The sequence below is a fragment of the Pecten maximus genome, chromosome 4 (genome assembly GCF_902652985.1).
Source record: "Pecten maximus chromosome 4, xPecMax1.1, whole genome shotgun sequence".
NCBI lineage: Eukaryota > Metazoa > Mollusca > Bivalvia > Pectinida > Pectinidae > Pecten > Pecten maximus.
The window spans coordinates 30,008,738-30,080,826 of NC_047018.1; the positions used below are offsets into that span (position 1 = coordinate 30,008,738).

General features: G+C 34.7%; 5 protein-coding genes and 1 long non-coding RNA gene across 9 annotated transcripts; 3 read left to right on the plus strand and 3 right to left on the minus strand.

Annotated features, from left to right (window-relative positions):
- The first annotated feature begins 918 nt into the window (after positions 1 to 918).
- On the plus strand, positions 919 to 4,131 carry LOC117325786. Its single transcript, XR_004532377.1, has 2 exons — positions 919 to 1,005; positions 1,940 to 4,131. It is a non-coding gene; the product is annotated as an uncharacterized LOC117325786 (long non-coding RNA).
- A 54-nt stretch (positions 4,132 to 4,185) lies between these two features.
- Positions 4,186 to 11,292, minus strand: LOC117325784 (NADH dehydrogenase [ubiquinone] 1 alpha subcomplex assembly factor 2-like). Its single transcript, XM_033882240.1, has 6 exons — positions 10,938 to 11,292; positions 10,036 to 10,131; positions 8,223 to 8,263; positions 6,236 to 6,310; positions 4,860 to 4,929; positions 4,186 to 4,621 (listed from the first exon to the last, which is right to left on the minus strand). Exons 1-6 carry the CDS (start codon positions 11,047 to 11,049, stop codon positions 4,521 to 4,523), a joined length of 495 nt encoding a protein of 164 aa, XP_033738131.1. The 5' UTR covers positions 11,050 to 11,292; the 3' UTR covers positions 4,186 to 4,520.
- A 33-nt stretch (positions 11,293 to 11,325) lies between these two features.
- LOC117325785 (telomerase RNA component interacting RNase-like) lies at positions 11,326 to 18,716 on the plus strand. The gene is made up of 3 exons (XM_033882241.1): positions 11,326 to 11,594; positions 12,654 to 12,728; positions 14,901 to 18,716. The coding sequence occupies exons 1-3, from the start codon at positions 11,352 to 11,354 to the stop codon at positions 15,006 to 15,008; spliced, it is 426 nt and encodes a 141-aa protein (XP_033738132.1). The 5' UTR covers positions 11,326 to 11,351; the 3' UTR covers positions 15,009 to 18,716.
- Positions 18,717 to 27,184: 8,468 nt separating this feature from the next.
- On the minus strand, positions 27,185 to 33,383 carry LOC117325787 (bone morphogenetic protein 2-like). The gene is made up of 3 exons (XM_033882242.1): positions 33,219 to 33,383; positions 31,648 to 31,791; positions 27,185 to 31,095 (listed from the first exon to the last, which is right to left on the minus strand). Exons 1-3 carry the CDS (start codon positions 33,328 to 33,330, stop codon positions 30,479 to 30,481), a joined length of 873 nt encoding a protein of 290 aa, XP_033738133.1. The 5' UTR covers positions 33,331 to 33,383; the 3' UTR covers positions 27,185 to 30,478.
- Positions 33,384 to 36,802: 3,419 nt separating this feature from the next.
- Positions 36,803 to 57,288, plus strand: LOC117325788 (multiple epidermal growth factor-like domains protein 6). 4 transcript variants are annotated; one of them, XM_033882243.1, is made up of 18 exons: positions 36,803 to 37,019; positions 38,362 to 38,565; positions 39,007 to 39,210; positions 42,529 to 42,660; positions 42,794 to 42,928; positions 43,149 to 43,283; positions 44,946 to 45,089; positions 45,298 to 45,441; positions 45,888 to 46,046; positions 48,487 to 48,627; positions 49,259 to 49,417; positions 50,223 to 50,363; positions 50,969 to 51,127; positions 51,981 to 52,121; positions 52,348 to 52,494; positions 53,872 to 54,040; positions 54,482 to 54,534; positions 54,765 to 57,288. In XM_033882243.1, the coding sequence occupies exons 1-18, from the start codon at positions 36,953 to 36,955 to the stop codon at positions 54,836 to 54,838; spliced, it is 2,508 nt and encodes an 835-aa protein (XP_033738134.1). In that variant the 5' UTR covers positions 36,803 to 36,952; the 3' UTR covers positions 54,839 to 57,288. The 4 variants fall into 4 exon arrangements, with proteins under 4 accessions (XP_033738134.1, XP_033738135.1, XP_033738137.1 ...); XM_033882244.1 differs by having other exon boundaries at positions 53,872 to 54,053; positions 54,765 to 54,836; XM_033882246.1 differs by lacking the exons at positions 48,487 to 48,627; positions 49,259 to 49,417.
- Positions 57,289 to 61,633: 4,345 nt separating this feature from the next.
- Positions 61,634 to 63,995, minus strand: LOC117325789. The gene is made up of 2 exons (XM_033882248.1): positions 63,726 to 63,995; positions 61,634 to 62,163 (listed from the first exon to the last, which is right to left on the minus strand). Exons 1-2 carry the CDS (start codon positions 63,936 to 63,938, stop codon positions 61,819 to 61,821), a joined length of 558 nt encoding a protein of 185 aa, XP_033738139.1. The 5' UTR covers positions 63,939 to 63,995; the 3' UTR covers positions 61,634 to 61,818.
- Between the last annotated feature and the right edge of the window lie 8,094 nt (positions 63,996 to 72,089).

The following is a 72,089-nucleotide window of genomic DNA, read 5'->3' on the forward strand; positions in this document are numbered from 1 at the left end:
TCTTATTTAGATCCTCCTTGTCTCAAATTTCATATGTAGGTTCCCCTTGGTGGTCCTAGTTGTGTCTGTTTGATTTTTATTCTGACCCAGAAAAAAATGGCTAACCGCTGAAGTTTAGCACAATGCCTTATTCACAGAAATAGATTACACATGTAGGCTCTCATTGTTATCAAATCATTAACATTAGAGAAAAGATCATTCAATGGTGGCGCCAAGATCCATCTTGGATTCCTTGTTCTTTGTAGGCCTATCTTTGGCATAGAAAAAAAAAAAGGAAACGATGCAATGGGCATATCCTAAGTGGACGTGCAATAAAAAGGCAACAACCAAACTCCGTTTTTAATATGCTTTTTTCTATGGCGCGGGAAGGATGTCATAATTAAATATTTTTGCCTAGGCAAAATTATTTTTGCCAAGGCAGAAATCGGTTTTTGCCTAGGCTGAAATATTTTTGCCTAAGCAATATTTCATTTTTGCCTAGGCAAAAATATTTAATTATGACATCCTTCCCGTGCCATAGTTTTCTTTATGAATAACTCGGAAAAGAAGGCGGGATTTGTTTTTTCAATGATTGGAGAACGTAGTTGCGGGTTTAGTAGAACCTATGATCTTATTTATCTACACAGCTGGGCTATGTCTATCATGAAAACACTAGGCCTATTTTGATCATTTGAATAAAAATAAACCTGAAACGACATAGATAAGCTCTCTGGATTCTGTGGATTCTTCTTATATAGCAATGTTATAATTACTGGGTCATTTGATCTAATTCAAACAATTTTATATTGCGATTTCTGTATTTAATGTTTCTGTAACTATCCCTTGATAGATAAACCACATCAAAACATTTGATCATTGATTACATACTCGGCACAAATGTACTGAATCGAAGATTGGAGTTATCGAACTTGATCATTATTTACTTCCGTTCACGACAACCGACAGCCGGTTCATAAACACATGACAAATGCGGTATACAAATAGGCCTAATTTGTGATATCCATGGTAGGTACCACCAAAAGTTCGGCTTGCATGTACAAAAACACTCGTGTGAATTGTCACAGCAATGATTACGAGGCAGAGTTACGATAAAAACCAGAGAACATCATATCATGGACACGTCACGATAACGTAATGTACAAGTTCAGTACAAGTCAATAAGATACAGAACAGCAGCCTAGGTTTACAGTGGACTACTACAGTTATTTACAAAATCACATTTTATTAATGTTCGACTTTTAAGCTGATCCTTTGCGATATTAAGGCCGTCACCCTAACCTCGCCTTCCTGAAAATTTTATTTTTGAGTCGTTAGGGCGTTGGTCCTCTCAACGTCCGGCCCTCACCTCTTTCCCTTAAATTTCAAGTTTCTGATTGTAATATGATAGGTCAGGCGTGGTTAATATATGATCCTAAACAACAAAATTGACATTCAAACCCATGCACGTGTCTGACATTCACGATGGCCACCGCAACCTCCATCTCGAATATCGCTGTGACATTCAAGATGGCCACCATGCATATGACAGCCATCTTGAAATATTGTTACTGTCATAGACACTGATGGAGTGGGTTCTGGCTTTCAGTGAAAGTCCGTGTTCTATCAACTTTCTTTAATGATGCATCAATTATGAAATCTTGTCTTCATAAAGTTACACTCACAACCATCATCTCTTGTACAAGTTAATAATTTTGTACATAATTCTGTGATAAGCGCAACCCCTGATCTCCAGTAAGTAGACTATGCATTTGCCCTGTTGGGTTATTGCATATTAAATTATATCAAACAATACATGTAGATATATTCCATTAAAGTTCTGCCAATGAAAATGATTTCATATGTGATAAGTTTTCTGTGCGACAGGATTCATATTGTGTGCGCTGCCTTGTTCATTGAATCTTTATCAATCTTTCATATGTTCATTTTGTGTATATTGCAGAGACTGGCGAGAAAAGAAAATCAAGATATTCCAGATATTGGGAAAGAGTTGACTGTGTTCCCTATTGAGTAATAAACTGGACAAGTACACTTTGACAAGATAATCATGTTTGACTGGAGAGAATGGTTGGAATACATTTTAAAATGGGCAGCTACAAGTCCCTGGGAATTTGTGTTCACGATTCTTCTTTGTTTGTCACCGTTTTTCTTCATAAGTGCAATTCTTGCATGGAAACTAGCACAGGAGATTGAGGCAAAAGAAAAGGAGAAGAAAAAGAAAGCAAAACGAGAGGCAGCCATAAAGAAAAAACAGCAAAAAGCAGACTGATTGTATTACTATGCAGCTCATTGCATCTAATAGTGAACTTCATATAGTTATCTAACTTATTTTCAGTTGAATTTTGTTTGCTTTATTTTATTGTTTTTCATTCCTTAGTTGGATGAAATACAGAAATTCAGAGTGTTTGAATCAAACATTTTTAGCATGCTTGGAATGCATGGTGCATGGATAAATTTGAATGACTTTGTGATGATGGTGAACATTTTATGATTTGACAGTTGATAAGTGTATCAAATAATCAATATATTAACCACTTTTGTATGTAAAAGATATAAACCATTATTCATGCATACATGTGTCATTGAAACATTATTGTCAACATAAAATTGTCCTCAGTTAATTATATATATAATGGTGTCAAGAGTTAGTCTACTATGTATACGCACTATTATTATGAGAGTTGGTACATTGTATGTGTTCTGTTGTCATATTATTAGTCCCCATTTCAGTACTTTTAAAGTAATGCCAAACATGTAGGAAACAGAATTTTTTCTGGTGGCTGTTATAATGGATTCATCAAGTGTACATGCATGGTAGGATCTCACGGAATAAACAGAATGGTAGTCTCTAAAGTAGATTATATTACAGACGTGTGCTTCTGATTAGTATTTGTAGAAAATAAATATTGGCCTCTTCTCCTACTTTATTTGTAAGAGGAGTGAAAAAATGTATGGTCAGACCAGGGTTCAAACCCGGGACCTCTGAACACTGGCCGGATGTTCTACCAGTTGATGAGCTACCTGGTCGCAGATGATCGACCCTGTCCAGCCAGTTCCGATACATATTAACAAAGGATTTTAAACCAAGGAACATTACTGAAGTTTGTGTGCATTTGATATTTTAGTCGGGTTGAACTTAAATTCAAAGTGAATCAAAGCTCATCCCCCACTTCCCACTTTTCGAGTGTTACACCTCGTTGATATTAGCAGTAGGGGTTAATATTTTTATTTTTACTAACCAGAAGCAGGTGCCTGTGATTATATTAATATTATACTGGTACAAAAGTGACTGAGGGGCTTTCATAGATCACTCAGTTTATGTCTACTTTCAAAATAGTCAGCATATAATTTTAAGACAATCATACACTACTGATCTACATGTCAACTGGTTCTTTGGAATGTAACCATCATCAAAAATTTAAAATCTTAGCCTTGACTGTTCACAACATATTTGGTTTCAATCCACATGCTTCTTAAACTGTCAAAACAAAATAATTATTTTCCAGTAAGAACATTTAGAATTTGATCCTTTCGGACCCTTATCCTTTGATTTGATCATGCACTTGTTTGATTCAGTTGAACTGGCCTCTTTAACATTCAAAACTAAGATATACAAATGTAGTTATGTATTTAAATTCTTTAGGTTTTACCTTATACATTTCAAGACTCAAGTTCTTGATAGCTGGATTTTTCATTTTAGACGGAAATGCATTATTGGATTTTAGGGGGGAATCGAAAAAGTCTTTCTAATATTTCCAGTTATGTCCCCTTCACAGGTATGGTTGTTGTCATGAACACTTTTTCATTTTGAATGAAAATGGATTAAATATGATAAATATGATAAGAAACATGATGTTGACTTCCTAAACTGAAGATGAATCCATGATCAAACCTAGTTTTGCCCACAACACTCATAACTTCATATGATTTATGAATAAAGGCACAAATTGTTCATTCTCTATTTTTACCAACCAAAAATATAAGCTTATACTACAATTATTGGCCCAAGTGAATTACTTGTGACTTGTATAAATGTAAGATTTGTGAATGACTGCTGCATTACCTTTACAAGAACCTTGGAATGCCTGTGTCTGATGTTTATGTACATTGTGATTTTATTAAAATCTGGGACTATTTATATTTATAAAAACAATTCAACATTCAAAAATCACTGAATAGACACTAAGCATCAAGTATGGACTTTTATTGACGTCTATAGCATTGGAGACTCCAAACATGCTTTAATTTTCCAGGGAAAGTTATCGTGTTGTTGTTTAGATAACTTTTAATGTTCCTGGAGATTTCTAATTTACCAGTACACCCTCTCTGCACAGTCCTAAGTATATCAGCCGGTAGAAAACACATGGGCTAGAACATTAGACTCTCAAACCTTTTCTGACAATAACTTATAATAGGTTTCCTAGAATTTGTTATCTACCAAGCACAAATTGAGTCTGGATGTCCAGTCTTGGATGAAATTAATTTCATGCACATTCAAATGAAATAGAACATTACACTTTATGTCAAGACACTGTTCTGTCTATAGGCTTTTCTCTGTCTTTATAGTCAAAGTTTCTAGCAGATCCAGATTTCATTTCCATATCTTCAAAATCGGGATGTGGTCCTAGAAACAATAGAAATAATTCTATACACAACTGGAAAAATTATATACAACCACTATAATTATATACAACTGCAAAAAAATTATATACAACACTAATACTTATATAGAACACCCAAGTACTTTATAGCTAGGCCTAGTGAATAGTATTTTGCCATGTCTCATGGCTACAATGACATGCCTTATATTTTCTTTTCTGTTGAAGTTAAGCAATTTGATCTGTGTGAAGAGTTTAACTTACGCTTTTGACTTAATTTTGAGGAGTCAAGATTTGTAGCAATTTCATTATTTGCTTCTGATGACAATTTTTCCTGTAATGGAGAAAAAAAGTAAAGATTTTCATGAAACAGTAAAACCCAAGACATTTTAATGTTGATATATCTAAACAAACATGATTTAAAATAATAAACATCAGTTCTCTTTATCTTAAATGCATAAAAAGTAAAACAATATATGTCTCAGACCCTATCCCTGTAGATGGATCAAATAGATATTACATACACTCCAAGGGAAAGAACTATGCACACCAAAAAACATTTTCATTGGCGAATGCTGTGATGTGCATACATTGTATAGATTCAAAATGTCATTCTCCTCCCATTTTAACCATTTTCACAAATAATTTGATGTAGATGTTAACCATTTCTTCCATAGAGTTACTTTATGGTAAGATGTAGCATGGAATAATTCTAAGTCACAAAAATAACCAAACCTGAAAAATAGTCCAGCTGTCATGCTCACAAGTGTCCATAGCACAGGGTAGGAGCATTTGTTTGACCGGATTTGACTTTATGTAGGTATAGACACATATTTTGTTTTGACCTTGAAATGCAAATGGCGGCTGTGGATGATATTACACAAATATGGCATAAAGGGAGGCATTTCAGCCATTAAAAATGCTCCTATATCATACTTTTAAGACAACTGATTATAGTAGGAATGAACTTTTTAAGACAAATTGTCAAACTGATGAGTTTTGGGCCTTTTTCAGAAATACATATCTTTTACCCCAAACTCAACATTTTTTCCTAAAAACAATCGTCCTGCCATGTCTAGAGTTCTCTATAGTATCCAATATGAGCATTTTTGACATTTGAAATACCTTTTTATATGCCATAATTGTGTGATATTATTCATAACCGCCAGTTGCATTTCAAGGTCTAAATAAAATCAGTGTTAAAACATATCATAAAGTCCAATCTAGTCAAACCAATGCTCCTATTTTGTGCTTTAGACCCTTGTGAGCAAAACGACATGACTGTTTTGCACAATAAATGCGATACAAATGAGTTAATTGTGTCCCCCTGAAACATGCATTTTTCTCATGTTTTGTTGAAATTTACGAACTACTGAACAAATTAAATGTCAGCAGCAAGGCCCACAGTTTGACATGATGCATATCAAAATTTTATCAAGTTACTTCTATTAAATTGCACCCTAGTAGGGATGTATAGCCTTGCAAAATATCAGCTGTTTTGGCTGGATTTGCTGTTTAGGTGCCCCTTAAATATATCTTAAACTCGAAATCTGCATTATTTTTTAGTACATGTACATATTCATTGTATTATTAATACAAAAAAAAATCTTGTTTTTCAGATAATGAAATTCATTTCTTACTGCTTCTTCTCTGGTATCAACTTCAAGTGCTCTCTGTCGTGTTCTCATCATCAGCAAATAATTTCTTTCAATTTCCTGGATGAAAACATAATCATTTAGGGATCTCATAACTGCATTGTTTACATAGATATGTCATTGAGAATGTTGTATGGAATTACCATAAAGTGAATGTAAAACTGACTTATACATAGCCATACATTGATATGATGAAGTGGTTCAAATATTGTTTGGGACATTTTGTTAACTAATTCGTTTAAATTGATCAACATATAGGCCATAAATCTATTACATGTAATGAATTTTGAACAGGAATCTAAAAGAAGCCTACTTAATCCATTTTTTCACATAACTGGCATGTTTTGTCATGTCATACAATACTATACTGAAGTAGTAAGACATTTTTATTTAATATCACTATCATGATATTAATAACATTATTATGATGTCATAAATAACATGATTATCTTGGTAGTGGAAATCTTACTGTTTGGGTTGAGATTAGGCAGCTGTCTTATAGGAAAATTTGAGAGATTTAGCTTAATTTCTCATAAATTTGAGTTATGATAAATAGAATCTTAAACTTGTGTCAAAGCAAAGGGGGGGGGGGGGGGGGGGGGGGGGGAATAAGTTTCAATTCAAAAGTGGAAAATGCAGTGGCATTGCGAGGAAAACTTAATTTTTTGTCTTAACGTTGAATATGTCCATTGCATGATCATAAGAGGCGACTAAATTTGGGATCTTATATTTTCTCTTCTTTCTTAACAACTTTCTTCTTCCTAATGTCTCCCTTGACAATGCCTCACTTTTGGCCTTTAGTTGAGCGTTCGCCCCTGTGAGGAAGGCTTTGGGTTCTGTCCCCTAGCCGAGACATACCAGAGTCTTTAAAAATGGTAGTTTCTATTCCTGCTTAGTGCTCAGCATATTAGAAGTGGGACGACTGGTCCGCCCGTTGTCAGTATAATGTGACCGGGTGGGGTGTCCTGCTTGGTGTCTTCGACAGTATGCTTCAGCGAGGTAGCACTATAAATCAGCAAAAGTTCTGGCCTATCACAAGGAGACTTAATACGAACATACCGCAGCCTCCCAAAACACACATACGCACTCACCACACGTATGCATGTTGCACGCACGGGAGGCCATCCTTAAATGACCTTAGCTGTTAATAGGACGTTAAACAAAATAAACCAAACCAATGTCAATTGCACTCACAGGTTAACTGAAAGTATTTGGAGTATATTTGGTCAGGTTAGAAGCTCACTTTTGGACAAGTTGAAGTTTTGTAAAGCATGTGAATGTAGGTCATGTTTTCACTACATTGTGATCATTGTGTCAACACTGAACATGTATTTCACAAAAAGTTAAGATTGTAATAATGATTTTCAGTGTTGATAATACATATGTAGTCACAATGAAGAGAAAACATTATCTACATTCATGTCCTCTATAAAAAGTTATGAAAATTGATCTTGTTTGTAAGTAAGTTCCATATCTGTTGAGCTATATTTCATCAGGTAAGTGACCAAATACCTTTTAGTCAACCCGTATGCACTTTTGTATGCCATATCTACCATCAATTAAGACAAAGTAATAAGTTTTACTCAACATGTTATTGTATCATCTGCTTCAGAATCAAAACCCCAGGCCCCACTAAATGCAAACCCCACTTTTGGATTTTAACAGAGTGAATGTGGAATTTATTAAACTTATTTAAAATTCAATATACATTGTATATCAATTGCCTCGTCACATATCAAATACATAAATTCCACATTACCTCAACACTCATTTAAGATGAAAATATATAATGCTACCACTTAAAACTTTCCAAACTGCATATTTATTACAAGAAATAAATTTGAATTGTCAAATAAGCTGCTGATGACTTAAAAGTTAAGTTCACCATAATACATCCCTATTCATTAAAAGCATGTTTTATTAATGTGCAACATTTTACATGAGTAATCCTCGAACTTGTAATTAAGAGTACCTTGATTGTGGGAGGGTTATCCCTGCTGTTCCTGAGCCATGCTGAAAATAAAAGCACATATTCATTATTGGTATGTTTCTTGTTTACTGCAAAACAACAAGACCATCATGCTTTCTCTCTCTCCTTATAGATGTTCAGGTTATATGAGACTTCATCTCTTATTCTAATCGCCTTTTGTACGTCGTCTGTCCGTAAACAATTTACATTTTCGACTGTACTTCTTCTCCAAAACCGCTGAACTAAATTCAATGACTGGCAGGAAGCTTCTATGGCTAAAGGTCAACCAAAATTATGAATTATATGGTCCCCACCCCCCAGGGGCCTGAGGGGCGGGGCCAAAAACGGTCAAATTGACTAAAACTTCAAAAATCTTCTTCTTTACTCTCAGATACGATGGAATCAAACACTCTTCTGAGTCTTCATAGATGGAAAGGTCTTAAGGTACTTTACCAAATTATGAATTTCAAGAGTCTGGGGTCTCACGTTTGTCCCTGGCGAGGGGGTAAACTTTACTATAGCTTATAAGTTTATATAGGGAAATCACATTTTTGACTATCATTTGTTTATGGTGACTTATTCTAATAACTTTTTAGCTTACCTGCCCTAAGGTCACAGGGATCAAATAAGCTTAAATCTTTCAATTACTTCTTCTCTATAATCGTGAGGCTGATACTTGATGTTGGGTCTGTAGCATGCTGAGATGAAGGACTACCATATTTGTTAAAAAAAATGACCTTGACCTACATTCATCATCCAGGACACAGGACTCAAATCAGCTAAATTCTTAAAAGGACTGATTCCCAATATTACCAAATGTATCCAAATGAATGACCTTGACCTACATTCAAGGCTACAGGGGCCCAGTGACGTAATACTGTACCTATAGAATGCTTGGATGATGGGCTACAAAGTTTGTTCAGATGAATGACCTTGACCTACGTTCAAGGTAACAGGAGTCAAATCAGATAAAATCTTAAAAGGACTTCTTCCAAATAACCAAGAGGTCCAGAGACTTGACATGGTACCTATATTATATACTTGGATGAAGAGCTTTGTTCAAATGAATGACCTTGACCTAAATTCAAGGTTGAAGATTTCAAATAGGCTACAAATTTTAAACAATGATTTCTCAATAGCCAAAAGACTTCGAGACTTGATATTTGGCCAGTGTTATGCTGGAATTAAGGACTAGTAAATCTATTGACATGAATAAAACTAGCCTTCTCTAATATTTGATACAGGCACAGTATCAAGTCCCTTGGCCTCTTGGTTTATACTTAAAAGAAATTGTTTAAAGCTTTGATCCTATTTGACCCAAGTGACTTTGAATGCGAGTCAAGGTACGTAATTCATTTGGACAAACTTGGTAACATTACATTGAAGCATGCTACAGGCCCAATATGAAGTCCCTGTGCCTGTTGTTTATGAGAAGGTGTCATTTAAAGATATTAGCCTATTTGACCCCTGTGACCTTGAATGTGAGTCAAGGTCATTCATTTGAATGCACTTGGTAGCCCTTCATCCAAGCATGCTACAAGCCTAATATCAAGTCCCTGGGCCTCTTGGTTATTGAATAGAAGTTGTTTAAATCCTTATCCTGTTGATCAGTATACATATCAGATCTCGGGCATATGGGCCTCTTAAGTTTGGTACAGTAGAAAAGTTTACATAAACACATAATATTGAAAGAAGCCAAAAGCGTGTCAAGTCAAATTGATATGAACTTGGAAAACTCTTTATTCGAGCTGCCCAGGATCATTTACTTCTACATTTTCAGCATGTATTTATGTCAGGTTTTTATAAAAGCACTTACCATTCCATTCAGTTGGAATCTCCAACTCGCTGTTGGCTTTAGACTGTCCATCATAAGGTTTCACAAAACGATAACCTTTCCATTTTCTCTTTTCATCTGAAAGATTATAATAGGTAGTTCAAGTTTGGTTTCAATTTAATAGATGACGTTTCACGCTAGGATTATTTTCACCTTAATGTATTTCCTAACTTCTCAAGAACCTGCTGTTTAATGTTGGAAAATTCAATGGTAATATGCTATAAATATATATATATGTATACAGACATAACCCCAAAGTCACATTACAGCTTATAGCAATATAATAACCGGGTATGGACTTGTACATATCAATAGTGGAGTCAATATAGAGACATCAGGATATTGTATACTGTATTTATATAGTGTATCTCAAATCTATTGTATTTATCTCAATATTACAAGTGCCTCAGGTGCTTGTATATATGACTGGCAAGTCAACGTCATATTTTGTCCATAAAGCAATCTTGATCCAGTCATTAAAAAAACCCATATAATCTATTTCAATAATAATATAAATAATATATCATATACTTTGAGATATGTTATAGATATAGTAGGTCAGTGACCTATATACTAAATTAATATAGGTCTCTGAGTAGGTATACAATATCTTACATATAATAAATATTTTATAAAACATAACTAGATGCTCTACATTGTATCTTATATACTTTTCTTTATAATTCATCTTTAACGAGATATATCATAAACTTTCCATGAAATGTTTATGAAAAATGTCATATACATTATGCATAGGCCTAATTTGTAATTTGATTATCGAGTCTTGATATATATATAGTATACAGTAGACCTTCACGCCTAACGTTAGGCCTAGTCGGGGCTACATTACAGTCATTGACATTTCCAGGTAACTGCTGGTTTACCTGCAATTCTCTCGTAGTATTTGTTTCCGAGGTGATCTTCTCCTTTAAATGTTGATTTTGGAATTGCAATGGAATTCCTTAAATTTCGAAAAATACGTACAATCGCTTGCATGTTTGTCTACAACATGTAAGCAAATGTAGCACTAATGAACAAACAAGACCAAGAAAAGGATTTGAAATATGCCTAGGCTACAGCATATCAATGGTTTACAAAGTTATGCCACGATTAAATTATTACTCGGTTACTATTTTCCAGCTTGACTGTATAGCTGAGCTGTATATACACAGATGCGTCACTTTAGGTGATTTTTTAACCAGACACTTCATTGTGCATGGACCTTTCAGTTTTTTTGGTGGTTTTAGTACACCAAATCATTTAACCAATCAGATTACTCGTTACATAAATTATGAAACATGGCCGCAAGAAGAGGAACGGGAGTCTCGCCGGCGTCAACTTTTACTGGAAACAAGTTTTCAAATGATGGAAGTTTCTTGGAAATGTTTAGAAAACAGATGGAACAAAAGGACCAACAAACTACACACGCAAACAATGAAACTGATTCCTCAAAGTCAGATAAATCTTCCTCTTCCGTCTGTCAAGAAAGTTCCGTCTCGGCTCCGACAACGACAGACAAGAAGCCAGTTATTTTACCTATTGTAAGGAGTAGGACAGGAATATTGGACGCGACAGAACATTTTTTGATATTGTTATCCTATATTTATGTTATTTTCCGTGGCTTAGATGTCTTTTTATTACTTATCTCTAATTATTTTGATTGATGATTAGCAATTCATTCTATTCTTCATGTAAGGGGAGCAACTCTTCCCAGCTGTTGTCTACATGATTTGTCTTTGGTTTGTTTTTAATTATATATGTAAAATATAAGGTGCAGATCAAGGTGATTTTTAAGCAATCATTATGTTTTTAATTATGATTAAAATACATGTTAAAGAGTATTAAAAGCTAATACTATTAAATGGGACTCAATATAGCTTAACAGTATAAACAATTAAACATATAGCCTATTATAGGCCTAGATATGTGTAACATAATTTCGGAATTTAATGAAATCACACAATAGGAATGAATGGTCATCCTGTAGATTTATGTTATTTTAAGACAAAATAAATTGAGATGGCTTGAAATGCTCCAGTTAAATTTGAAATGGTATGTAATGTTATTGATAACACCTTATATTAATTAGGTTGATTGATTTAATGCCACCAAGTTTCCTGATAAGGACCCATTCCAAGTAATTTGTGTTATATGTAGATATACACATTGGGCATATATCTACATTGATTTTTTATATTAATTTAAAACAGTTCATACACTGATTATATATTTACATATATATATAGTGAATTTAGGTGGATGTTATTAATTTGTTTATTAAATGTTACATCAACTGGAGTAATAGAATGGAATTAGAAAATGATTTAAAGGGGTTTGATTTTTTTTTGTTTTGGAAAAGTTTCTAAATACTTATCAATTTAAATGGCATTAAAACATTTTTTTTTCTTTTTCTCAAATTGATAATTTAATTTTTAAGCATTATAATTTGATACATTCACTGTATTGTGGAAATAGATAAGTAGAAACTTAAGAATAATATATATAGATATATATTATTATCTATAATTATTGTAGCATATGATATCCCAGGGTTTGATAAAAGAATTTTAGTCTAAATTTGTCAGTGCTTCTGTTGTCAGGTAGGGAAGAGGAAAGGCGCTAATCGTCCACTCAAAACTGGTATTGTGGCCAAGAAACCAAAACCAGAGAAAAAAGTAAGTAGTAAGGGTCTAATGCTAGTATAGGCAGTAGTTTCCCAAGAGAAACAACCAGTATATGACCTATGCTTCTTTCCTCGACATGCGATTACTCATACTTAGCTAACTGAAATGGTTATTTGCAGGTAAAGTAAAATGAATACTGGACATCTATACGTACCAACTTAAAAGTTCAGGTTTATTTCAGTGTTTCTCGATAAAAAAAAAGGCAACACATTTAATTAGGTTTTCTTTTCAGTTAAATGAAATTTCGTACATAGATTCTTATCAAAGGCTAAATGAAACAATAAAAAAAAATCAAAATACAATAGTTCTGACTTCTGACAAAGAAAAATCCTTAAAAGGAAACATTTTAGATAATTCAATATATGCCATCAATATTGTTAAATGTTAGTCTGTTTTAAACTGTTGGATGTTATACCAAAATATGTGAAACATCAACTTCATCAGTCCACCTTCAGAAGTTTATTTATACTGACTTTTACCATGCAAGCACATTTCTTACAGGGACTGGTAGTGATTTTCCAATTTTCACTTAGTAGTCAGTAATTCTGTACCTAAGTCTTACTTTAGGGAGTGTATTTTCCATTTGTCCTGCAATTTTTTGTTTTTCTTTTCCTGAAACTGATTTCTGGAATACTTCTCATCTGAGACGTGATTGGAAATTATTTTGGTGTGCCAGTTTTCTATTAGAAGTCACAGTGTTTCTCTATTGATACCATCACTGTATTGACCTCCATTGTTTCTCACCTTGTCTCTTTGTAATGTTATAACACATGATTAGCTGTAGAGAAATCTCATTTAATACCAATTGTCAGATCATTCCCCCAAAATAGAAAATGTAATCAAGGGCGATCATTGACTGGTTTTCCTCATCAGTAGATGGTTTCCCCTATTTCTCTAATCCTTTCTGCACTAAACCTGATGAAGTTGTTTTAAATTGATGGTTAGATACAGATACTTGTACCATAACTGTTTGTTTACTCTATCTTCTAACTGTCATTGCCTTTGAAAGCCGTGTCTTATACAAGCTCTAAGCTTGTTTTCCCATCCACTATATTAATATACACATGTATGTGCAATATGGTTCGTTACTGAAATTACTGTTTAATTGAGTAACCATGATTCACTAAGATACTAATCTTTAAAGGGAGATGATTATTATACATATGACTTGTTTGCCTATTTTATAAAAGACCAAGGTTATTCAATGCTTATTTAACAGTCTTAATGGTTGATTGTTTCAATTCCTGTAATCATTTTATTTAAATCTTCATCAAATTAAACATTTCAAAAATGAGGTCTTTCGATCATGATCATTCAAATATGAAATAAATTACCAGGTTTTCAAAGTTTCCTCCCTCTTTCTTTGATTAGATGATGGTTTACCATCAATGAATTTTAACCTTCTCTAGTACCATGTCTGGTAGCCTAATCTTCAGCAGGCTTCACTTTGTGTATTTTGTACATTGTAAGATATATTGGGCCCTAAACTCTGAGGGGATATATCAGATATCTGAAGACATTTTATTCATCATTCAAGCATTGTTTTTTACCAAGACATCCTTATGCCTGTTTTACACCTCTGTATGGTCAGTAATCACACATACCCAGTTCAGGTTTTAAGTGAAATGCTATCTTCTATAGATACTTCCTGGTTCTTTTGTTATTCTGACATATGCTATAGATACTTGTTTAGCCAACTACTTTGTAAATAAATCTAGCATTTCCACAAAAAAAAATCTTCAATATGTTATATTTTTTCAGATTTCCATGGGAAATTAACATTCAAATGAACTATTTGAATACAAACATTGTCGACTCCTACATTATTCATATCTAAACTAATTCAGTAGTTCAATGTACATGAATGATATATAAAACATACATTTCTTATATTAGATAAACAAAAAAGTGGATAGTTTATGTGATCACTTTTGATGAATGTGTAATTGTTAGGAAAACAATTTTGAGTGTCTTTTTTTAAAGGATGAAAATATGTTCTCTCAAATATTTTTCCAAGTAAAATCTATTTCTAGAGAAACAAATTGAAGCATTTTGAATTGGTGTGCTTGTACTAAAAAGAGATTGTTAAAGAGGAAAGGCTTATAGAAATCTAGAACTTGAAGAAATTTTGGTTGTTGTGTGAAAAGATTAGATTCTTTTCAGGAGGAGGATTCTGACGGTAGCGCTTGGTCTAAGTATTTAGCTGAAGTGAACGAGTATAAGTCTAAGATGTGCATGGATGAGGATAAAAGCAGGCCACTAGTGAAATGAATAGTCAATGCAAAGTGAGTATAAGGAAAATATCTACCTGCTAAGGAAGCAAATGGTTTAGTTGGAAGTGACTGTTTTGCCACCTCATGGAAGATGTGATCACCATTTGCGACTTCAAAAAGTTTCTTTTGGCATATCAACCTCAAATTTGATGGAAATGTTGACATCAGTACCTGGGGCAAGGATCAAGTCTAAAGCACTACGGGTCTGCAGTACACAGATTTCACCAAGATTTGAATAAACGTATTAACATGGTTAGAAAGTGTGCAAATTATTTGGGAGATATACCGGTGATCATGCTGTTCATGCAGAAAGGGCTAGATGTGTTTGCACTGTTAAGTAATCTAATGGCCAAAGGTAGTCCTTAAGACTTTTATTTAGTGGTCATTTCCTCTAATATTGGATGTCAAATATGCACCTAAAACTTGCACAAAAAAGTTTCAATTTTTGGAAACCCCATAAGTGTGGCCCAGTACTTCGTGGCTGCCTAAGATCAGCAGTCCATCTTGTGTAGTGCACATAAAGTATGATATATTAGTGTCATTGGTTATCCTACAGAGTCTCTGTAGTACCAGCTCATTAAACTCAATAAACTCTCAATACCTCAGTGGAAATAGCATTAAATATTACCAGTATAAACACTAAAGTTAACCATATCCTTATCATGACAATCTTATTTACTGGTGCAGGGGGTAGGGTGGTGTGAGATTATGTATTCAATAATCATTTTAAATTCATGCATTCAATAATCATTTGACACTTTGACTCATTGATAACATATTTCAAAATTCTCTTTTCATTTTTCTTACCCATTCAATGCTGAATCTGATCCATTGTCATCTCTAAATCTTACCAGACTGAAACCAAACTTTATATAAAGATCTACAAGATAGTGATAGAATGTACCTCAAAAGCCTTTTATACGAGAAATTGCTAGTGGTCTTTATTTGATTGGGAGGGTGTGTACTTTCATGTAAATTGCGTAATGACAAAATGAATCAGACTGCCACTTGGAGGAATTCCTGGTATACTGTCAGTTTCAATTTCTGTTTTTTTTTTTTTTTTATTTAGTTATATGTCATGATCATAGATCTGTCTTCATATTACAACAGCTCATTTTAGAGAAGAAAGCTTATGCTGTGACATAAATTTTGCACTCTAGATTTATAGTTTTTTGTTGGATTGCACTTGTTACATAGACAGCATTATTTGTAAATAGTGAATAATTCATCCATTAAACTGCTGATGCTTTTGTAATATACGGTACCACAGTACAGACATATATCAGTGATGGAAGTTCATTGTGAAAAAGATCTCTTAAAATTATGGATTTAGCTATCATAAATATTTTACAAGGACTTTTCATAGTTTTTGGTAACACATTGCAATTTGTCTTCTCTACGCAGTTTAAGTGTATGTCTAAGTAACTATGAAAAGTTGTTAGATTAAGAAGTATATTGTTCACTTGAGAATGTATTGTAAAATAAAGGTATAGAAAAATAGGGAATCCTACCACTTTTTTTCTGTATAGATGCTTTGGAAAGTTGTTTTCATGTGAAAATTGTTACATATAGCTGTATTTCTTCAGTATTCATCAAACTCTATGAAAAGGTTGTAGACTTTAATAGGAAATGTTGGAAAAATAAAGCATGATGAATGTCCTCACTCCTGTGAGTAATCAGCATCATGAGTAGTGTGGGGATAAAAATCCTGAGCTATAAGATGTAAGAAACTTCTTCAGTTTTATTTGGATTGTTCTCAAATTGTTAAAAGGCAAGCAATATGAAGGAAGGAAAATGTTAAGTGAAAATACCTCTTTCAGAAATTCTTCTTGGAGTATTTATAATATCAAGTGCTGGGATTCTCTACTAACAGAACCCTATTTAGAAAACGGAATTGATATCTTATTTTTTATACACATTCAATCATTCCTAGTAAGTACTTTACTACATTAGAAAATGTACTGTGGAGTGTTTGGAGTTGATCAAATTTTACTGCAATACTCCCCGAATGATGATCTGTTTGGTATTTGTGAACCTGCTGGACAGACAACCTATCAGATTTTTTTGACAGCTGTTTATGTTTTTATCTTGTTCAGACGAAGTGTTTATGTAGATTGATAATAAATTGTTCAGATCTTTGTGAACATGTGACCTTGCTGTGTGAGGTTAATATATCTAGCATAACTGCAGCCATTTCACAACATTTTTGTTGCTCTTTTTATTAAACGCATCCTCCGAGATGAACATGTTTTGTTTAGCATATGTGTTGAAGAGGTTGTAAGTGTTTTCATTGGTCAATATAATAACCCATGATATATGAATGTTATCACAGAAACAAGATATTGCATGTTGTATTGCTGAACTATTTGTGGTAGGTCTTCATCAGTGTCCCAAACTTTAAAACAAATTTGAATCCAATGATTTCATTTTCAATTGAATCCAAGCTTTCCTCTTTTTGATAAAGTATTAATAATTTGTCTCACATAAATTAATATACCTTGGTATAAGTTGAATATGATTCTTTACTGCTTGCCAACTATTCACTTAAATTTGATCATCCCAATATGATGAAGTAGAGTTTACAATGTTGCTTTTTAGTCTTCTTCTGTTGTTGTCTGTATTTGAAATTGGGTTCTGATGAGTATGCCATATACAAGTGTTTCTGTTATTTATTGGAATATTTGTCTCTTACATTTCCTCTTGCCGTTATTCTTTATGCATGTATTTCAAGCCTTTAGGGAATGTTGTAATTGGAAAGATTGTTGTTTTTGTTAAAATTTTCTAAGTGGATTCATCTTTAATTGTATAATGTGGTAATGTATGACTTCAGCAAAAATTTCAATTTTAAGGAGAAGTTAGTTGAATAGGAATACTTTTTAAAATACGTATACGCATGCAAATTTTTGTTGATGAAGTCATCACAACTCTTGCCCTTTCTTACATGATTTTAAAGAAGGAAGTGGAACAGACCTTATGTCTTAGTTCTTGGAACCATGCATGGCTGAACAACAATCGAACCGTTACATTCCCCGAGTGAAATACAAAAGGCTTAATGTAAAAATAATACCTACCAAAATAAGCTGAAGTTGATGGTTAGGAGCTCAAAAGAATTATATAATATGATTTATTACATCAATGTTCTCAACTGCACAGCATTACATTTAGTGAAAAACATGTGTTTTGTATCTATATAATAGATGATTTTTGTTTCTTAAATTTAAGTAAATTGTATGGTGTATAAACTGTATATATATATAAATATACAGGGAACTCTCAATAACGCAGTAACATTTATTCCCAGGACGCGTTTTACTTGTGAGAGTCTTGGTCAACTACGGCAAATTTTGATAGAAATTATTCGGTTTATTTCATCAGATTATTGATAACTGCAGGTCACTTCTTAAAGAAAGTTGATAGTGAATTTGAAGATATCTATGAATTTGTGCTAATGCCCCTAGCACTTGTTAGAGCATCAAACAAGAACAAATATTTATTACACATTGTAAAACTGATTTGGTTTGAAGTGTTTTTTTGGACATGAGACGCAAGTGTTCATTGATTGTAAAGAAATATATTTTTATGTACTTGTATGTTTTATCCCAACATGGGTAACTGTTTTGTTTGGTTGATTTTGTTTTGTTTTTTTCTACAATATACATATGAGTCATAACTTGTCACATTCAATAAAAACTTCAATATCAATAGTTGTACATTGTATTTAGCTTTCACTATTTTATGCACATGCATAACATGTTACTCTTTGTCCGTCCGTCCGTCCGTCCGTCCATCCGTCCGTTAGAACATTTATTTCATGTAACATTAATGCTGTACAGCGCAAGCTTGCATCCATATTTGAAAAAAAAAAAAAAATTATCACCTACAACCAGTTGTGAAAACGAAACTATTATGTTACTTTACCTATGGCGATGGTCTTGCATTACTTGAAGATCTGTTGCTAAAAAGGTCTAGTTTTCAACCGAAATTGGACAATTTACACCCTTCATTATATATAATTTATGTCCCTGTGTCTGTGAAATTTTGTCATATATACACTTATATTGGGTCTAACAAGGACAGTATTGATTAATTTGGGAAAAATTCCTATTTGTGTAATTTTTGGACATGTTAGGGTCTTAAGTTTTCTTAAACAATTTCTTGGTTTAAGTTATGGTGTATGTTTCTATAGTTGTCTACAGATTAGTCAGATTATGTGTTATTTGTCCTAATTTTCGCATAAATGTTCATGTGGGGTTTAACAAGGACAATATGGATTTATTTTTGGAAAATAATTTCTGCTTTTTAAAGTTTGAGACAATGTAGATTTAATTTCTGGTAATGGTTTTTTAATTTTAGGTCATCTGAGGAAGAGGTGGATGACCTATTGAAATCTTGATCTTGGTCCGGTGTCATGTGCTGCACACAAACTTTTTCCACAGAGACCTAATATTAGGCTTATCTCTTTTCAACAACTTCTCAATATCCAAGTGGCCTAGGGACATGTTATTGGATCTGTAGCATGCTTGGGTGAAGGGCTGCCAAGTTTGTTCCATTGAATGATCTTGACTTACATTCAAGGTCCCAGGGGTCGAATAGGCTTAAATCTTTAACCAATTTCTTCTCAATAACTAAGAGGCCCAGGGACTTGATATTGGGTCTGTAGCATGCTTGGATGAAGGGGGAACCAAGTTTGTTCAAATGAATGACCTTGACTTACATTCAAGGTCACAGCGGTCGAATAGACTGAAATGTTTAACCAATTTCTTCTCAATAACGAAGAGGCCCAGGGACTTGATATTGGGTCTGTAGCATGCTTGGATGAGGGGGAACCAAGTTTGTTCAAATGAATGACCTTGACTTACATTCAAGTTCACAGGGGTCGAATATACTGAAATGTTTAAATGACTTCTTCTCATTAACCAAGAGGCCCAGGGACTTGGTATTGGGTCTGTAGCATGCTTGGGTAAAGGGGTACTAAGTGTGTTCAAATGAATGACCTTAGCTTGCATTCCAGGTCACAGGGGTCGAATAGGCTGAAATGTTTAGACGACTTCTTCTCAATAACCAAGTGGCTAGGGACTTGATATTGGGTCTGTAGCATGCTTGGGTGAAAGAGTACCAAGTTTGTTCAAATTAATGACTTTGACCTTCATTCAAGATCACATGGCTGGAATGGACTAAAATATTTTTCTATGACTTATTTTCATTAAATAAAATGTTCAGAGACCTGGTATTTGGCTTGTAGCATGCTTGATTTAAGTTTGAAAGAGTTGAATTTGCCAAAACATTTAAAATCACATTTTCAAATAGCTGCAAGACCCTGAGATCTTATATTTGGTCTCTGATACATTTGTTCTTATTCATGTTTATGTATACAAAGGATCACTGGTTAGCAGGTGAGCGATTCAGGTCCATTGGGCCCTTGTTTTCAACATCTATTTCAAAATGAATGAACTGATATTAATGGATTTTTGCTGGAAGCTTCAATACCATAAGATGAACCAAACTTCTGAATTATATGGACCTTAATCCTCTGGGCTCTGAGGGGTTGGCCAAAATGGGTCAAACTGGTTAACAATTCAAGAATCTTATTCACACCAAGTTATGACAGAATCAAGCACTCTACAGAAATGGGGAGGTAGTCAGGTGCTTTGGTAGCACACCACAGAAAGACCATGAGTGCTTTTTTTGTTAAGCAAATAACTCCTGTATTATGATATGCATAAAAAATATGTTATGCATAAAAATAAATGTACATTTTAATTGGTATATTCGTTATCAAGTAGTACATATAGGCTTCTCAAATATTTGTTAAAACTAAAATAAATAAATTTGTTCCGGATTTTAAATTACCGGATTTTTCGAAAGCGTGTTACACATGAAATTTAGTTTTGCCTACATCGAAAAATGGAGGCTTATAATCAAGGTAAGATCACAGGAAAACTTAATGTACAATGTATGTCAAAACAAGATTAATTCTGTCTTTGGGATATAGATATTTAATTTCAAATAGGTTTCAGAAGAAGAAAAATGTGCAGAGAATTGTGTCATTTTGGGTCAAATATAATATTTTGCAATTTTTAAGTTGTTACCATGGTATTCACAGGTCTGAAAGACATAGAAAAAAAATTTTACTTATCCTTCAGAGCTCTATTAAAATTGCAAATGTTCTATAGATTACAGATATATATACTTTATTAGAGGTAATATGTAGGGTTAACTGGCAATGTTTGCATATCTAAAACATGTGCCATATTTTTCATAATTGAGCTTTTTTACTGCACACTGCTACCGTTATAAAAATTGAAATTCGTTACCCTTGCTCATGTTCGTTCGTTTCCTCGTAGATTGCCCTGTTGAATTTTCGAGACTGTGTAGCGTAGGTATATGGTGATTTTAGTTTAAAAAGTTAAAAAGTCACATGGATGGACTATACACAAACCGCACTATGTACATCATGCACGCTTTAAAAAAAACACATTCAGTTCATGTATGTCATTCCTGACGATTTCAAGGTGACGGAGTTTGTCAACATTCTTGTTGTATATATCTTGTTTGTTGAGATTCATATTGCTTTTGCTGGGGTTGACGATGTATCTTTCAGTTGTTGAATAATTTTCTACTCTTATCATGTGCCGCAAGTCGGTAACGTCGTGGGATAGCAAGATTATGTTGTCTGAACATGTTGTATGTGGGATTCTGATATGCCCTCTTGCTGCTCCCTGGTATTTCCCTCTTGATCTAATAGTAGGGGGTTGTTGAAGCTTAAGTAGAGTGTAGTTGACAGTACTCCACCTTCATGGACAGCTGGAGCAACTCTGAAGGATGCTGAGATCTCCCCTTTCCATTTTACTTTAGAAGTAAGACCAGAGTATAAGTTTTAGATCATTAGCTTGTTAGACTATTCAGACGGATGCTATCAGCTTTCTGTGCGTCGAGTGTCATCGACATATGTTTTTTTTGTTTTTTGTTTTTTTGTATCTTTGCCTCATTCAGACATTCCGTTACAATAGGAGCCGAGTTAATTGAGGATGTACCCTTACTGAATCCGGTTTGTAGTCTGGACTGTGTCGGGTTGAGGATAGTGTTATGACGAGAGCTTTATATGTTCTCATGATTTTAAATATAACAGTTGTGACGACCTGTGTTCGCGGTTGAAGCGGTAGTCTTCATTCGGTGTTACAAAACTGGCGAAGTGTTTGTCCAGCAATGGAGTTATTCCTCTGGGGATTTGTAGGTTTTTTTCATTTAGGATGAGAAGCTAAGTACTATTAGAGGTTGTTTTAATTTTTGTCCGTACAAGTTTATGGAACAGTTTTATCGGTCTCCGGTCGACTCCATAATGCTATTGGCTTATTCTTTCCTTTTTCAAGCTGACGGTTTACCGGCAATTTTCCATTTTCACCTTGCAAGTTTGCTCTTTTTTGCTGTTTTTTTTTTTTGTATTTTCTCACTCCATAGCGCTTTCGTTTTGTTTTTCATCCGTACTACAGGTTTATAGTTGGGGATACCTCTGCTAGTAGCTGTAAGAGTTCTTGCTAGTTGTTGTATAGCAGCTATAGTTTAAAGTTCATTAGCTGGTGATTTTAAGTTTTGTAGATTTTTGGCGATTATCAGATTAAAATGTTTCCTTGTCACATATTCACCAGTTCTGTTTGATGCGGACAGCTGTTTCTCTTTGAACTTTGTCGATTTGTAGTTTCACTTGCAGTACTGGTAAATGATCAGAGTGGTTGTCCGAACTGTCCACGAGAACTATACACTTATCTATTCCGCCTGGTCCTTGGAGTTTGCGTGGAAAAATGTAGGTATATCCTTTTGTAGAGTTTGTGATTCCATTCCTTCTCAGAACTCGGTAAGGATTCTGTCTCTGCCATTGTTTGGGCGCAGTTGTAGCGAGGCGTTTAGACCATCGCATGATTGCGTGAGAGTGGAACTTGTTCATTATTCTCTCTATTTGTTGTAGAGTACCCTTGTAGTCACTGTCGGAGGACTTTCATTTCGAGGGCTTGTATACATTAATTATACAAGTAGGAGGGTTTGAATCGAGTTCTAACACAGTGATCTTGTCATTCCCATCCGGTTGTTGAGTGTAGCTAACATCCAATTGTTTATTAAGTAGCGTTGAAACACATCCAAAACGTCTGCGCACTTATAGGGGTGAAATTGGATTTGAATCGACAAATTTGGTATAAAAGTGATAGGAGTGGACTTGAGTAGATGCTCTAGGTAGACCTGATTGCTCTGGACGTTTTTCATAGTGAAGGTTCGTAGGATGATATATCTAGGTTCCGTCGCCACTCGCGGTTTCCAGCACGCGGAGGAAACATCAAGGATGGAGTGGATGCACGGCATGAACATCCCTACATTCCTCAACATCCAGCCGGCTCTGCATTAACATAAGTTATTTCATGTTCGCGATCCTTGAACGTAGTTGCTCTAACTCAGTAAAGTTGCTTCTGTAGGTGTACAGTAGGGTCTTGGGCGTTATATCCTCCATGAAATGTGATACCGTTGTTGGTGGAGGCGGGTAGCCATGACGTCCTCTAAGTTTTGGTTTTGAGTTTATAGGTTGATCTGCGTACGGAGAAGGAGATTACTTTTTCAAGGTCATTCACTTTCGTTTCCAGCTAAGTGATTAACGAGTGCTGGCAAGATTATGTTGTTGTCTGTGTCGTTTGTTTCTTAGTTGTAACGTCTGAACGTTTTGAGCACGGCCCTGTAGAAGATAGAGAGGTTACTATTAGTGACGAGCTTATAGTGTTTTGTGTTATGTTTCTCACTATAAACGACAGTTTTTGAAAGTGTCACCGTTGGTCTTGACATTGGTCTGTATGATATCAAAGGTATACTGTTTCTCGATTGTGTTGGGTATCAAAGGTTTACTGGTTTACTGTTTCTCGATTGTGTAGGATATCAAAGGTTTACTGTTTCTCGATTGTTTTGGGTATCAAAGGTTTACTGTTTCTCGATTGTGTAGGGTATCAAAGGTTTACTGTTTCTCGATTGTGTAGGATATCAAAGGTTTACTGGTTTACTGTTTCTCGATTGTGTAGGATATCAAAGGTTTACTGTTTCTCGATTGTGTAGGGTATCAAAGGTTTACTGGTTTATTGTTTCTCGATTGTGTAGGATATCAAAGGTTTACTGTTTCTCGATTGTGTAGGGTATCAAAGGTTTACTGTTTCTCGATTGTGTAGGATATCAAAGGTTTACTGGTTTATTGTTTCTCGATTGTGTAGGATATCAAAGGTATACTGTTTCTCGATTGTGTAGGATATCAAAGGTTTACTGTTTCTCGATTGTGTAGGATATCAAAGGTTTACTGTTTCTCGATTGTGTAGGATATCAAAGGTACACTGTTTCTCGTACTTTGGGATATTTTGGATCTGTGTTGATGTGTGTTGGAATATTGTTTTTTGATAAAAACGCGTGAATACAGGTATGTTTTCAACTAAATGTATCATCAAATTCATTCAGGTTATTTTCACATTGATTGTTGTATTTGCTGTGTTCAAGGACAAATCGCGTCTAACTTGTGTACAAAGCGTTTTCCTGTGCAACCATGTGAGACGAAATACAAACATATCAATTACATAACTACAGCTAAGTGCCAAAATTTAACACAAATGATGGTAAACGCCCAAATTTGACGCACCAATATTTAACCACCCTATTTTGATCAAAAAACGCCAAAATATCCCAAAGTACGGTACTGTTTCTCGATTGTGTTATGTATCAGTTCTTGTACTTCACCCCTCTCAGGATTAATATCATTTATCTCCAGAATCGAATCCGTAGGACTGGTACATGAGAAGTGGAGGAACTCCGACCTCGCAGTTAGTTGTTTACCCGATAAGCAACTGTATGGATCCTTTCTTTCTTCATAGAATTTCTGGAAATTTTCGTCCAGGTGTTCACAACGAAAGTGATACGATTGCTGACAGATGTCACTGCCTATGTCTTCAGCAACATGAAGATTACAGTGGATACATGCATTTAGGTCAACAGATTGGGTGTTAAACAATGGGTCAATATAGTGTTGGATGGCTAGGATATCGGTTGATATTATACCCTGGGGGTATCCGTTAATAGCATATCACCGCATATGCTGGTCTGCTCATCTGGCTTATCTATACTCGCATTCAGGCACCTATCAATGAGGACAGCGAACTGTTTGTCACGTGTCTTCATGTTTGGTTTTATCTTACTGCATCTATGATGTCTCATTCTTGTATCTAACGATTTCACAGAAGAAAATCGCGAGCAAAATAACATTTGGGTGAGACATATGTAAAAGGTACGTAAAACGTATATAAAACAGTCTTTTATACGGGTTTGAGGGAACGAGGAGCAAATTAAAACAGTGTATTTTCTGTGCGAATGGACCGTAGGGTCTAAACCAAACGTCGAATCGCACGAAGATAAAAAACATAAAAAAATCCCTGAAAATATGTTCATACGTAGTTGAAATTCGTGTGAAAGACTAATAGAGATATGACAGCACATATTAAAAAAAGTTTTTATAGTTAAAATTTTTTGTTAAGGTTCATGTAAATAGTAAATAAAGTTATATTTAATTAGATTAAAAATCACTATTCTGTTGCAATTAAACAGAAGCAACTTGACAAATTGTTAATATGTGCTATTGCTATCCATGGGTCTTGGTTTTGACATTTGATTTATTATGCTACCCGTTAATTTCGGCAAAACAAGCGTAAGTTTCAGGGGAACAAATTAAAGCTCATGCAGATGAGACATATTGCAGAAAATAACCATGCCATTATGGCCTCAAGTGTCTTTCGCAGGTAGTGCAAGCGCTTGTTTGACCAGATTTTACTTTATTAAAGCATAAACGTCGACCCTCTTTTGACCTTGAAATGAAACTGGCGGCTGTAAATCGTCAAATATTTCATGAGCTCCTACCACCACGTCTTCTTTCTTCAGCCTCGTTCCTCATAACGTTCGACCCTATGGAGGGGTAAAGTTTACTGTAGTTTATTGTGTCGCATGCAAAAATGAGGCGACATATATGTATGACTATGTCGGTGTCGGCGGCGTCTGCACAGAGGTTTCCGTACTTACCTTGGGTCATCAAGCTCAAACTTTATGCAGATCTTCCTTACTAAAAGTGCTTGCTTGAAATTGCTTTTCAGGTCAGAAAGTCGAAGGCCAAGGCCACTGTTACTATGAATAGAAAATGTTTCTGTGAAGTGATAATTTGCCGATCAATCTCAAACCAAAGGCATCTGCTTCTAGTAAGTATTGATAGAAAAAAATATCAGCTCCTACTCTTACTAGAAATCTATATCAACAAGGTATAACACTACAAGATCAGACGATGCATCGACTGTGGAACGGAAGTAGGCTATTGTTTGGTCGACAATTATAGTTAGCATGTTTACAAAGCTGTCGACCATCTTCGGCTATCACGACCGCTTTTGATCCATTTTCATATCTTTAAATCATTGTCACACGATGCATTGATAATTAAAGATTCTAAACCAAGGTACGTTACTGAAGTTAGTGCGCATTTTATATTTTAGTCGGATTGAACTTAAATACACAGTTAAGTAAAGCTCTCCCCCACTTCCGACCTTTCGAGCGGTCCACCTTATTGATAAAGTAAGAGTAGGAGCAAATATGTTTTTCTCTATAAATACTAAACAAAAACAGACGCCTGTGTTTCTTGAAGTGAAAAATGTATATTCGTTATCACCCAACTTGCTGTGCAAGTGACACATATATATAATTAGTGAAATTAGAAATGCTACAGCAAAATATTATTTTATGTTTTTGGGGTTTTTGTATTATACATCATCTGTGGAATGTTTTTACCATATTTTGTATTGTAAGCAAAGTCGCAAAAATTGATGAAAACTAGGTGACCGTTAGGGCCATGGGCCTCTTTAAATATAGATCATTGGATAGGGTCAGACAGGCATATTATGCATCCGATTGCTATGCTCCTTTGCTAAAAAGCTCTTATTTGTTTCGTTGTGGGTTGTGAGGGCGATTTATAAGTCATTCTCTTACTAAAAGCTCTAGTTTTGATAAAGTCACGAAAGGTTTGATGAAACTGAATGAGCTTTTATTTACATCGTAAGAAAATGAATTGTTGAAGTTATGGTAAGATTAAAAACGTGACAAAGTTAAAATTAATTATGCAATAGTTCAAAATGAAGGCGTCATTATTAAGAATGACATGACTGTTGAAGTGAAAGACGCCTTTAAATATGAATTAGTAATATAAACAGTACGCTGAACCACATCCTCCAGCGGTTTCGTTCTGGCCATACTTGGGAAATATCGAAAAGTCAGGACAATACAATTGGCATACACAAAACTAAAATATATTTCCTGAAATTGATATTTATTCAACGTTCATGCGGTTTTGGTATAATAAGCTTAGAACAAAAATATATTAAAATGCAAATTAAAGCAATATGTTATATGATTTGTTTTTCTTTATCCAAGTGTTGGTTCCTCATACAGCTAGCACCGCTGCCATAATGTTATTTAGTGACGGATGGAACAAACATTGCAAACATTTTTCGTGGTTAATTTCATTACGTAGATAAAAAAAAGATGTTCAAGACGTATTCTACTGTACAAAGTGAAAACATATTTTGCTCTATATCTGTACAAATATAGATTGTTATAAATGATATATGGGGACTAAATATACTATCATAACATTTTAAAAAGTGCCTTATTGTAATGGAAAGATATTGAAGTACTTCCTGGCATGGTATCGTGCTTTCAATGATCGCATTTGAATAACGTATATACCCTCAAAATGCCATCGTTTAAAAGATAAAAGAGACCGAAAATGACAAGATTCGGCAAGGGTTGATAAAACGTTTTTAAGATGCATGATTTATACCAGAGCAAACATCAGATTAAAAACTCAAATGCTTATTGTAGAAAAAAAAAAACAAAAACAAAAACAAAAACAAAAAAAAACAAAAAAAAAAACCCAAAAAAACGAGAATATAAAAGTTTTTTTCCCAAGCAAATCCACAAGAAACTCAGATACCTTATGAAATATGATATCCGAAAAAACCCAGTTGTATAAATTGTATATTTTTCAAACGCATGTATATATTGACTACTTCTATTGGAAAACAAATCATCCAAAACATTTAGATAAAGACAATTCCCTTTTACAGTTTCAACTATTTCTGTTGTCTGCTGTTTTTATACGTAATAGTCTTATCTACATCAGAACTGGTTAAAACACGTAATCCAAGCAATGTAGAAATGATGTACCATTACACGAGACAGTTAATACACAACATCAAGTAAAGTAAATTAGATCCATAATAATATGTATGAAAAAACAAAACATCAATATGACGCAAATATATGATGTATATAATTGAAGTTAAATATCTTTACTTTTTTCAGATACGTAGTGAACAAGCAAAGCAAATATTGTTAATGAACGACACCAAAGAAGACTAAATCATTAGTCATTAATCGAAGATCGTCAACTAAAGATAATTGTGTCATACGTAGTTTAAAAGTTATGTTTTTTAATGAAAACAAATCACTTTTAAGGAAACAAGATTTCACTGCAAACCTTGCCAGCTAAGGTAGTCGATCTTTAGTTCACCCTTCAAATCTTTACCATGAAAGAACATTATTATGGACTGTAAAACTTGCTCATTCTTGGTAATACGACAAAACAGGATTCCTATTCTTCTTTACACCATAGGTAATGTTTAGTTACTTCACAGTAAGTTTTGCAGGGCAGATTCCCACTCCTGCGTGATGTGGACTAATATATACTTTCCCTAACATGAAGGCGTAACAAAGAAAATCTCAACTCGAGTGTTGGTTTCTTGATTGCCTATAACCCGAGGTTTCGGTATTCAGGATTCTCACCCCGATCGTCGAAGAATGTTTATTTTCTCCAATTAATTTCCTTCAAGTTCTGAAGTAACTGAACCAACATTTTCTGTCTGTATGTAAAGTTTGCGCGCATTTTCTTTCATGTCGCATATTTTTATGTAGCTTTCGAATGGTAACATATTTCTTTATACATTTCCTTTACCTTGGATGTGCTTTACGTTGTATTATGCCTCGTGTACTCAGAAGTTAAGTGAGACTAACTGATACAACTAGACTGGACGACTTAGAACTTTTAAAAAGTGCCTCATTGTAACGGATTGATATTTAAGTTCCTCTTGGTATATTATCGTGCATCCAATGTTTACAATTCAATAACATACACACTCTTTACATTCCATCGTTCAAAACATTGTAGAGACCGAAAATGACTAGATCGGGCAAGGATTTATAAAACGTTTTTAAGATTCTGTATTTATACCAGAGCAAACATCAGTCTAGAAGCTCAAAATGCTACTTGTAAATAAATAAATAAAAATGAAAAAGATAATATAAGTTTTTTTTTTTTTTTTTTTTTTACACCAACTGCGAAGAAATCCAAATTTCATTTAAAATATTATATCCGAGGAAGACCAATCGTATGAATGTTTTTTTCAAATGCATATATATACATGTAGACCATTTCTATTGCAAAATATCATCCAAAACAATTCGATAACGACATCTTCTTGTTGTGAAAAAGTGACTTTCTTTTTGACAATGTTATAATAAACTGTTATGGTATTAAGTCAGTACACAGCCTTATCAACATGAAAGCAACATCAAACACGGTCGTCATTCTTAGCATATGCAATAATATTTATCACTTTATGACATTGTCACATATAACATTACCAACAACATTACCATCTCATAGACTGCGCCCGCGGGTATCAATAATGTGCCACGTGAAGCACAGCTCAGTTGCGGAAACAATCATTAGGTACACGTTTTCTTTTTGAAAAACTAGACGGACAGTTTATTTTTTTGTATTTTCATAATATATAACGTTGAATAATCTTGTGTGGTTTTCTATTATCTTACGCACTATCTTTTTATGCGCGCGATTCATGTTGAATTTGCCATTGTCGAGTTGGCACTTGCCAAGCAGTTCGGTGCTTAAAGTGTTTTGATATGTATTAATCAAGTGTTAACTAATTGAGGTCAAGTTCTTACCGCATTCCTGTCTACTGCGTATTACTTATAGGTAATGTAAGACATGTTTACCGATATATTCATGCTTGCAAACATAAAGACATGTAAATGTTCGTTAGCTTAAAAAGCTATACAGTGTTATGTAATATCTCAACAAATTAAATCGTCACTGCCAAGCCAGAATTTAAGGTATTTCATCCATGCGTGAGTCTGTATAGGAAATAAATTAATTGCTCGGACTCGCCACTTTCCTATAAAAAACTAGAGATAAGAGCATTTTTTTACCCACACGTAGGTAACTCGGTACCGATATTATTTTTGTGATGCAAACGTTGACCTATACAATTGAATGCTCGATGGATATATCTTACACATATGGTGCATATTCAAGTGTTAAACTGGTACAATGTGTAAAGCGTTTTGTCATGGACAGCCACATGAGGAAACCTTCATATTTTCAACTCGTTCCACGACAAGAGAATCGCTCGATTTGTCCAGATAGATGACGCTGATAGGTTGGTATGTCATTGGGGTACAGCATGTCGTCGGTACTGAATTTGTCATTGTGTAATCTATCACCTTACGGTACAAATTCTTCATGTATGCATAATTTGTTGAATGCATGGAGGGTTCCGAAACCGATACGTCACAACTCCCAACGCAGATGTTTGCTTCGTAAGAAGTCGGAAATATGACACTTTGTAAACCAATCTTACTGAATTCAAGAATCCAGGGCTGGAGGTGGCAACGGTCGGATTCTGTTGATGTGCCTGGCATTTTTTCCCCATCAGTTTCACTGGATCTACGATCACGTGCATGGCTGTTTGTTCTCATGAAGGGTTCTGTATCAATGTTTTCAAATACTGCAAGCATTGGCCGGAGACGTTGGACCCGCCGATCACGAGACCGGAAGCGGACGTCGGTTGGCTGCTGGAGCTGTACGTTTACGACCAAATTTGAATGAGCACTGGAAATTTCGGTATCAAGTACATCACTTACATCAATCTTGTAGCCGGAACTTGTGGAACTACCATGTAACACTGCATTTGGGGAAAAAATATAACATTTCGTTTATTATGGTTAACTGAAAAACCCAATTTGAAATAAAATATCGTAACATATTTGTGAATATGAAATTATATTGAGTCATGTTAAGCTGAATTTCATTCACACATATAACATAAAAGTTATCTTTTTTCAATAATATTTCATCCAGTACCTATAATTTATTAAAGAACCTACGCAATGTACATTTATATGTGTTATATATCTATGCATGCATTGGTTTGACATATTTCCATTTTCATCTAGGAATATATTTAATATAATAACTACGCCGATTATATGTTTATATGCTTTTGAAGTGTGAATACATTAATTGTGAACGATAATACGTAATCTTTACATTTATACATTAGATAAGAGGTACTACATTATACATGTAGGTTTTGCATACAATTTTTGGTGAACGTATCTCATACATTGCTTAAATTTGCTTTAAGATATTCATAACATTTGATTATATTTTATCTGCATATCCATAACAGAAAGAAATTTTATAATAGTTTGTTCCAATAGTAATGTATACTGACCTGCCGCGGGGTCACTATCCTGTATTGTTATCCCGTTTATTTCTGTGTCTGAATTGGGGGAAGAAAAGACCATCTCTGCACGGGTAATATTGACATTGGTAGGAATGGAGGAGAGATTGAAGTACAAACGTCTTCCGAAGTTTCCTGTGAAGTAAAGCAAACATGTAGTTTCGAAAAATAGTATACCTTATCCTCAATACAAATAGCTTTTGACAATGTGAAAAATGGTCTGTGATTGGTCGACATAAAAAAAATTTGTCATTGATGAAAAATATGCTTGTTACTGTATAGATGTATCGGCGCATATTAATAAGTGATATTTAAACGAAACAGTATCCTTTGAGGACCATTTACACTGGAAAACAATGATGAATTTTAAAAACGAACAAATATATACACTTTGCACACAATTATTTAAACAAATTAGTATTAGCACAAGCAATGTATGGTAAGATTATAATGCGATTTTGTTATAAATTTTGTAGAATTATCTATATTCGACTTCTTTTCCTTTTCAATTTATATCAGGCTTTAAAATAATTTGTACGTAAGTTACTACAATGTTATATATTCACTAACTCTGTTTAAAGGGGCATTCCTTCATTCGGACATCAGAAACATGCGCAATTTCTATTGATGAAATCAGCGTCCGAACGATGATCATATTTGTACCTCCAATAAACAGAAGATCTAACAGAAAAAATATCAAGATACTAGCCCCACTCGTGAAATATATTTGGTATTACTGAAGACACTGTTAGATATTCTCTATATCTGTAATTTATCCATGACTATATGATATAAGAAAGCTATGAATCAAAACGTAGATAATAATTATAGATTATTTAAAATGTAAAGTCTAATTATGAAATGATATAATCTAGTAGTATATGATAAATAATATTTTATCATATGCGAATAAAAACAAATACAAAAATAACGCCATATATCTATATTATACAAACAAGAGAATTGTGGGGTAGATTTGCCATTGGCTAAACATGTTTTATCCTCAATGAAAAATGATAATTATTATTATAATTGTCATGCTTTCTTATGAAAATGCAGAAAAATACTATATTTGTGACCTACATTGGACCTGAATTTACATAACGGATTTCGTCAATGAAACACAAGAAGTCAATCTTCCGAATTCACAAGGTTATTCTATTCTACTAGTGTTTCTTTGTTCATCGATTTTGTGTGATAATAACGATGTTTACTCGCCAGGAAAAATGCCAAAAAGTAACTACAGTATCCCTTTACACCGAAGTAAAAAGAAAGGTAAACTCGGGGAGATATTACATGAACTCTTCTAAGTTGTCTGAAATACACAGGTATTTTGTATTTCTCTAGTTTTTCTTTGTGCATTTATTGGTTATTTCTTTATGATTTTCTTTTCTATTTTCAATACAATCAGAATTAGTGAAGTGACTTATGTCATGGTAATTAATGTTATAATTTAACGGTCATGAAATATCGGTGAACTGAAGACAAAAAAATATTTGATTTTTTTAATGTACAAACGCATGAAACATCTAGCACCTATTTGTAATGTTCAAACAACTTACCGAACTGTGGATTCAGAAAATGAATAGCTTCACGTGCAGATTTATGACTGAAGTTTTCATCCCTTATTCTTCTTGAAAGATCAGTATCCTGGTTTCTCATGACTTCAAACATATCCAGTTCATACTGCGTTAACGGGCGGCGCAGATAATTGAAGGGTGCCGATATATTCATTTCCGACCTTGCAAAGTCCTGCTCCGGTGATCCATTCTCGTTTAAGATTGGATAACAGTTAACACAAATATCGAAAACAAGCAATGCTAAATACTGGCTTTTAAAAAAATGACTCAAGGATGTCATGTTTTCAGTTCATGTATGCACATCTGATTCATGATGTGGGATTCGGTCCCCTTTTATGGGATGCATTGTGTGACCTGTCACACACAGCACAATGGAAAGGTCAGCAATAGAGCAATGACTACAACATTTTCATTTGATTATCAAAACATCTGTTGTACGCTGTTGACTTGTCATTACATGATCCGCACGTGAAAGGGGGTTTAACAATAAACTCTGATTTGACAACAGTGACAGTAAATTTGAATGACAATAGAAAGTGGGTTATGTATATAGTAAATTTACGTATTAAATGAATGGTGGCACAGATTTAGAATACTGAACGGTATTTCCTGTCTTCAAAAAGACAAAGGTTGTTACATCACCCATAAAGGGTAGTTAAAATAAATTGAAATCAGAAAGGGCTGCTGTAGTATACGTTTCAAAAGTCTGAGTGCATGCTTTTATCACTTAGATTCAAAGGGAATAAATAATTAATTGCTTCCGGAAGAGATGCTATCGTATTCCACAACTATTTTCGGTGTATAGGTTTTGGTCAGTTAATTTCAGTTGTCGGTGTTAATTATATATATATCTTTACTATGGTTGCCTTTTTATTATTTTATGCGTGACAAGAAGTGTATATCCTTTCGGCGATGGAGTCAAATGACTCAATTATGGGATTAAAACTATCCCATTCTTTATTGTAAAGCGAGGTTACATGCTTTTGAGTTCCACGACACCCCTTCTGAATTTTAATGTTTAATATTATTGACTTATCTTAGAATGACTAAAGAGCTGTATGTTGCAGTTCTACACTCATCATTTGGACAGTGTATACTCACTGAATTTATATTTAAAACCACTTTTGCGTATATTGTGCGATCCCAAACTAACTCACTAAATTGGCCATAATCTTGATTATGATGACATGTTTTTACAGACTAGAGACAGACCAGCTGGAAAAAGACTCACTTTTGTAATAATTTTTTGGGGTTTTGATTCTTTTCTTTTCATGACATCTTCTTGTTGTAAATATCACCAACATATTAGTAGTTCGGTAAAACATTAGGTGATGTGAACATATCGAATGTATAATGTCTACTGATGTCCCGCAGTTTTGCCCTTCAACAAATAGCTGTATGATAAGTTTTTATAGTGCTGTACTTAACTGATATCAAAATGACCTATTTACTCCAGTATTTTGTTTATAGTTCTTTAATACGTAAACTGTAATGATGCGATACCCAAAGCACTTTAAATGTAATCTATTTTAGTTATATATATATTTTTAAGTTACGTTTGCATCGGTTTGTTCTTACAACTAGTCATGAACAAAACCCACAAGATTGCTTTATTAGTAAAATAAAGTCAAAGTCCACCAGTCGGGTGGCCATTTCTATACACTATTTCGTTGGCGTTGTTCTTATTATGACGGAGAGGCATACATATGACAAAAGTAGTACGGGTTTGCAGACACATTGATGACTTATATCGTTAATTATTACATATTACATTTACCTGCGGACCCACTCTGTTGAGGCCTTAATGCGTTTGCTGGCATTTTCTCAGGCCGGTTTGTGTTTTCTGTTCCGGGTCATTTTCGCGACTAGTATTTGAAAAAATAATATACGTAAATATTACATGAAACCATGTTTATATGTAAATTATAGTTTTGAATAACAGCTGGTGCGTCGGAAAATAATAACAGTCCGATACATTGCCGAAAGAATTGCGCGCGGATAATTAATGAGTGGATATTTAGAAACGTGAATGTCATTTGTAGAATTAGATTAGTAGATGTGCCTAATAGTCATTTGGTCCTCGGTTCCCAGCACCTTATTCTGGTTTTAAATCTCATTGTGGACGCCTATATACAAATCAATTGTATAGTGTTAAAGATCAGTATATCGGACACTCGGTGTTGTTATTCAAGATTTCATAAGACAATTGGACATGTGTAAACTACGATATAGATGATTTTCTCCCTCACTTTGTCGCCATTTTTGCCTCCAGCCAAGGAGTGGGCGAACAACATTCAGGCGTTGGATTAACTGTCGACTCTTTCCCCTTTACCAAGTTACCATGGAGTGATGCATGTCGATGAAGCAACTTAATAAAAACAATTTGAGTATATATTGAGAAATAAGACTTTCTACACATGCTATATGATGTGTCCGGTGGTTCCGTTGACATCATCACATCGAAAATGAAATCGAGAGGATGATTGAATTTCTGATCGACTACATCTTTGTTGTGTTTGGTGACTAGATCTTCCAAGTCTGTTGGCGTAACCATGGGAACAATCTGTGCCTCTGTGTCGGCCGACTTGGTTTTGTTTTCATAAGAGGCTGATTACATTGAAGAACTCATTAGAACAGGTAACAGACACCTTCAAAATCCTTCAATGTATATTTTCAAAAATCTTTTTTTTTATTTTTAGAAAAAAAAAGACAAATGGTGTCAGACAGAGCCTTAAGTCCTATAGTGTATTGATGATGTGCTATTTTAATCAATAAATGTATTGACCATATCGAAAGGATATATGTAAAACTTAAAATCAGGAACACTACATACACTTCAACATCAGCCGATTATCTCGATACTTACCTACATGTACAACAGACAGGGTTATAAGTAAGCTGTATGATAAGCGAGATTTTCCATTTCTAGATACTCCCAGTAGAAGAATATTTCCGAATGAGATACTGATGTCAGCTGTAAAACTTTCCACGATTTCTATCGACCTCTCATTCTATGATACATTTGTTTATCCTGATATAGATGAATTCCTATCACTAACAATGGTACATATGTACCAAGATGAGTGCAAACAGAAAAAATGTGTATAACAACATACCTGATCGCCACAACAGTGACGGATACAATCACGCCACGCCATTCACACAGATGTCCTAAAATTCCACCTGGTACATTACAGTGTCTACCGACATAAAACATGCAAAGGTCAATTAAAAACAGTGTAGCGGTTGTGAAGCTATTTTACATGTAAACCTTGTTTTTGGTTTTTGTTTGTTTTCTTTATTGTTCAGTCTTCATTATCTCTGGCAAGTTGAAGTAACGTTGTATATACCTATCACTTACTTGTAGTGTAAATGTATTAGGATATGTTCACACAGAACAGATCTCAGGTGTATTTATAACCTATAAGAACCAGAGAATAAAACACATTGTTAATGCTTCCTGAATCGTATACCAGTTAGTTCAAACAATATTAAATGTCTGTAGAATTTAAATGTACAGGTTGGTTGTAAGTTATATTTAGAATTCAACTTCTGTCGTTATTTAAAATCATTGCTGTGTATTTATAGCTTGAAGCAGACGCAATACCACTTTGGACATTGTCAGGAAGTTCCTTCGGAGGATTTGTTATACATTTATACGTTACTAAGGAAATGTTTGGCCGATTTTGTATGGGGGACATGAGGATACTAACGGGATGAAGAGGACAGGTATAACCTCGTTGGTGTTTACACTGTCGGGGGTTTTCTTAGCGGAGTGTATGTGTAAGTATTTATGTATTCCTCAATATGGCATGGCGTCATGTTCCTGTTTACCTAGACCATAGACTATCGTCAATCTTTTAAAATTAGACTTAAACGTTATTCAGGTAATATTAACAGGATGTGCTCAATTTAATTCAGACATAATTGACTTATTCAGTGATCAACTTGATTTTCGGGTAGCTTAGACACAGTACATTGGCACAGGTAACTTTACCTCACTACACGTACGACAGACAGTCCATATAGCTACTTAATCACTACGCCAGGACAACTCAGTTACTGAAAAAAGTCCGGAACTCTCAACTTACCACAGTGATAAATTGTCTATACACCGAGATGAATGCATATGTTTGTAAATGGATGCGAACGGACGAAACACAATCAAACTATGTAGGTATCAACACATGATTGTATAGAGTATGCTGTATTTATAAGTTGACATATAAACAGGTATGACTCGTCACGTGTCATATTTGGGACGTTTTCTTTTTTGCGGTCCAAACGGTTGGTCCAGTTGGACCGGTGTTGTTCGTTAATGAAATAAAGACGGACCTGGTGATTTTAGATTGTTTTCAGACGAGCCTTGACAAAGACTCCCAAGGCCTGTATTAACAGTTGCAGGTCCGTTAAGATATATGTTTGAAATATTACATTTAAAAACTGAGAAACCGTTACCGGGTTGTCCGCATAAACGAACAGGCCCCAGGACCTTGATTTGACGATCGACAAATCACCTGCGTGAAATGTCAATGACTTCATACAGTGTGCTACCTCGACCTTCTAAAATGATTTTTCTAAAGATGCAAAAGATTTTACCACACTTCATTACAAATGGAGAGTTATTATACTGCTATTTAGGTCTGGGGCTGTGGGCCTAAAGTGTTTATACCTACGAAGCGACAGATAAAACTCAATATAGGTCGAAGGAAATTAAATAATATTCATATGGACGATATGTTGATTCATATTTTACATAGACATCTAAACAACAACAATACTCTAAATTCCCTATATTTGTTTTTCTATGCAATACTACTATGCTGTATTTCAAAATGTCATACGTAAAATGATAAAAATAATAAACAACAACTAATTAACTGCAGCCGAAATACTATAACCTCCTAGGAGGGGAAGTGTTTCTATGTTTCAATTTTCAAATTATAATTACATACTGGTATCACAGTAGACCCTGCAGACATAAACAAAAGTAGCTGCATCATTTCATGTTACAGAAGCTTGATACAAACAGGAACAAAATATCTTAATAATTTTCAATGTTAGTAAATTCGACTAACATTGCAAACAATGTCTAAAAATGTGCTATGTATTTTTCTTATTCCAGTAAATTTGAAGACTAGGATGCGAACTAGCTCTAGCCCAGTCCATGACCCCTATGATTCCTCAAGGGCCGTGGACGGACGTTATGGGTCGAACCCTTTGTCGAACTGTTTCGTGTCCACCAATGCGAAATCCACAGCGTGGTGGAGGGGTGATATCGGACACATATCCCGGATTATAAACATCGATATTCAGTTCCGTGAAGGAAGTGGGTGAAGTTCCATTTCATAAAAAAGTCCTTCTTGTTCAGTGTTTCTATCAGTCTAAAGGGGTTTAGGAAATGACATGATAATTAACCAGACCACGGACATATAATTATTCCATTGTCGAAAGCTTCTGTTATATCTTATTTTGAATCGTCATTGTCTTGGCTACTATAAAAGTTGTTTTTTGACAGGGTTCAAATGTTATCTAAAGATATTGCTCATAATTTTGAAATTTTGATACCTGATCGATTGTCAATGTTAACAGCGCATTTTAAGTTTATACAGTTGATAGTCACAAGAAGAAAGGTAACTTAGCTTTAGAAAAACTGATAAAAATGAAGTGTTAAAATTAAAAAAAAAAAAAAAAAAAAACATCAAAATTAACATGCCATATTAAATCCCTGTATGTGTTATGTATTATCAGAAACAATTGTTATTTATAGCTGGAAGACAAAATGGCTACTTCCTGTACGTGTCCAATACGTCATCATGGACTGCCGGGAGACTGTGTTACCATGACGACGACCCTGATATAATACCTGATGTCATACAGAACAAAACATGTGAACTTGATGGACGTTACGTCATCGTAGTCACACACAGCGACTCTAACGCTTACGTGGAGATATGTGAAATCGACGTCTATGGTATGTTACAATATTGCACAACGTAATGGCAACTGATCTCATTATATCCAGGGATTACCAAGACAACATTTGGCTGATTGCTTAAAATATAGATCAACTGTCATCATTCTTAAGTAGCACACATTAATATTATAGTGCAACAGATTTAGTAGGGAAATGACTAAGGTCGAATTATGCTTTAAGTTGCTACATTGCCGAAAAAAGAGTAATTATTGAGTTAATACAAGAATAGTCTGCTACATATTTTATACATTACCAAACGTTACCTATTTTACGTTACAACCCCATCCAAAGGTGTAGCCTTCTCTGTTTAATTCAAAGTAAATAAAAAATAAACTGCATTCCGAAGAAATTCTATCGTGCTCCGTCTCTATATTTGGTATGTTACTGTCGGTTAAGTGATCATTTTGAGAACCTTGTTATTGAGTATATTCGTGTATTTCTATACCATGGGTTCTGTTTTGTGCTTTCATGTTTTGTGACAGGCAATGTATACGACGTCTGTATAGCATAGTTAGCACTGTCAACATAAGCATAGTCATGTTTAATCACAATAGGTTGAAATATGAGATTCCTGGCGTCGTCCGAATAATCAGTGGCATATAACAGAATAGTAAACGTCCATAGACTAGTCGTCTGGTTGATTGTCCATGTGATATATGTCCATCATTTCTGTAGACATCTTAGGGTAGGTACAGTTAGGTTCATATGTTTGCCTACCTAATAACTATGAAATTAGGGATGATGTGATATCTACTTTATTGTATACATATCTTCATAAGTTGATAGCGTTAGTAAATGATATTTTCTGTATTGTGTAAACATCTACAATGCCATTAAATAGACTTTACTGTATATTATCAATGTTTACATAACAAATAATGCCCCTGTCACACTTTACCGGATTGGGCCACCGGACGTGAAACGGATAACATTTTTAGATATCCGGTGATGTTCGTCAATATCCGTTTTATGTCCGTTTTATGTTCGGTTCATTCGTTTCATGTCAGGTGATGTACGGTGCATCCGGTGGTATCCGTTGGAAAGTTCACAAAACTTTGAAACGGATAGTAACGGATAAGAATATTCGTTGGCTGTCCTGTGCATGTCCGTTTTGTCCTGTATATATCCTGTCATTGTTCGTTTATATGCGGTAGGTGTACGGGGGGCATGCGTTACCCAGTCCGTTGATGGAACTTGAACGCATACGCCACGCATAAACCGGACCTTCAGCGGACACATAACGAACACATAACGGACACATAACGGACAAACACAGGATGCTTGCAGGATTAACACCGGACACGACGAATAGACAAACGGATTGAAAACGGATAACACGCACAGAACGGATGAATACAGAATACCTACAGGATACCTACAGGGGGAGGAACTGACTACCGACAGAAACTGATTAATTATCGCAGGCATATAAAAGGTTCTTGGAAGCTTCCAAATTAGATTCACAGACAGTTGTCAGCATGGAATGTCAGACTAAAGTTTCTGTGCAGTTTAGGGCCGCCTTGCTGCAGGCAGAAATGCATATGAACAATGTTCAGATGGACCTTCACCAGTACCTTTCCCACAGGAGAAGAAGGCACCGCAGGCAACAGCGAAGACGTTATTGGTCGAGGTCATGGCTGAGCCCGGAGAGACGAAGGCAGTTCGGTCTATATGACCAACTCATGGTAGAACTGCGGAGGGAGGACCATGGCGCCTTCTGCAACTTCATGCGCATACCTCCGGATAATGTCCGTTAGGTGTTCGGTTTGTCCGGAATGCATCCTGTACACGTCCTGATTCACCGGTTCATGTTCGTTTGTTGTTCGTTACTCATTCGGAGACGTCCGGTTGGTAGTACGGTAGCCGTACGTTACATGTTCGTTATTGGTACGTTTTATCCGTTCCATATTCGGTGCAAGTACGTCGTCAGTTTGGATTTTTCTACCGGACTGACAAATTTGCCACCGTATACCACCGGATAACAAAATATTCTATCCGTTGATGTCCGGTACACCAATCCGGTCAAGTGTGACAGGGGCACGTCAATGTATTGCATCAATATATAATTTACATAAGTAACGATGTCATAGTATGGACTGTACTGATTTATAGAGATGTTAAGATGCGTATTAAATAAGATTATATCAAATAGATAGATATATAGATGGATGGAGGGAGGGAGGGAGGGAGGGAGGTTTTCAGTTTTTAAAGTCACTTTAGTAAATTTTGTCCAAAAATATACTAATCAAAATTTTAAATAACGACAGTGATTTTTTTCTGATGAAGACAAATGACCAATCAGGTTTGACCTTTAACCGCTGACACGTATGTAATACCAAATAAGGAAATGTGGACGGAGCCCAAGCAATGCATCCGAAATAAATGCGTATTAAATAAGATTATATCAAATGAAATAGATAGATGGATGGATGGATGGGTTAGATACAGTAGATAGATAAGAAGGATGGATGGATGGACGGATGCAGTAGATAGATAGATAGATAGATAGATAGATAGATAGATAGATATATAGATGGGTGGATAGATGCAGTAGATACAGTAGATAGATAAGAAGGATGGTGGATGGATAGATGGATGAATGGATGGATGGATAGATGGATGGATGGATGGATGGATTAGATACAGTAGATAGATAAGAAGGATGGATGGATGGATGGACGGATGCAGTAGATAGATAGAAAGATAGATAGATAGATGGTGGACGGATGCAGTAGATACAGTAGATAGATAAGGAGGATGGATGGACGGATGGATGGATGGATGGATGCAGTAGATACAGTAGATAGATAAGGAGGATGGATGGACGGATGGATGGATGGATGGATGCAGTAGATACAGTAGATAGATAAGGAGGATGGATGGACGGATGGATGGATGGATGGATGCAGTAGATACAGTGGATAGATAGATATATAGATGGGTGGGTGGATGCAGTAGATACAGTAGATAGATAAGGAGGATAGATGGATAGATGGATGGATGGATGGATGGATGGATGCATTAGATAGATAGATAGATAGATAGATAGATAGATAGATAGATAGATAGATAAAATAAATAAATAAATAATCTAATGTAACAGGAATTCGAGATCGTATGTAATAGCAAAAACTGGTAAGAGACCAAATCTGAAGCAAATACTAGTAAAGCATTCATTTTAATTAAATACAGATAAGATGTCTTTCAATAATGTTTGATTTCCTAAAATAAGAAAATGAATACTTGAGATGTTGTAATGTGAAGACTATCGCCTTTCATACTAAATTTTGCAATACTATCAACATTATGTTACAGGTTGTCCTTCCAACTTTTATGGAGAGAAATGTGAATTTCCCTGCCACTGTCAACTAGGATGTAATACCACGTCTGGTGTCTGCGATACCCCCGACTGTCAGCCGGGATGGAAGGGCAGACGCTGTGATACAGGTGTGTACATTAGGACTAACTTGATGTTTATTCTTAGACATGTATAACAAGTATATACGGTGGTTAATGACTGAATTTCGAACACAGAAAAAAGTCCTTTTTGCTTTTGAACTCATCAACGTTTCCGTTACAGAATGTGGACCACATCTATTTGGTGCTAACTGTAGTCACGTGTGTCACTGTCGAGAGTCGGGATGTAACCATATAACGGGACTCTGCGATAAACCTGGCTGTCTTCCGGGCTACAGAGGCATCAGCTGTAGCCAGGGTAGGAAACTTCTCAAAGGGTCAGTTTGGAATGAAAAAATATCCGTGACTGTCATTTATAATGATACATAACGTCACGTAACCACTATTTAAAAACTACAAATCTATGTTGCAACCGTTTTGAATAAAATATTTCCTTGTTTCTTCACTAAAACATGACTAATATACCCAATATTTCCTTTTAGTTTACACTAAAGCAAACAATTGTATAATTTTTTTAGAATGTTCAGCCGGGACATTTGGGGCTGATTGCAGCCAACTATGTCACTGTAAGACTTCCGGTTGTAGTCACGTGACAGGAATCTGTAAAACACCCGGATGTAGCAGAGGATGGCATGACAGCACGTGTAATGAAGGTATAGTTAATGTGTTATTTTAAAGAGTTTCTGATATATGTGTATTAATCTAAAATGGACCGTCGATCTTGTTTGTACTTTTAATAAATCATGAGTACTTATTTCTTGGTTGCACATTTTAGATCGTTTTAGATAGCATAGGATTTTTGGCCACATCAATGCTATTTTACAATTATCGATAATATGCTGTCTATCATGATGTCATGTAGAAGGCTACTGTTATTAATATTCAAGTATAACAGAGTAGTCCCTACATGGGCGCCATTTGTAGCGGGGTGTAGCTTGTCGTAAATGATGACAATGCCACTGGGTTCGTTTATATGATATGTTTTATTAATTCAAAACCACGTTTCTCAAAACCACGTTAACACGAATAGCGTTTCAATGTTAGAAGGCTAAACACAGTTCGCTTCCTTGATCGTCATACCACACAACAGATGCAAACAATACAAGAATATGGCTCTACATACTGACAAATGCATTTGATAAACATGTACGTCCGACTCCAACGACGTCGAAATTCAAATGTGCCGAGACACAAAGAAACAAAGACTAAAACCCAAAGACAGAAACTTTCAACCAATCAAACAAGTTTGTCACAGTCACATGTCACGTCCGTCAGTGAAATATACTCACGGATACAAAGACATATAAATACCAATATACAAACAAAGAACCGCGCACGGTAACGCATATACATGTATATACGCACGCAGGTGTATGCCTCAAAAATAAATACCTTACATATTCATTATACTTTGTTATAATTATCACACATGTACATGTATACATTTCACAAATATCAAACACTTCCTTCAAAATGACCCTATTACAAATACAAAATGAGATATGTTCAGTTAATGCCTGATTCGCTGCAATTAAGGCAAGGGATTTAGAAAAAAAAGTATCATGTTTTTGCCAGGGATATTATCAGATGGTTCCAGATGACTGATTTTGGCTGGTAATTATAAAGCGTCGTGTGCGTGTTTTTCAGTTCAAAAATTTGCATTGTGCTAAGTACAGTTCAGAGTATCATGGGAAGTATTTTGTTTGCTCTGTGTCCCATGACAAGGAAAAACTCACTCCTCTACTCCAAGATATTATTCTGATTGTGTAATATATACCATAAATGTTGGGAGCTTTGTTTGCTTTATGTACAGATAACAATGAAACAAAAGTATGGCAAAGTATTTGGGCACACCTCTTTGGGTGGCCTTAAGTATTATTTATTAAAATGAACATCAAAACGCATACACACACAAATAAAACGCAAAAGTGAGTGGACAAATTACGCCCAAGCAAGTATTAAATTTTATTTCAAGATACATTTTATCAATTGCGCAGGCGAGAGGGAGGGAGGTTTTCGTTTTTTACAGTCACTTTAGTTAATTTTGTCCAAAAATATACAAATCAAAAGTTTAAAGATATCTACAGTGATTTTTTTCTGATGAAGATTAATAACCAATCAGGTTACTTTGACCTTTAACCGCTGACACGTATGTAATACCAAATATGGAAATGTGGGCGGAGCCCAAGCGATGTATCCGAAAAAAATAAATTAGTGACGTGAGCAAAAAATGCGTTTTAACTTGAAACTTTTAATTTTAATGTTAAAAGGGAAACTTGTTTTCCAATAAAACGTGACGAATATAAATTTCACAGCATGTGGACCAGAAACGTTTGGGGAGGACTGTAAGCAGACGTGTCATTGTCAGACACCCGGATGCAATCCTTTCATTGGTACCTGCTACGAACCCGGATGTAAACAAGGTTGGACCGGAAACTCTTGTGACGTAAACATTGCAAGTAAGTTGAATGAAATATTTCTTTCTTTTATTAAAAGTGATTGATGCGTTTACTGTAGAAGCAACGTTGATAAACTAATAGAAAAATAGTTTATTGAGTTGCTTGGTTAATGTAAATGTTTTGCGACTTTATTAATTCAGAGCTGCATGTGAGTACATACAGTTTACGATATTCGATAACGATAAACAACAAATGTATGTTTATACAGATGCATCCGCTTGTCCTTCCGGAAAATTCGGCGAAGATTGTGCATATGTATGTCACTGTAAAGTTCAGGCGTGTGACCCAGTCAACGGTACCTGTACATCTGGCGGATGTAAACAAGGGTGGTCAGGGGAGGCATGTGATCATGGTAAACTAACCCAGACAAAATATACCAAACAGATCCTGTACATGGTGATGTTTAACATATTCACTTATATATAGATCATTTTGCGATGTAGATAAATTTTGACGCCTACCTATACTTTCTCGGTCAGATACCGCGTGTAAATATATAAAAGTTATCACTTTGAGATAGCTTTGAGATATTGTTTTTAAATAATAAAAGTATTTTCATAGTACAATTTGACCCAATTAAAGTAATCCCTGTGGTTTTCTGGTGTCGGAAAAGCATATATTTAAAGTGACATTTAGGTTTTGTGTCAGTATGGAATGATGTGGGCGTTTTTTAGTCTTTATAAAATGAGCTGTTTGTTAAAATTACATAAACACACACAGGCACGAAACCGTCAATGTAGGTCAGGCTATATATATATACTATATAGAGAAATGCTGTCAATATATTTTTTTAATCAGAGGTTAATGGGACACAGCCTGATAAATGCGACCCTGGAAGATTCGGGCAGAATTGTTCCCTACAATGTCATTGTGATGTTGGATATTGCGATCACGTGACTGGCGAGTGCGTGGTACCGGGATGTCTGCCGGGATGGCGGGGACCAGCATGTAACCAATGTGAGTTAAGTCATCTTTCTGTATTGAAAAATCTTGTTTCTATCAGAAATACAGATTTCCGAAACAAATGAGAGAAACCCTTCTTTATCGTCTGCTACATTTGTAAACTGTACTTAATGTTTTGTACAAGGGAAATATACCATTTAGGAAGGAAAAGTGTAAAGGCTAATGTTGTATATATGATTGAAATCGATCGAATATAAGGAAAGATTTCAATAGCTACACTTAAATCCATGAAGAAACAAACACGTAGTATCCGATATGATCTTAAGATAAATCTTCACAAGTCTATACAATGTGTAATATAAAAAACGCATTAAACTAAATTATTTCTTAAATATTACTCGAAAATATGAATTTCATCTGTTAAAAATCGGTAGAAAATAGTATCGGTACGACAAAAAGTCCGCCAGCATTCATGTGAACTCCAACTGACCCGATCAGCCGATGGCTGCATGTGAGGCAAGACGTCAACGCAACCCACAAGGCCAATGGTCGTACCAGGCGATAGAGGACCGAACTTTATAATTGACAATTTTATTGTTGAAAAAGATCCCTCTCTGTCATATGCATACCCGGTTTTCTGTCTAAAAACCTTGACGTTAACAACGTAGAAAAAACTTGTCTACTGGATATGTGTCGAAACTGACTACCTTTCGTAGTATGTATATGTGTACATGCGAATATAGGTGAAATCAACATTTCCGGAACACCTCGGTATCTTTCATATCGAAATGAGCAAAAACCGTATCATATTGCGTTTGTAAGTTGAAAATTTAAGAAGATGATGATTTGTTTCTGAACAATTATCAATCGATTGAAAATCTCGATCATCGTTTCACGTCAAGTGCAGATCACATTTGTATAAAAAACATTTTAGTGTAAGTTAAACTCGTGGTCATCTCAGGATTTATGCATGTTTAGCTACTAATTCTAGGTCAGCGCTTTCATTTCTGCGATATCATAATTGCATAATTACTTAGCTTCGATATTCATTCCGTTGAAAACTATCGCCAATATCTCGCCAATTAAGATCATGTCAGTGAGAAATGAATACTGCAAGGTATTTTTATTCATTAATTCAACCCGAGAGTCTTTCCCTGAAAACTTGACTTCGTTCTTTAAACATGAATATCGAAGACCCCGTGACTTAATTTGAAGAATACAGTATACTCTCGTTATACTGGTGTACAACAGACACAATATCAGTATAAATCATCCATTGTTTTATTGCAAGACCAACAGGTATCTGTAGTTGTCGATATGTTCAGTATACGAAATCGAGGAAGTGTAAATGATACCTGTGGTCGTAAAAACGAGAATGTCCATGTATCTAAAAATACAGCAGCTTTTGAGAGCTCCACAACGTTTTGTTTGTTTGTTTGTTTGCACGTGGTGAATGGCGCTATGTGAGGGTTGCTAACTTATCGAGATAATTATATAGTGAGGAAATCTGTTTTAAGGTTCAGTAGGCAGTATGCGAGGGTGGCGATAGTATCGGGTGGCAATAGACTGAGAGAGCACTGTACGTAGCCGATAATAAATGTAATAAACAACGATGAGCAAACCCCAATATTTCAGTTTCCCAATTGTATATCTTCCCTTTATTGATAGTAATACCCCCGATTGCCCCTATCTACGTTGTTTATATGTACCAGTTTGCTTCGATAACCAAGGGCTTGTTTCCATTATGACGATTTCCGCGAGTGATATTGACTACTGACGGAGAAATAAACAACACAAGTTCTCGAGAGTTGTAAGGTGACGGAGACCATAGGGAAGATTAAAGGGCGACATCGTGATCTTAAGATATTATATTTCTTTATGCAATATGACGTCAGACGTGTTTATGCTTAGCGGTTCCGTTGTTATTACCCTAGTTCTCATTTTTGTGTCGCCTTGAAAAGATGACATATACATTCTGTAGGTCGGCCTCGGCGTCGGCGTCGGTGTCAGCATCGTCGGCGTCGTCGTCCGCTTAATGCTTTCCGTGCAATAACTTGAGTTCCCTTTGACCAATCAAACTCAAACTTACAGTGCTTTCTTTCCAAAAGCGCGTGCTTGGGATTGCTTTTCAGGTTCAAAGGTCAAAGGTCAAGGTCACTGTTATTATTAATAGAAAATTGGTTTCCATGCAATAACTCGAGTTCCCTGCAACCAATCAAACTCAAACTTCACATAGTGCTTCCTTACCAAAAGTGCTTGCTTAGGATTGCTTTTCAGGTTCAAAGGTCAAAGGTCCTTGCTAGTTTGAATAAAAAATAGGTTTGCTTGCGATAACTTGAGATCCCTTGGGCCAATCAAACTCAAACTTGATGCATTGCTTTCCTATAGGAAGTGCTTACTTGTTTTAAAATTCAAATCGTAGCTTGCTGTGCAGGCGACACATTCACTTCCGTGGAATTCTTCGGATATAAATAAATTGTATTCTTATCAACAGCATGTGGCCAAGGAACGTTCGGTTACAACTGTAACAACACATGTCACTGTTTATTTCCCGGATGTGATCCTGCAAATGGAACATGCGACCGGAAGGATGCCATTTGTCAGGACGGTTGGACAGGCGACTCTTGTGATAGAGGTAACTCAATATCATTCATTAGTGAGTTTGTACCATCCATGAACATGGCAATTTCACTTTGACTAATCATTTCTCTTTGTTATTGGTAATATTAACGTAATTAAAGAGCAAGAAGGATACTTTTTGTTGATTATTGTTTTTTAAAGAATAATTGAATTTCCTGTCTTTAAACAATTGGAGTTGAAATCAGAACGTGTGTAGAAGACTTTGAAAGGTTTCAGTAATCATCTCAGTTTTTGTATCCCTCTGCTACCGAAGCTTGTCCAGTTGGTACTTTGGCGCTAGACGCAGGAAGACGTGTTACTGTAGAATTACCGGATGCTATCACGTAACTGGAATATGTGATAAAATGATAATCTTCATTTGTTTATTGGCATCATAGGAAGCGATGTAACCTTGGACCTAGATTATACATTTGGGTCATACTTTATATGAGATTGGGCTGCGTATTCATTTGGGAAACTTTTCTTCATAAACTTGGTGTGATATACATAGCATTATCTTTGTTGAGATAAAAAAAAAAAGCTAACACATACTTTGAAGTTGTTCGATATATACCCAATTTAGAAAAAAAGGAGATAGCTTTGAAATGCTATCAATATTACTAACATATTGATCTATTTTTAAACAGAGTTTAATGGGACACTGTCTGATGAATGTGACCCTGGGAGATTTGGGCAGAATTGTTCCCTACAATGTCATTGTGATGTTGGATATTGCGATCACGTGACAGGCGAGTGCGTGATTCCAGGATGTCTCTTGGGATGGCGGGGACCAGCATGTAACCAATGTGAGTTAAGTCATCTTTTTGAAATGAAAAATCTTTATCAGAAGCATACAGGTATCTGTAGTAGTCGATCTGTTCAGTATACGAAATCGCCGACGCGTAACTGTTACTTGTGGCCGTGAAAACGGGAATTCCCGTGTGTCTAACAATACAGCTTTTGAGAGCTTCACAACGACCAAATTGAAGAGGGAAATACGCAGTGATGTAGAACTTTTGAATTTACTTTTTTTTGTATTTTTTTACACATTGTGAATGGCGCTATGTGGGGTGGCTAACTTATCATGGGAATTATATAGTTAGGAAATCCCTTTTAAGGATTTAGTATGCTGTATGCGAGGGTGGCGATAGTATCGAGTGGCAATAGGTTGAGGGAGCATTGTACGTAACCGATAATTAATGTTAAAAAAACAACGATGACCTAACCCTAATATTTATATATTTTACTCCAGTTATTGATAGGAATACCCCTGCTTCCCCTACCTGTTTATATGTACCAGTTAATGCGATATCCAAGGGCTTGTTTCCATTATGACGATTTCTGTGAGGGAAATCGGCTACTGACAGAGAAATAAACAACACAAGTTCTCGAGAGATGCAAGGTGACGGAGACTATAGGGAAGATTAAAGGGCGGCATCATGATCTCATTCCAAGATATTGTATTTCTTTATGCGATATGACATCAGACGTGTTTATGCTTAGTGGTTCCGTTGCCATTACATTAGTTCTCATTTTGGGAATTTTACTTAGCTCGGATTTGTGAGAGAGTAACGTAATCCGGATATAAATAAATTGTATTCTTATCAACAGCATGTGGCCAAGGAAGGTTCGGCTACAACTGTAACAACACATGTCACTGTTTATCTCCCGGATGTGACCCTGTAAACGGGACATGTGACCGGAAGGAAGTCACTTGTCAGGACGGCTGGACAGGCGACTCTTGTGATAGAGGTAACTCAATATCTTTCATTGATTAGTTTGTACCATCCATGAAAAGGCAATTTCACTTTGACTAATCCTTTCTCTTTGTTATTGATTGATAATGTTAACGTAAATAAACAGCAACAAGGATACTTTTTGTTGATTATTGTTTTTAAAGAATAATTGTTTTTCCTGTCTTTTTAAACATTTGAAGTTGAAATTGGAACGTGTGTAGAAGCCTTCAAAAGGTTTTAGTAATCTCAGTTTTTGTATCCCTCTGCTACCGAATCTTGTCCAGTTGGTACCTTTGGCAATTACCGGATGTTATCATGTGACTGGAATATGATAACCTACATTTGTTTATTGGCATCATAGGAAGCGCTGCAACCTTGGACCTAGATTATACATTTTGGTCATTCCGTTATATGAGTTGGGACTGCGTATTCATGAATGACGCCCATTTACACACATTTTACATCATATTTAGATATAGGAAACTTTTCTTCCTAATCTTTGTTGAACTAAAAAACTAACACATACTTTTAAATTGTTCGATATAAACACAATTTAGAAAAAAAGGATATAACTTTGAAATGCTATCAATATTACTAACATATTGATATATTTTTAAAAAGAGGTTAATGGGACACTGTCTGATGAATGCGACCCTGGAAGATTTGGGCAGAGTTGTTCCCTACAATGTCATTGTGATGTTGGATATTGCGATCACGTGACAGGCGAGTGCGTGGTACCAGGATGTCTGTTGGGATGGCGGGGACCAGCATGTAACCAATGTGAGTTAAGTCATCTTTTTGTATTGTTTTTTTTTATCAGAAGACGGTTGCCGAAACAAGAGAGAGAAACCCCTCTTTATCGTCTACTACATTTATTAACTGTATTTAACGTTTTGTATAAGGATAGTATGATAACGTTTAGGGAGGAAAAGTGTAAAGGCTAATGCTGTATATATTATTAAAATCAATGAAATATAAGGAAAGATTTAAATAGCTACACTTAAATCCACGAAGAAACAAATTCGCACTATCCAGTAGAAACTAAGTTAAATCTTCACAAATCTATCCAATGTGTAATATAAAAAACGCATTAAACTGAATTAATCTTGAATATTGCGCGTAAATGTGAATTTTGTCGTTAAAAATGAGTAGGTAATTATATCGATACGACAAAAAGACGAATGAAACTCCGCCCGCATTCATATGAACTTCAAATGACCCCATGGCTGCTTGTGAGGCAAGACATCAACAACAAAAACCAAGAAGCCAGTGGTCGTACCAGGCGATAGAGGACCAAACTTTAATTGACAATTTCATTGTTGCAAAGCTCCCTCTCTGTCATATGCTTCTCCAATTTTCTGTCTACAAACCTTGACGTTAACAACGCAGAAAAAACCTGTCTACAGGACATGTGTCGAAACAACGATGACCTATCCCTAATATTTATATATTTTCCTCCATTTATTGATAGTAATACCCCTGCTTCCCCTACCTGTTTATATGTACCAGTTAATGCGATATCCAGTGGTTCCGTTGTCATTACCCTAGTTCTCATTTTAGAAATGTGACTTAACCCGGATTCGAAAGAAAGTAACGTAACCCGAATATAGATAAATTGTATTCTCATCAACAGCATGTGGCCAAGGAACGTTCGGTTACAACTGTAACAACACATGTCACTGTTTATCTCCCGGATGTGACCCTGTAAACGGGACATGTGACCGGAAGGAAGCTATTTGTCTGGAAGGTTGGACAGGCGACTCTTGTGATAGAGGTAACTCAATATCATTCATTGGGGAGTTTGTACCATCCACGAAATGACAATTTCACTTTGACTAATGCTTTTTCTTTGTTATTGATGATGTTAACGTATATAAATTCTTCTTTTTTTGGAGAATAATTGATTTTCCTGTCAATTGAAGTTGAAATTGGAATGTGTATAGAAGCCTTCAAAAGGTTTCAGCAATCATCTCAGTTTTTGTATACTTCTGCTCCCAAAGCTTGTCCAGTTGGTACCTTTGGCGCTAGATGCAGCCAGACGTGTTACTGTAGAATTCCCGGATGTCATCACGTGACTGGAATATGCGATAAAACGGCAGCTGGATGTCTTAATGGATGGATTGGATATGCCTGTAATACCAATGCCGGTATAATTAAATTATGGTTCTGGCCGATCTTTAATTTATATTTCTCCCTACGGATGTAGTTGTATAAAACCACCTTGATTATTCAGGCGTGCTAGTTATTTAACCTAAGATTAAGTATTAAAGTGACATCACGGTAAAAACATTATTTTGTTATTGATTGTTCGTGTCTTATACACTTCCTTTCTATGCTTTCACGACATTAACAAGTATCCAGCATGTCCACACGATTTAATCCGGAAATCCGTCTGACATGTATATAGCGCTGATAGTGTCACTTGACTGCTGTCTTAGAAACGCGACAGACATTTTGTAAACATAAACACATGAAGCGCAGTACGTACACACCTTTTTTCGACATAGGATTTGTTTATAATTGTGTCAGACGTTATTTAATAGCTCAACGTCAATTCAGAATGATGAACAGGTGTCATTTAGTAGTATAGTACCAAATATGTGTGTAAGAAACAGGTAGAATAAACCATACGTTCTCGTTTGCCTCATCTGTCATACCCAATAACCACCTACCGGCATCAACACAATATGTGCGTTGTTCAGATAGTCGCGCTTTACATGAATAGGTCCCATCCGCCAAAATGTTGATTCCTTAGCGTATTCTAGGGATTCCTCTTGCCAATCTTTTGCTTTGTAAGTGACAATTGTAGACGGTCCACTTACAGGGAGGCCATTTTTGTTAACAGGGGTGTGGTGTATTGTGCGCATGCGTTATCGATAATATATGACATAAAAAATACATATCCGGACTGTTGATCAACAGAGAAAAAAAAGTGCAAAAAGAAAAAAAGTTTTACCGTGATGTCGCTTTAAATAGAAATAATTATATATCACGTCTCTGATTCCGTTATTTTTGTTATTGTTATAAGAATCTCAATTGCATTACTGATTTTCTTAATCAAGGTAATTTCAATAAAAAATTTTCTTTTATCGCATGTAAAAATCGAAATCAATCCTCTTTGAGCTTTCTTTAGGAGTTTTATAAAATTAAGTCGTCCTTTCGTTTTACTTACTAAGCGTTCATTTTGTCAGATGAGTGTGATAGTACCGTTTACAACTATCGCCGTTGCAACCGAAACATCACGCACAATATTAACAGGTTGTATTAGATGTATATAAACATTATCTACACCCAAAACTATCAAGGGGCCAGTTTCTTCTATATTCTCTAACATAAAGAAATCCGTTAACTTAAAAATGTCCATAAGAAAATATTACACAATTTAAGGAAGGTTCCTCCTCACCTAGGATTTAATTCTGTAATGGGTCTTTTCCTATGGAAACATTTAGTACGCTTCGATAAAAATGTAATGCCACCTTTTGAACAGTATATCATGTAACCTACACATACCGGTATCATTACAGCTGTGGACACGACGTGCACCAATACCGATGACATCCTCACGGCTATTCACGAATCGGCCACTGTGTGTCCCCACACCGACGATCTCGGTACGGCTATTCTGCTGTGTGTTGTGGTCGGTACTCTACTGTCATTGGCCGGACACGTGATAACAGTGGTGTGGATTTTCAGGTGTGGCATCATGGTGAAGTATATAGTATCATAACATGTCTTCACAATGTGTCAATAATCTCAACAAATTGCAGAAGTTGTATCATTGCAATACAGAGCATGAAGTAGAAAACTATCTACTGTATTAAGTGCAGTTTAATGTGATCAGGCTTATAATTTAACTAAAATGTTCAAATTGAGTCTTTTCCTAAACTGACTACAGCAATATAGATTGTTTAGGGTCTGTGTTTATTAGCGATTCATATATATGCCCAGTTGAACATATAATGTCGGGTTTGATATTGGTGACTTTTGAGATATTTTGTTTTCACATTTTAATGCGAAAACAACTTTACATATTTACATGATAATAAATATCAAAATTGAAAAATGTTCACAAAACTTAATATCTTGTTTCTATTCTAACGCATATTACTTACGTACTTTTGTATTTTTACTAAGGCGGTATAATTGTTGCAAATGGAGTCGCAGACATGGTCTCTACGCAGTAGACGGTAAGATTATATACTATTCTTACATATAATATACTGTTCAAGTTGATGTAATGTACGTCATGTTGTTTTGTTAACGAAATTGTGTCAATGATATACCATCACATAATCTAGAAGATGTATGGCATTTCATTTTTAATTGACAATGAACGAAATCAAACAGCAAAATTGGGAGAATAATGATTGTTGTTGTTGTTGTTTGGGTTTAATTTGTTTTATTTCTTACATAACAGGAGGGCTCGAAAACAAAGCATATGACAGCTTTGGTCTTCAACACAACGAGGAAATCACGTGCTCTGAAACATGATATATCAAAATGATGTTGTATTTTGTTGAAACCTGTCACGTTCAATCATACCTAAGGCAAGGAAACCCGGTTATAAATCGCTTACCGAGTGGGACCTGTTGCAATGTAACGTAACACAGATAGGAGGACAATGCATTAAATTGTAATGTTAATAAGTTTTGAAGAGTAATAATATGTTTACTGCACTAGACAGAGTTCTTTAAGAAGACATTTTTCTTTTTTTTTGTTGAATACTGATGTGTAAAAATGTATTTCTTAAAAACAGATATTGCAACATGACGAGCTGTTGTCTTTGTGAAAAATGCAGCTTACACACCAGTATTCAAAAAAAGAAGAGAAAACATATTTCTTATATACGCTACTATAAAAAAGCTGACTCGAATTTCAGGCTGTCCACTAGATATACAGGAAGTAAATAGAATATATTTCCATAAAAAATATAATCTTTATTCCATTTCCGTGAGAGATTTTTAAATCATTTCATATTTTGTTTTGATTTGCCTCATAGTTTATAAAAAAAATACATTCACAAAATGTTTAAAAAATGTTTTCGTTCTAGTTATGGTGAGTGACCGGACAGTTTTAGTTCTAGCTATGTTGAGTGAATGGACAGTTTTAGTTCTCGCTATGGTGAGTGACTGGACAGTTTAAGTTCTGGCTATGGTGAGTGACTGGACAGTTTTGGTTCTAGCAATGGTGAGTGACTGGACAGTTTAAGTTCTCGCTATGGTGAGTGAATGGACAGTTTTAGTTCTCGCTATAGTGAGTGAATGGACAGTTTTGGATCTAACTGTGGTGAGTGACCAGACAGTTTTAGTTCTAGCTATGGTGAATGACCAGACAGTTTTGGATATAGCTATGGTGAGTGACTGGACTGTTTAAGTTCTCGCTACGGTGAGTGACTGGACAGTTTTGGATCTAGCTATGTTGAGTGACTGGACAGTTTAAGTTCTCGCTATAGTGAGTGACCAGACAGTTTTGGTTCTAGCTATGTTTAGGGACTTGACAGTTTAAGCTCTAGCTATGGTGAGAGGCCAGACAGTTTTAGTTCTAGCTATGGTGAGAGACCAGACAGTTTTAGTTCTAGCTATGGTGGGTGACCGGACAGTTTTGGTTCTAGCTATGGTGAGTAACCGGTCAGGTTTGGTTGTAGCTATGGTGAGTGACTGGACAGTTTTGGTTCTAGCTACGGTGGGTGACTGGGTTTGATTCTAGTCATTTGGTTCGATTTGTTATATGAAGTTGCACTGCGTATTCATGAATGACGCCATTTATAACAAAATTATATCTGAATCGCGGAACTTTTATTTATAAACTTTGTGTAATATACATAGCATTAACTTTGTTGAACTAAAAAAATCCTATGTACGCAAGGGTTTCGCTCTCTACATTCACTTGTTCAGAAGGTTATAGTGACTAAGCCTTTCTATTCCTTGTAGTATTGAGGATGAGAGTCCATTTGTTGTTAAATGTCTTATATTACCAATTAATGTACTTGTTTCACAATTTGCCATTAAACGTTTTTTTCCTATGGAAATATTATATCGAATGTATATGTTTTGTATCAATAACATATCCTGTGTTCAGTCTACAAACGTGATTTAATGGAAACTTCAGTGCTGTATCAGGTTCGACAAAAATCATATCTTAAGATAATGTTACAAAACAGGGATAGCTGTGACATTAATTATATCTTAAAATAATATGTAAATCAAATAGTTCATGATGTCTTAAAATAATAAGTAAATCAAATAGTTCATGATGTCTTAAAATAATATGTAAATCATATGTAGCTGTGAAGTTCATGATATCTTAAGATATTATTATAAATCAGGTATAGATGTGAAGTTCATGATATCTTAAGATAATATTATAAATCAGGTATAGCCGTGACGTTCATTATATCTTAAGATAATGTTATAAATCATATGTAGCTGTGAAGTTGATGATGTCTTAAGATATTATTATAAGTGACATATTGGTGTGAAGTTCATGATACCTTAAGGGAATCTTATAAAACAGATATAGGTGTGAAGCTCATTATATATTATGATAATATTGTAAATCAGACGTAGCTGTGAACTTAATAAAATTGATTAACGAGTTTGCATGATTGTCTGTTTTTTAATACTCTTTTACACACTCTAGCAGCACAATTTAATGGTGAGGTTCTGGTAGTTTTATATTTGGTATGTATATGTCCTACGTTTGGTATCTTTAAAAATGGCAAGACAAGAAAACAACTTACTCTATAAACTATTGTCAAATAACACTGGACATAGAACACTAAAACATTTACATGTGATGCCCATCATATTAATGGTTCATACTTTGATACACTGATGTTAACATGTTAAAGTATGTATTACAATGTTGAAGATATGCCTATGCACTATATACGTATCTTGTTATATGTTAGTAACATAAGATAATAAAAAGAATACAAAGCATAGTGTGTGTCTTGCATTTTTATCATGTCATTGTGTTTGGGTATTTCTAACGAGAAAAGATCGACACAGGTTTGAGTCGGTATGAATGAAGATAACGTATAGTTGGCAATATTCGCGAAGGACATAATTTCGTACTATATTCGCATTCATTAAATATAAAGCGAAAATAAATACTTATCGAATATTTATCTATACAAAGAAATGTTGCATAAGTGTTCAATGTAGACTATTTACAAGGTGGAACTAGGTCCGACTGCAACAACTGCGAAAACCTCCGCGAAATCTGTACAGTAACTACCAAAAAGATTTGAATACTTATCTCGATTTCAGTACAGGATTTATCTCCCATAGTTCGGTAACATTTGACATACATCAACCTCACGTTAAAACGTCAAAACTTTATCTATACACATAGGAGTTATGTCCCTTTGTGTTTATCGAGACATTTTAAAAATCTATGTGTTCTGATATTATATCAGGGCATATTTCGGACATTTTAAGTTCATTGAGCTGTATGTACGTGAGTCCATGATGTTCATCATGTATTGGTTTATAATAAATTTGTAAAGATTGGCATGAAGTAGTTAAGACAATATTTTTATCAACGACCCCTAAAATTAATAGTCCGTACAGTATTCAGCGAACATTTGTACTGAGTTCAGATAAATATCAATTGTAAATATACTTTTGTTGATTAATACAACTTCATTTAGTTTGTTCGACGGATCTTCATAAAACAATAGAATAGCTCGTGTATGATAATATCTTGAAATTTCAGCATGCTTTGTTTTAATATTTGTCTGTGATGTCTCCAAATTGACCAAGGTCAAATGATGACACTACTCGATGATAACGACAGAGAGTATACACAGCCCTAACATGGACATAGTGTGACAAGTATACAGGTTATGGTATCATTACCACGAGATAAACAGACACATAACCAACATGGTTTTTGGATATAAAAGTTACGTCGAGGTTTTCCAATAAAAGGGAGGTAAGAAACAAATATGTAGGCTCATATTGTAGTCGCTTGATGATTTCCTACTTCAGTCACTTCCATGGATTGTACAAAAGACGCACTAGCTACTGTAGTTGCAATTGCTTTAAATGCAGGGGTACAAACTGGAAAATGTTGCAGTATTCTCCACGAAAAGAAAATTGTGTTGAAAACAAAATCCACAAAGAGCGTATGTCGCATGACCATGAGTATCTAAATAAATGTTCTTGTCTGTCGATGGCTGTTTTATCACAAATGATTCTACGAAAACAAAACAGCTCCTTTAAATGCCAGATAATGATTAAAGAACTGCATCACACAGCTGTTTCGCCCTTCGAGGACCCGTCAATGATGTTGGGACCTTCGTACAGCTGTTTCGTCCTTCTAGGACTCGTCAGTGATGTTAGGGACATCATTCAGCTGTTTCGTCCTTCTTGGACATGTCAGTGATGTTAGGGACATCATACAGCGTTTTTTGTCCCTCTAGGACTCGTCAGTGATGTTAGGGGCATCGTAAAGCTGTTTCGTCCTTCAAGGACTCGTCTGTGATGTGAGGTACAGCACACGGCCGTTTCGTCCTTCAAGGACACATCAGTGTTATTAGGGACATTATACAGCTGTTTCGGCCAAATGAGTGGAATTCTTCAGGTTAATCGTTAGAAAGATAAAAAAAAATTCAATAATGAACTATAATACTTCGAAAATTTTAAAAGAATAATGAAATATGGATGCATATTCTGAATCAGTGCCACTATTCGAATTTAAACGTGACATGTAGGATAACAATAAGTCTTGAGTAAACTATTAAATCCTAACCAGTACGGGTGATCGGGTATCAGAGTGGTTGGGTGGCACAATAGTAACACACATGCCTTTGACCTAGTCGGTCGGGGTTCGATTCCCCGATCGGACTGAGAAGGTATGGGGTGACATCCGCGACCAGGTGGGTTTTCTGCGAGTATTTCGATTTCCTCCAACAGTAAGACCCCTCGCGCGCTTCCGGGTCACCAGAAGTGATTAATATAAGTCAATACACCCGTTTCGCGCTTTTCTGTAGTAATTATAGAATGTTGCACTGTGAAGTTTAATATGTAACATGATGATATCATACACTATGAAAATCATTCATGGTAGCGATCTTTTTTTAAAAATATACATGATTTACATTTAACCCTCATGGCTTAACGCAACATTAAGATTAAATCCTTATAAATATTACTCTGATATCGCCTGTGTAAAGGACAGCCTGTATGGAACACTACTACCGTCCCATATATGTGTATGCCTTCACTGGGTCACACCCAAATCTGCTTTATTCAGCGGAGACATTAATATTGAAGGTTTATCATTGTCTCTTTGATATATTACATCAATGTGTTACAAATGATATACAGTTTTGTAATACCACTAAATTAATACTTGACATGTTTTTGAACATAATGAACAGACTGGAAACCTCATGTCCTTGATAATAATACATCTGCTAGCTACAGGTATAACTTCAAATGATAGGTCAACTGGCGTTCTATTTTAAAATCTAGATTGGCTATAAACGCTGACCAAATAGTTCGTTATTAAAATGTTTTTTGCCAAACCGAACCAGGAGGTAATAGCAAACTCTGGTCTGGTTATTTCCTCGTGTCTATTTTAATCACAGACGACTTGTTAATTAGATTCGTATCATAATTACTCAACGCTGTGTAAGCTTTAAATGAATCGTTCCAAATACTTTAGATCGTTCTTAATATAAATATTACAAATTGCTTCTATTTTTGATTATTTTTAACCAAAACTCATTGACATTCTTGAAATGATAACAAGAAAATGTTTACAAGTGATATGATATGTATTATATAAAATTATAAGAAGCTACCATATACTTCTGAAAGTAAACAGTGCTTAGAATTGGGTCAAAACAGTGTGATACTGCCGACCTACCATAGATGATTATCATAGTGTAAGATATCATCAAGTAACATATATTAAACTTCACAGTGCAACACTCTATAATTACTACAGAAAAACAGGGCACGGGTGTAGTGACCCTAAAAACAGGGCTTGTATTGTACTATTGACGTGTGACGATGTCCTGTATTGGTGTGTAGTGGACTCTGTAAATGTTCTACCCCACACTTCGACTACCTCCTAGTGTTAAACAGCTGATAACGCCTTAGATGTTGGATATCTAACACATCTTTGTCACCTCAAGGTGCGATAATTGCTACAACAAGAGGAATTAGGAACTGTATGTTTTGGAATTAAATAATTCACCAACTTATAATTAGAAATAATTATCCCCTGGACAGAAGTTTGTTTTGGTTTTCTAGTGGTTAAACAGATACAATAGACATTATAAAAGCCGGATTAAATTAGAATTACGTAAGGTCAGAACAACTATAGAAATGCGGGTTAAATATGTAATAAGTAATATCTGCTGTTAGGTTAACTCACAATGCACAATATAAAGTAATACAAGTGGGCTCTTTTAGTGAAAATTAAACATATGTGCACAAATATCTGCGGCGATATTACATGTTCTGTGTCTTACACAACTTACATTATGTAATTATTTATGCATTGATGCTTTCTACATGTGAATGGACTTTGGCATATCATAACCAGCATAGAATTATACTTGCTGTGATATACCCCAACCAATTAACATTCATACAAACAACCTTGAAGAACATGTTTGATGCTGTTGACCTACATACTAGTAGATCCAGCGGGACACATGGTGATGAGGGAAACATCACGCAGCCATGATGTCACATGCTTTTTGTAACCGATAATCTAGGGTTCTTTGTCCTTCATATTTTTGACGATGCTGTACAAAAGTTCCATAGCATTCTTACTTATAGCGGTTAAAGTCATATGATGGTACCATAATCATATGTTAATGATGGTAACATGTTATTATGCTGTATCAAAGTTCTTTTTAGAATTCATTGTCAACAGGGTAAAATTTGTAGATATTCAGTATACATTCACAAAACGGTATTTTCTCTAAAAGCTTTATAATTATGGCTATTTTATATTAAGCGGTCAGTTTAACTGTGATGACCTCCAAATGTTGAACTTAAGCAGATATTTTATCATTCGGATTGGCAGTGAAATATGAATATTTCCCTACAATAAGTAACTATTGGTTTATTATTTTGATAAAATCTACGAGACCATTATGTTATATACCCGTTTCTTGATAAGTCCTTATTTTCATGGCCACATCATTTTAATCGTGTACGACGAAGTTAAGTATCTATATAAAATGTACAGGTCTCTATTTAAGAATATAACATATGAGGAATCGATGTCAAATTCATAAAGATAACAATAACTCATGAATATTTTTAATATACATTTATTTGACAACAGCAATAACAAGAACAACACCATCTTCATAACATCATATAGAAATCAATAGGATAAGAGAAAACACACATAGAATCAGTAGTCAGTATAACCTGTAAACGCTGATTTGTTTGAGTTACAATTGTAACACCCATTCCACGAAAACGTTTTGTTATTCATTAAATCGTCACTTCCAGATCCTGGAAAATAAAACAAAAGCCAGAATCGTTTGAGTTTTGTTTCTGATGTCCTCCATCATTTCGTCTTTGGTGTTGTTTGGCGGGTGTGTGTATGACAACATCGTCTGAGTCTATTGAACTGTACTTTTGGTGGTCGCTCACACTCGAGGTTTTATTGGGTTTTACTAATATAGTTTGGCTCAGGGTACAAGAGTCACATAAGTTTATCTCTGAGCACGCGTCAGATGATTCACAATCGTCATCCCCCGTCAGAAGATCTTCGATTGTCTCGTGTAGGACCAAAAGCTGTTTAGACAGAGCCAGGTCGTTGTCAATCACAGCAGCCTGTAAAGAAACAATGTAATCTATAAAAATCAATAATTATCCGGGTGTCGTCAGACGACGCTTACATATCTGGAACACATGGTCCAGTTTTCCTTTTACTTTCTCATTGTCTCTATATAACCTTTTTTGTTCGTATTTTGCCATTGTTTTATGGATTTTGAGTTAGAACTACGGTTTCGTTTCCATGTCAGTATTCCGTCGGCTCGTTTGTTTGTTGTACGGAATGCTCCATTTATGGAGTACGACGGATTTTTTTTTATGTTTTGACAATTTGACCGAAATAAGTTGTTGACAACATTCTCTAGCACTAACAATGGATGGGAGTGTCAGCGATTAGCCTGTTCTCATCATGATCATGTCTCAGATCTCGGACATCTGAGCCGGCGATATCAAATTACGCTGGTATTTCGCAACACCATACCACTGGTTCATTCTTGTTTGTCTCTATCTTCCGCTTTGTGATGACGGGGTAAATTCTAGGTCACATTAACATCGTTTTTCACGTAAACCTCGTGGATGTGTATGGTCATAGCCTTATATGGCACTGTTATGCAAATTTTGTAATTCGAATTATGTTTTATGTTAAAGGACTCTCAAGATTGTGATACGATTATAAAGCATGAACCAGACACAACATCTCAACGTAAACACTGTTATAGTACACATAACAATTGGTATATATATCAATTTCGACGACACTTTTGAGTTAAAATCACTTTTGATTGTTACTATCTATCCTCTGAACACTTGACATGTGTTCAGCCGTTTTTTTATTGTATTTTTTCTTCTTTTCGTTTTATCATTACAGATGGAAAAAAGAGATTACAGAGCACACATCACACTATGCATGCACACAAAGTGAAGATGTATGACTATGTTTATATAGTTTTTTTTTACTCTTGTTCGTTTCATAATAATAAACAAATATTTAATATTTATGATCTGCTTTACAATTTTTTTATTATATTTTTTATTGATACATGTGTTTGATGAAATGCTTATATCCGATTAAGATTGATAATTATTAAATTTTAAAACATTGAAACTTTTAAACTATTATCCCGTGATCTTAAATACTGAAATATATTTTACTGAATTCTGATAGTACATTTCACCTTTCTGAAAAAAAACCCACTTCCTGTTTAATTATGTTTACGGTTTAAGTATGTATGTGCGTTTATGGGATTGGATGTTAATGTTCTACTATTCACTAAGAAACGAATTGTCTTTTTGCAATTACAGAAGTTATTTCAAGATTACATATTTGACGTATTTGTAGAGAATGAAGTTTGATATAGTTTACTATATGATTATATGAATACAATTCATTAAAATGTATATATACTGTATCTACCTTAATTTAAAAAAAAGAACGTAATTTTACATACCTATGGTTCGAAAACTATTCATTTCAAGGAACGAAAATATTATTATTTCTTTAAATTACATACCCGTATGAAATAACATTCTAAGGTTGACTATGATCAATTAGGATTTTGTTTTGAATTTTTAAACCCCTTAATATTGCTTTACGATGTGAATGCTGAAGACTGATGACCTACCATTTCCCTACGGAGCGTTTCCATGGCGGTGTCCAGGACGGTATTATTGATGTTTCCCGGTCCGGATTGGTTGTCTGGGATATGTTTCTTTAACCTTTCTCTTGTGGCCATTCTCTCGTGATAGAAGTGTACGTATTGGTTCCACACTTGGTTGTTATCCTCACTCAACAAACTGTCCATAGAAACAGACTTGGACATATACTGTTCTTCCATCTCAAACTTTGGGTATGACGTGCTTGATATATTTGAAGGCGAAGGCGTGTATGATATTTTCAGAGGGAAAATTCTTTTATACCTTAATATGAGATATGACGCTGTTGGCGTATTAAATTACGTGAAGGCCAAATAGTTTTTAGAATAACTTGTTTACAAACATCGTCCTGTAGTTTCACTCCGTTGATTATCTGGACCGCCTTATAAAACGTGTCATACTATCTCGTGATCCAGGCACAAATCCTATCATGACTAGTTTTCGTGTGGGTGTTTAGCGGGGATCCCAACATAAAACGGTCAAACGCATTATCTTGTTACTTCCTCTTGGTGGATTCCTATATTCTCATATTTAGATATGAAAACCAAAGTTGTTTCTGTTTTAATATATATTTTTAAACTGAACAAAATGTTTTATTGTTCTTAACTAGTGTCCCACTTTCTCATGATGTGGAAATCTTTAATACTGAATGTAATAGATCTGATGAATACAGAGATACTGGTTGTTTCGATACATAAGTTTATCTGTGGAAAACGTTGCTAACGTTTCTGTCTCAAATAGCGATTTCTCATCGCCAATACAAGTTTCCTCATGACAAATGTTATAGAGATATATCAAAAAATATATGTAAAATCTTTGAATATGATCTAATGGCGATATTTGGATACAGCGGTCATAATTGTATTTCAATACATATTTTTTTATATTCCGAAGACATCTTAGATGAGAATAAATGACAGTGTTGCCGTATTGTTCTCATAAATTTGAATAAACCTTCCTGTTTATGATGTATAGAAAACAATCTAATAATAAGAAAGATAAATAAAAAAAAGCACAATCATACAATCATGAAGTGATGAATAATTGTCTTTGGATAAGCATTTCATACTTACTATTCACATGTATTATATTTATAATTACGATGATGATATGTTTTACCTATGTATACCTATGAATTGCATACATTTCGAACTATATGACAGGACCCTAAAGACAAAAGTCTATTCCACAGGAAATGGTTAACATGTTGATTTTAACCACATTTCAGTTATGCATTGTAATTTCTTGTGCATTCTCGCGGGCACTATGCCATTAAAAATGTTTTCAAAAATCCAGGTAAAATATTTGTGTTTCCTTGGTGTACTAACAGGTGCCAACATTGCTGTTTACGTCCGAAATATGAATTGTACATTTACCTGTGTGTGGACATATCAAGTAAGTAGATCTACCAATACGTTTATTAACACTTCATTTGTCAAGCCCCCCCCCCCCCCCCCCCCCCCCCCCCCCCTTACCGGAGCAGGCTATCTGCATATTCTGAATTGTAAAACCATTGTGAAACCTTGTGCGGGCAGTCTAAGAGAGCGGGCAGTACACATGAAATCCCGGTAAATCTTGACATAATTCTTTTGCATTGGATTATTTTTACCACCGGTACTAAAATGTTCAAATGTGATTACTTAATAAAATATTATGCCTTGACATAGACTGTAATATCTAAGTCAAGTCGAATATACCCTTTTGAAAAACTTTTAAAATGAGTATAAATCCATTTTCTATGTCGTTATTATCTTTTGTGATTTAATGAAAAAAAAATCTTCTTCTGTTAATTAGCATTGTGCATTTCGACCGCCAGAGGATAATGACAAGTTTCCAAATGTACCCAATATATCACACATATGCCCTTCATTTCTGCAATTCGGAGAGCCTGTCAATATCAATGTAGGTGACCATGACCCTCGCTGAGTCTCAGAGGTGTCAGATATGCATTTCACGCTTGGCTAGAGACTAATTATTTTACCAATTAGCGAGATAATTTAACCACATGGAAGCTCCTGTCTTACCTGTGAAGGTACCGACATTACCTGTCAATTCCCACCTGGTGTCTTTTAACACAGATATAGGTAGTCATGCGTACCTGTGTAGATATATAAATAGTTCAACCATGTGCAATCATCAGACCATATAGTAGAGTAATATCAGAATATCATAACAATACTGTGATCAGCAAAATACAAACATTAATGATGTTTTCTTCAAAATTAATCACACCATCAGCTGTCTTAACCTTTTTTCCTTTCTTTTTTATAAAATTTGTACGGATATCGATAAATGATACATATATAGTCAAGACCTAATTTTATTTTTAGATCTTTCAATACGGTTGTTAGAGATAACTTGATAAGAATATAATATTGATCCTTTCTGAAATCAATGTGATACATCCAATATATTAATTAACGTTTTTGAACATAATATTTATTTATTCATTTTTTCAAATAAAGAGCTTTTGATATTTTAAATTTTATTTTATTTCCGAATTTATAAATCAAACGGTATTCAAAAGACCAATAAAGTGGATATTAATCATTATTAGATAATTTCAAATCTCCAAGTCATTAAATGATTCATTTACCATTCTTAATTCGAAAAGATCGAAATTATTTACGTCATGTAAGTATTCTTCATACACATTAAAATTAGAATGATCTGCAAATGCCATATTAAAGTATATCGTACATCCATATTCAAAGAATGACCTTTATTTTTAAAAGTACATGTATATTTCAAGCATTACTTAAACGTAATATGTATTGCAATGTAAAGTTACTCTCCCTGTTTAATTGCTCCGAGGAGGTCCTCATAAAATCAATACTTTTGTCTTACATAATGACTTTGTGACAATAGCAGTTACAATTAACCTACAGACGGGTCCCTACTACGATAAGTATCATGTCCTTTGTTATACTGTCAGTGTATGTCAGACACAGATAACTACAATACTAATCATATATAGGGGTAGTGTTTAACAACGTATAAATACAACGACATCTTCAAAATAGCATCATTTACATAGATTACTAGTGAGTTGACAGGTACAGACATTGTCTCATCATGGTTCAGACAGACAATAAAGAAGTTGAAGTAAACACGGAAAATCAAAACAAATGTCTGGATGGAATAGACATCAACAACAGTTGCCGACATATGTATCTAAAGAGGGTGGAGTCTATTGAAGAATGTAAAAGGTCTACGACACCAGTTGTTACAGATGAACTTACATCATCTATAGGGGCAGCCCTGGCACGACTTCGAATATAGATGGTGAGCATTAACGTTTTTGTTCACGATTGTGATTTTGATACAAACATTTGTCAAGATAAAAGATATTGAAAATAATATTACGCCATTTTGAGAACAAATAACAACTGATATTGTTTTAAAGACATATACAGTGATAAAAGAGACATTGCTTTTTTTTTTGTAATTGAAGCTTTTGTTTTCATTGTCTATGAATTGGAAGGGAAGCTGATCAGAGTTTTATATTCGACCTTTTCGTTTATAAAATGTATTTCTTTGTGTTTTCAGGTGGGCCTGATGGACCAGGACGCCGGACTGATGAGACAGATGTTGATTCTGAATGAGAAAGTAGAGGAGTTGAAGGCCAGTAACATCTGTCAGATGAGCAAGGAATCCATAAATAGCCAGGACAGCCTATACTACAGGGGCGATCAGATGGACAGATTATCATCTGATCACGAAATATCTGAATACTCTCAGAGGACTGAAAATGATTCTACTTACAATGACTCAAACGAAAACTTGTGTAATGACGTAACTCAAACACAGGACTGTCTCTGTTCACTCGAGGAGTTAAATGATTCTGGCTATCTAGATTGTGTGTTTGATAAGTTACTGGAGTTTGACACAATGTGACGAAGATAACATTGTTATTGTATAATTTGGAAATGTCGCTGAGACCTGTTCGACAGAAAATGGACTCCTAATTTCCTGACGCCCTCAGTGAAATTACAATGGCATTCACAGATAGACAGAAGCGGAACAGGTGGTCACTTGCGAGGAACAGTCTAAGGTAATAAGATACTTATTTGAAGTTTAATGGCTTGTGTCAACATAAAAACAGACACAACTTTGTAATGGTTGAAATGTAAAACGTATCTTTGATAACTTTTTCATGTATATATAATGTTTAAGGGAATATAACTAAGTGTGAACTTTTGACATTGCGTCATGACCTATTTTATACAACAAATCCAACCGTATGCTTTTTTATTTTCAGAAGTTTACAAGAAAAAAAAATACTTACCGAACAGCAAGTTTATGTATAATACATATCTTCAGGAGTTACCGTCGAGGATTAATTCTGAAAGACGTTGGTTGTACAAAACCGAAATGGAACAAGGGAACATCGATCGTCAGTAACAAACAATCAGTGATGGACGAACTTCAAGTAATTGTCCCAACAAAAGAGCGATAACTGCGTATTCGTATTGAGCATGAAGATTTACCGTGTTTTTTACTTGAATAAATAAAATATGATCTTAAGATACGATGACTTTTTGTTTTTCCCCCATTCGTCAATAGTTATATTTTTAGATTTAAACTAAATCAACGAAAAACCTGAAATGAAAATAAGAAATGCAGAATTTCTATGTAATGAAAAAAAATCTTCATAAGTGACAATGTATGTTGACATCTATGACAGAAGTGTGCATACATCTATGACAGAAGTGTGCATACATCTATAAAAGAAGTGTATATACATATATGACAGAAGTGTGTATACATATATTACATATGTGCGTATACATCGATGACATAAGTTTGTATACATCTCTGACAGAGGTGTGTATACATCTATGACAGAAGTGTGTATACATCTATGACAGAAGTGTGTATACTATATGACAGAAGTGCATATACATCTATGACAGAAGTGTGTATACATCTATGACAAAAGTGTGTATACATCTATGACAGAAGTGTGTATAAATCTATAACAGATGTGTGTATACATCTATGACAGAAGTGTGTATACTATATGACAGAAGTGTGTATATATCTATGACAAAAGTGTGTATACATCTATGGCAGAAGTGTATATACACATATGACAGAAGTGTGGTTACATATATAACAGAAGTGTGTATAAATCTATGACAGAAGTATATATACATCTATGACAGATGTGTGTATACATCTATGACAGAAGTGTGTATATATCTATGACATATGTGTGTATACATCTATGACAGAGGTGTGTATACATCTATGACAAAATTGTGTATACATATATGACAGAAGTGTATATACATCTATGACAAAGTGTGTATACATATATGACAAAAGTGTATTCATCTATGACAGAAGTGTGTATACTATATGACAGAAGTGTGTATACATCTATGACAAAAGTGTGTATATATCTATGATATATGTGTGTATACATCTATGACAGAAGTGTGTATACATCTATGACAAAATTGTGTATACATCTTTGACAGAAGTGTGTATACATCTATGACAAAATTGTGTATACATATATGACAGAAGTGTGTATACTATATGACAGAAGTGTGTATATATCTATGACAAAAGTGTGTATACATCTATGGCAGAAGTGTATATACATATATAACAGAAGTGTGTATACATATATGACAAAAGTGTGTATACATCTATGACAGAAGTATGTATATATCTATGGCAGCAGTGTGTATATATCTATGACAAAAGTGTATATACATATATGACAGAAATGTGTATATATATATGACAAAAGTGTGTATACATATTTAACAGAAGTGTGTATACATCTTTGACAGAAGTGTGTTTACATATATAACAGAAGTGTGTATACTATATGACAGAAGTGTATATACATCTATGACAGAAGTGTGTATACATCTATGACAGAAGTGTGTATATATCTATGACAAAATTGTGTATACATATATGACAGATGTGTGTATACTATATGACAGAAGTGTGTATATATCTATGACAAAAGTGTGTATACATTTAAGGCAGAAGTGTATATACATATATGACAGAAGTGTGTATACATCTATGACAGCAGTGTGTATATATCTATGACAAAAGTGTATATACATATATGACAGAAGTGTGTATACATCTTTGACAAAAGTGTGTATACATATTTATCAGAAGTATATATACTATATGACAGAAGAATATATACATAGATGACATTAGTGTGTATAGATCTATGACAAACGTGTATACATATATGACAGAGGTGTGTTTATATCTATGACAGAAGTATGTATACATCTATGACAAACATGTGTATACATATATAACAGAAGTGTGTATACATATATGACAGAAGTGTGTTTACATTTATGACAGAAGTGTGTATACATATATAACAGAAGTGTGTATACATATATGACAGAAGTGTGTTTACATCTATGACAGAAGTGTGTATAGATCTATGACAAACGTGTGTATACATATATGACAAAAGTGTGTATAGATCTATGACAAACGTGTGTATACATATATGACAGAGGTGTGTTTACATCTCTGACAGATGGGTGCATACATCTATAAAAGAAGCGTATATACATGTACATATATGACATAAGTGTGTATACATGTACATCTATAACAGAATTGTGTATACATCTATGAGAGAAGTGTGTATATATCTATGACAGAAGTGTGTATACTGATATATAGAGAAAAGACCTATTTAATAACAGGGTTTTACATAGCACTTCTTTTTAAATGGTTTTGTCAAACAATTTGAAATGAGAATAATTACAGGTCTACTACAATATGGCACTTTACGTTAGTATGAGGCGAGATATTGTTGTGATTAATATGTCTTCCATTTCTACATTTTTTGTCAATGAAACAAACATCATCATTAAATCATCACGTATGCAACCTTGTCAATCCTATATATTTATTTGAACCCTGCTTTTGTATTTTAATCGCCCCTTAAGAAAGCGCTCTTCTTTATGACAAATACAATATTACACAATATATATTTGTAAGGATTGTACCAAATGAGTTTAAAACAAGGATTTACTCATACGACACACACATGAATACATATCTTACGTGTAGGGATTGGAAACTGTCATATGTTTTCTTTTGTATAACACATTCAGATTTAAAACCAAAAGAGCACAATTTCAGAAGAGATATCGCCGTTAAATGCCATATCTGTTTAATTATTAAATCCCCACATTGCTAATCTAACTTTTCGGTTTTGTGACTTTGGACTAGATCAGATAGAATTTTGAAGAATATACACCAAACTGTTAAAAGCGACGTATATGGATGTTTTGTGTGGCACCAGGTGGGAATTGACAGGTAATGTCGGTACCTACACAGGTAAGACAAGTGCGTCCGTTGGGTTAAATTATCTCGCTAATTGTTATAGTGATTAGTATCAAGTCAGGATATCAATTCGTTCTGATACCTCATAGAATCTGCTAGGGGTAATTGACAGGAGGTCTATATCACCGAAACATTGAAAGCGAAACAACGACAGAATACAGAAAAAATGTAATCAGTATAACTGATAAAAGTGTGTTAAAATGGTAAGCGTACTCCGTAAGCGACGGAAACCTCATATAAATACAGTGATGCAATATATGTCTATGCCTTCCCGATATTGAATTTGTGTCCCTCAAATATTTCATGTTTTCACTTGATGTATTCGGATATTTCTGGACTACCTGGAGACTAATTATAATTCTATAATGTATAATGTACCATTTATTATGGCTACTAGTAAGAGGCTCTTTCATTCGTTCACTTGATAAATATAACGTACAGTAATCACCGTTTACGCTCCAAGTTAGGAGCAATATATCACATCAAAATTATTTTCCCTTTTAGTAATCAACAGAAATAAACTCATTATGCAATATAATTCTTAATATTCAAAATATTCATATGCTTGCATTGTTTGCAATAAGTTGTTTTTGATTAATATGATAAGCAGAAAACAAAATGAAGTATTCAAAATTATGTTTTAGATTAATATGATATCCGAACCTGCATTGGATTTCTAAAACGAATATATTACTTACATATGTATCTATGAATTTAGTTCATTAATTTACGAAACAGCCAGAAATCAGCGTTACATAACATTAATTTGAAATTATCCTTTTTAATATTATGACCATTTTTACAAAACAAGGTAATTACTGAAGTAAGTTAACTATAGCTTGTTTTTGTCACTTGTTTATTCATGTTGTTGATGTACATAACAGTTGGAAGCACCGTTACATAACCTTCAAACTGGAAATTATCTGATTTGATATTATGACCATTTTAACAATATTAAGCCACAATAAAAAAAGGGT

Excerpts from the sequence above, each read along its gene's own strand:
- LOC117325784 (XM_033882240.1), bottom strand. The coding sequence starts at position 11,049 with ATGCAAGCGATTGTACGTATTTTTCGAAATTTAAGGAATTCCATTGCA. Across the intron at positions 8,264-10,035 it reads GATTCCAACTGAATGGAATG|CATGGCTCAGGAACAGCAGG; the intron begins GTAAGTGCTTTT and ends TTTTATTTTCAG. Across the intron at positions 4,930-6,235 it reads TTGATACCAGAGAAGAAGCA|GAAAAATTGTCATCAGAAGC; the intron begins GTAAGAAATGAA and ends TCTCCATTACAG.
- LOC117325785 (XM_033882241.1), top strand. The coding sequence starts at position 11,352 with ATGGCCGCAAGAAGAGGAACGGGAGTCTCGCCGGCGTCAACTTTTACT. Across the intron at positions 11,595-12,653 it reads AGCCAGTTATTTTACCTATT|GTAGGGAAGAGGAAAGGCGC; the intron begins GTAAGGAGTAGG and ends TTCTGTTGTCAG. Across the intron at positions 12,729-14,900 it reads AACCAAAACCAGAGAAAAAA|GAGGAGGATTCTGACGGTAG; the intron begins GTAAGTAGTAAG and ends GATTCTTTTCAG.
- LOC117325787 (XM_033882242.1), bottom strand. The coding sequence starts at position 33,330 with ATGTTTGAAGTCATGAGAAACCAGGATACTGATCTTTCAAGAAGAATA. Across the intron at positions 31,792-33,218 it reads TTTTCTGAATCCACAGTTCG|GAAACTTCGGAAGACGTTTG; the intron begins GTAAGTTGTTTG and ends TTTACTTCACAG. Across the intron at positions 31,096-31,647 it reads GGATAGTGACCCCGCGGCAG|TGTTACATGGTAGTTCCACA; the intron begins GTCAGTATACAT and ends CCCCAAATGCAG.
- LOC117325788 (XM_033882243.1), top strand. The coding sequence starts at position 36,953 with ATGAAGAGGACAGGTATAACCTCGTTGGTGTTTACACTGTCGGGGGTT. Across the intron at positions 43,284-44,945 it reads TGACAGCACGTGTAATGAAG|CATGTGGACCAGAAACGTTT; the intron begins GTATAGTTAATG and ends TAAATTTCACAG. Across the intron at positions 45,090-45,297 it reads TTGTGACGTAAACATTGCAA|ATGCATCCGCTTGTCCTTCC; the intron begins GTAAGTTGAATG and ends ATGTTTATACAG.
- LOC117325789 (XM_033882248.1), bottom strand. The coding sequence starts at position 63,938 with ATGGAAGAACAGTATATGTCCAAGTCTGTTTCTATGGACAGTTTGTTG. Across the intron at positions 62,164-63,725 it reads AAACGCTCCGTAGGGAAATG|GCTGCTGTGATTGACAACGA; the intron begins GTAGGTCATCAG and ends GTTTCTTTACAG.